Here is a 57198-nt window from a genome sequence, read left to right on the forward strand (position 1 = left end):
ATTGCATGAGCTTAGGCATATATTCTGAAATTTTGAAGTGACAATTCTTTCGATAATGGTGACATGACTTGTTCCACCCTTTTTATATTCGCAGCCAAAGTTGTGACTTCTGAACTGCCTGCATCACTGGCTTGCATCCAATTCTCTCACCGGTACAGTGGTCCTTAATTTGAATTGACTAGCAAAAGCACATATACTCCATTAATTGGTACGACTATACTTGTTAATCATCTTGTTCTTTACGAGCATGTGTACCCCTCAGACCTGTATAAATGATCGAACTGCACCCACATAGAGAGACCGCAAACCCTAGCTCCTAGTGACAAAAGCCACCAACAAACTCGTAGAGACAGCTGATAACTGATGGGAAACTGCTGCCCATGCATCCCATCGTGCTGCTGCCCAGACAGCATCACATCGTGCTGCTGCCCGTGCATCCCATCGTGCTGCTGCCCGAAATGTGAGCCGAGCCTGGTTTGTAAGTGCTGCCCAACCTTTAACTGCACCACATGCCCCACCATCAACGTCAACTGTGGTGGCAGCGGTAAGGCACAAACTAGATAGAAAAACGACGCCCAAATAAGTGAAGAGCGCTCCCGGCCGTCCACCGTCGCCACCACCTGCGATCATGCGCGGGTCTATACTCTGCTAATGGTGTAGTCATTCTGAATTTCGTTTTTTTAACTAGCAGAGTATTGCGCGGGTATCAAATTTGTTGTGTGTTAATATGTTTAAAGTGATTACTTAATATGATATACACTTCTTCTTCGGTACAACCCCCCCTGACACATCAACGGTCCAGATTAAAAGATACCCTTTCGTGAGAATAAGTGAGTAGGGGTAGGATGGAAAATTAAGGTGGGGGAGGCGTACCGCAGCGTAGCGAGGCGCGTGTTCGTACGGCCCGCTGTACGCCCGTACGTGGGCGGTGTACGCCGCGTGAGGAGGAGGGCGGGCCCACGCGTACTAAACCTAATCCATTAATTCGGCGCGGATTAGGCGAACCATTAACGCCGGCGCAATGAGCCGTCCCGTCGCCGGCGTCGGTCCGCGGGCAGCGCGGATTCACACGCCACCGCCTGCCGCGCGCGCCTGCGCACGCCACCGCTTGACCCCCCGCGCACGCCGCCCTCGCGTACCAGGCATTAATCGCCGGCGCCGATTCACACGCCGCCGCCTGCCCTTCTGCGCCCTTGACCGTTCGGCTGCCCACCGGCATTGATCGCCGGCACCCCGCCCCACCCACCACTACGCCCTATAAAAAGCGCCTCGCGCCCTCCGTCGGCTCGCACACCACCCTCGCCTCGCCTCTCCTTCTCCCCTTGTCGCCGGCGTCGTCCTCTTGCGCCCTTCACCACCTCGCGCGCCGTGCCTCTCCCTCTCGCCGACGATGGCCCGCCCCAACTTGACAATTGAGGAGGCGGAGGAGCTCGCCCACTTCGGCATCCCCGCCGCGCCCGACGTGCGCCTGCCGGCGAGGTGGCGCCTGAGCGTCGACGGCGTTCCCGTTGCGCCGATGCCCGAGGTCGACACCCACCTCTTCGCCCGCGCCGTCGGCCTGTACAGGGCTCGCCTGTCGCCGGAGGAGCTCGCCGACCCCCCAGTACGCCCCCAACAACCCCGACTGGGCGGACCGCCTCGCCGACGATCACCTGCGGCGCCTCCACGCCTACGCCGGCCCGCGCCCGCCCATGAAGCACAACCGCACGCGGCGGCATCAGCTTTGGAAAGGCCGCACCTTCGAGGAGGTGGTCGCGTCGTATCGCGTGCAGGCGGTCGCCGGCGTCGTGCCAGCTCCGCCGGGGTACGGCTTTGAGCTGTACCGCCGCGGCGAGGCGCGCTCGACCCGCGCCCGCCTCGACTTCGTCGCCATGCACCCGCCCGCGCCCCGCGGAGGCCCAGGTGGTGACCGCGGCGCTGTCCGCCTCGGCCCCGGCGATCACCGTACGGCGGGCAGGAACGGCGCAGGGTCCAGCCGTACCGCGGGCAGGAACGGCGCAGGGTCCAGCCGCGTCCCTCCGGCCGAGCCGCCAGAGCCGGCATTGGTGGCGGAGTACAGGCGGCTGGCGGCGGAGGCCGGCGACCCGGATGACATGCTGGGCTACCTGACGGCGCTCCGGGAGTCGGAGAACATGTCGCAGCCGCCGCCGCTCGTTCAGGAGTACCTTCAGGTCGCCCCGGGCGCCGTCCACCAGGAGGACCCGGAGGACTTTCCCGGGTATCACGCCGCGCTCGAGGACTCGATGGCTGCGCCGGCCGTGCCCGTGGTGCCCCTCGACGACAGTAGCAGCAGCAGCGACGACAGCGACAACGGCGACGGCCTCTATGACGAGGTAGACTTCGGCGGCGTGGAGGACGAGTAGTTTAGGGTTTATTTGAAAATGTCGTTTAGTAATGTTCAATTATTTTCGTAATGTTTTTAGTTAAGTTTTATTTCTAGTACTATGTAAAATATCTATGAAAACTATAATGAAATATCGAGTGTTTGAATGAATGGTTTTTAAATGTTGTTGAACAATCAAGTGTTTAAATCGATACTGTTATTTTAGTTTTAAAAAGAGTTGTATTGTAAAAAAATGAGAAAAGAATTAAACTAGAAAAGTAAATATAAAACCAAACAATAAAAAATTGACATAATATTCGCAAAACAAGTTAGAAGATTTAAAAAAAATCTATTGTATTGTAAAAAATAAAAATCAGAAAAGAAGTAAACTTGAATTGAAAAAAACCTATGAAAAGTAGAAAAGTAAATATAAAACCAAACAATAAAAAATTGACATAATACTCGCAAAACAAGTTAGAAGATATATTTAAAAAAAATTGTATTGTAAAAATAAAAAATAAGATAAAAATTAAACTTGAATTGAAAAAAACCTATGAAAACTAGAAAAGTAAGTATAAAACCAAACAATAAAAAATTGACATAATATTCGCAAAACAAGTTAAGAGATTTTATATTTTTTTAAAAAGAACGCCGCCACGGAGCCGAGCGAGGCTTAGTAAGTCGCTCCCGATCAGGCCGATCGGCGAAAGGGAACGCTTTTCGGCCCCGCAAGGCCCACGTGCCCAACCAGGCGGCGTTGTGAAAGTAGGCGGTCTATTACTTCGGATCACGTCGGTGTAGGGCGGGGCGCGCTATTTAAACTGGTGTGGGCGAGCTCCGGCAGGTGAGGTGGGACTAAAGATAGAGCTCGCCTGTCACGGCGCTGCGCGTGGACCGCCTAGGTGGGCCGATTTCTGTGGGCCGCTGTAAGGCGCGCGTGCGAGCGGCCTGTCGCGGCGCTGTGCGTTCAGTAGGCCTAGTGGGCCGCTGGAAGGCGCGCCTGCGAGCGGTCGAGGGCGCAGGGGCGGGGTGGATGGTTTCGTTTAGTCCCACCTCGCCCGCCGAAGGACGCCCAGACCGACTTATATAAGCGGATTCATGCACCCTAGCAGATAAGATAGATAGTAATAATGTGATTTGACTTTGCAGCTGCTCGGACAGTGTTACACTGTTCGGGCAGCTGCGGTAGTGCTGCTAGTGCATTGTAAATTCAGATCACATCATTATTATGTATCTTATTTTTGACAGTTTAGCATTTTATGCAAAGTTTGTTTCATTAATACATAAAGTTTTGTAATATTTTTGTCCGGTCAGCGTTTTAGTTGTTTCAAATTCATTCATCATATTAAGAAGGTCAATTTTTTGACATCTTCAGAATATGCTGAAATTTTGCATGTGAGTTAGTATGCCTACTCCCACACATAATCCTAAAATTTATGGTATTTCGATACGAAGAGCACGTTGCGTCACGTCCGGTCAGCATTTAAAGTGTTTCGACCGAAAAAATTATAGAAAATTCATAAAATGACAAAAAGCCACGAAACTTGTCATGCATCCTATTCATGATGGTACAAGACTGTGGAACAAAATTGGATTCATTTGAAGGATGTCAAAAAATACCTGTAGTGTTGACGGATTTACCACATAAGATTAAGTAATTATATTAAAAAGAGCACTTAATACAGAATTTATTTATTTATTCTTTAAAAAATGTTCATTATTTATGTGTTATAAATGTTTTATAATTTATTTAATGTTCATTATTTATTTGTTATTTGTTTTGCATTAATGGCTATAGTTGTTTTCATAATAGTAAAGTGTTATTTGTTATAATTTATAATTAATAATAATTTTGAAAATACTCTTCCTAAAAAAAGTACTTGATATGAAATTTATTAAGTAGTTATGTTAAAAACAATACTTAATATAGAATTTATTATGTAATTATATTAAAAAACTACTTATAGAAAATGGCACCTCAATTTTATTATTTACTTTATAAGTAAGAATAATAAGTTGTTTATTATAAATTATAAGTACTAATAATCAATTTTGTAAAAATAATTGATTATGACTTTTTGGTTACTGCCTAACATTTTTGAGTTTATTAAGAAATTATAATCAGCTAGTTACTATATTAAAAGCAGTACTTAAGGTAAAACGTATTGTAACTCCAGACCGACACCTCAGGTTTGTACTGTGAGTATATGTCAACATGGATGAAACGCACCCAACTTTTGTATGCGCGTGTGAGTGACCCCCACGGTCTCACATTTCAGATTACGGCGGATTCGAAGTACGAACGCAAGTCGCGTCACGTCGGGAGACGTTTTCTGGGTACTTTCACGGAGAAAATCGTAGTAAATTCATAAAATGTCGAAACACACCCAAATTTCGCAAGCATCCTTGTGTGCCACACTGTAGCGTGTGGAAAAAAATCCCGACATTTCATGGCTTTGTGAAAATAAACACATACTGAATGCATGTCACACCCCAGACCGATACCTTAGGTTTGTACTGTGAGTACATGTTAATATGAACGAAACGCACCCAACTATTGCATGCGCGTGTGAGTGACCCCCACGGTCTCGCATTTCAGATTACGACGAAATCGGAGTACGAACGGAAGTCGCGTCACGTCGGGAGACGTTTTCTGGGTATTTTCACGCAGAAAATCGTAGTAAATGCATCGAGTGTCGAAACACATCCAAATTTTGCAGGTGTGCTTGTGTGCCACACTGTAGCATGTGAAAAAAAATCCCGATGTTTCATGGCTTTGCGAAAGGGAACACATACTGAATGCATGTCACACCCTAGACCGACACCTCAGATTTGTATTATGAAAACATGTCAACATGTACGAAACGCATCCAACTTTTGCATGCGCGTGTGAGTGACCCCACGGTCTCGCATTTCAGATTACGACGGAATCGGAGTACGAACGGAAGTCGCGTCATGTCGGGAGACGTTTTCTGGGTATTTTCACGGAGAAAATCGTAGTAAATGCATCGAGTGTCGAAACACACCCAAATTTTGCGGGCGTGCTTGTGCGCCATACTGTAGCGTGTGAAAAAAAATCCCGATGTTTCATGGCTTTGCAAAAAGGAACTCATACTGAATGCATGTCACACCCTAAACCGACACCTCAGGTTTGTACTGTGAGAACATGTCAACCTGGATGAAACGCACCCAATTTTGCATGCACGTGTGAGTGACCCCCATGGTCTCGCATTTCAGAATACGACGGAATCGGAGTACAAACGGAAGTCGCGTCACGTCGGGAGACGTTTTCTGTGTATTTTCACGGAGAAAATCGTAGTAAATGCATCAAGTGTCGAAACACACCTAAATTTTGCAGGCGTGCTTGTGTGCCACACTATAGCGTGTGAAAAGAAATCCCGACGTTTCATGGCTTTGCGAAAGGGAAAACATACTGAATGCATGTCATACCCCAGACCGACACCTCAGGTTTGTACTGTGAGAACATGTCAACATGGACGAAACACACCCAACTTTTGCATGCGCGTGTGAGTGACCCCCACGATTTCGCATTTCATATTACGACGGAATCGGAGTACGAACGGAAGTCGCGTCACGTCAGGAGACGTTTTCTGGATATTTTCACGGAGAAAATCGTAGTAAATTCATAAAATGTCGAAACACACCCAAATTTTGCAGGCGTGCTTGTGTGCCACACTGTAGCGTGTGAAAAAAAATCCCGACGTTTCATGGCTTTGCGAAAGGTAACACATACTGAATGCATGTCACACTCCAGACCGACACCTCAGGTTTGTACTGTGATTACATGTCAACATGGACGAAACACACCCAACTTTTGCATTGCGCGTGTGAGTGACCCCCACAGTCTCGCATGTCAGATTACGATAGAATCGGAGTACGGACGGAAGTCGCGTCACGTCGGGAGACGTTTTCTGGGTATTTTCACGCAGAAAATCATAGTAAATGCATCGTGTCGAAACACACCCAAATTTTGCAGGCGTGCTTGTGTGCCACACTGTAGCGTGTGAAAAAAAATCCCAACGTTTCATGGCTTTGCGAAAAGGAACACATACTGAATGCATGTCACACTCCAGACCGACACCTCAGGTTTGTACTATGAGTACATATCAACATGGATGAAACGCACCCAACTTTTGCATGCGCGTGTGAGTGACCCCCACGATCTCGCATATCAGATTACGACGGAATCGGAGTACGAACGGAAGTCGCGTCACATCGGGAGACGTTTTCTGGGTATTTTCATGGAGAAAATCGTAGTAAATGCATCAAGTGTCGAAACACACACAAATTTTGCAGGCGTGCTTGTGTGCCACACTGTAACGTGTGAAAAAAAATCCCGACCTTTAATGGCTTTGCGAAAGGGAATACATACTGAATGCATGTCACTCTCCAGACCGACACCTCAGGTTTGTACTGTGAGTACATGTCAACATGGACGAAACGCACCCAACTTTTGCATGCGCGTCTGAGTAACCCCCACGATCTCGCATGTCAGATTACGACGGAATCGGAGTACGAACGGAAGTCGCGTCACGTCGGGACACGTTTTCTGAGTATTTTCACGGAGAAAATCGTAGTAAATGCATCGAGTGTCGAAACATACCCAAATTTTGCAAGCGTGCTTGTGTGCCACACTGTAGCGTGTGAAAAAAATCCCAATGTTTCATGGCTTTGCGAAAGGGAACACATACTGAATGCATGTCACACCCCAGACCGACACCTCAGGTTTGTACCGTGAGAACATGTCAACATGGACGAAACGCACCCAACTTTTTCATGCGCGTCTGGGTGACCCCCACGCTCTCGCATTTGAGATTACGACGGAATCGGAGTACGAGCGGAAGTCGCGTCACGTCGGGAGACGTTTTCTGGGTATTTTCACAGAGAAAATCATAGTAAATGCATCGAGTGTCGAAACACACCCAAAATTTGCAGGTGTGCTTGTGTGCCACACTGTAGCGTGTGAAAAAAAATCCCGACGTTTCATGGCTTTGCGAAAGAGAACACATATTGAATGCATGTCACACCCAGACCGACACCTCAGGTTTGTACTGTGAGTACATGTCAACATGGACGAAACGCACCTAACTTTTGCATGCGAGTGTGAGTGACCCCCAAGGTCTCGCATTTCAGATTATAACGGAATCGGAGTACAAACGGAAGTCGCGTCACGTTGGGAGACGTTTTCTGGATATTTTCACGGAGAAAATCGTAGTAAATTCATAAAATGTCGAAACACACCCAAATTTTACAGGCGTGTCAAAAAAACATGGCGGCGTTTCATGAAAAAATAATACAAAATAAACAAAAATATAAAAAGTCCCATATTGCGGACGAACTCACTTAAGAAGATTAAAGTGAATTATTGCTGTGACACTCCATGATTATGGAGTGCCAGAGCATAATTTATGTTAGCCTCCTTAAGTGATACCGCCACACTAGAGGACTTGACATTGCAAGCAGACTACGGTATTTAAACAGGTGAATTAGCACGACGGGAAGCAATGTGGGACTAAACATTAGCATGTTCGGCGGTGGCCGCTGTCGCTATAGGTTGGGCGCTATAGGTTCGGCGGTATCGGGCCTAGGCCCAGATGGCGAACAAATAATTTTTTTTCCTTTTCCATTGTCGTATACTGCCACGCATGGCGGAACCCTATCCACACCATTCGCCCCTCGTACGCCGCCCCGTGCCCCAGTCGCCCTACCACGATCGCCCTCAGGCGCGCAATGATCTCGCCGCACGTGCGGCGCCGTCCATCGCCGTCCACAGTCAACGGCGCTCGTTGGCACAGACTGCCCCACGCCCGCAGGCGCAGATCGCCGACGCTGGGCAGCCTGCTTTCGGCTCCGCCACAGCCGTTGTTCGGCGGCTGTCGCCCGGATTAAGGTCACGTTTCCCACCTCAAACAATTTCTGTCGATGCTATTGCGTAATCATATGTATTAACAGGAAAAAATTAACATGCAGTATGGACATCGATGGTGTGATTCCATGTTCCATAGAGAAGTGGATAAGTCTCGTTGAAAGATTTACCACCGCTCAGTGATTTAGGTTCTTCGAAACAGTCTTGGAAGATATGTTGATCATTCCGTCAGTACAAATGAGAGATTTTTTGCTGCATTTTATGTTGTTAGGTTATAAACCAAACAGCAAAAAATTCATGATACAAGAAAATAGTGGCAGTAAAGGCCTTATTTCACTTAGACCGGACGATGTGTTTTCAATATTTGGGTTTAAGAATGAAGGTGAGGATGTTTTTGGCATTCTTGCGACGGAAGGAAAAGAGTTAATAAAGAAAATTCCTATTCAGTACGTTCACAAAAAAATGGTCACATAATGATAGATGACTTGATTCAAAAAATTATGAGGAATAAATCCGCCGACGATGAATTTCTTCGGATGGTTGTTCTTGTTTTGCTGGGGACCATTATTGCACCCATGTCGGCTGTCTCCATACCAAAGGAGTACTACGCGTTGGTGCATGACGTGAAGTGGATAAGCTCGTTGAATTTTAACGTGTTCACTTTGCGAACTTGTTTGACGGAGATTGGTAAACTCAAGCAAGACGGCCGTGTGAGGCAATGAGCATGTGGCAACCTAGCCCTACTCCAGGTATGCTATTAATTAATGCTATTTCATATTCCTTTAATTTATGTGTTCGTAACTTATTTTGTCTTTTGTTTTGTAGTACTTATATTGGGAGAAGGTGCAGTCAACCACCGGCCCGAAAAATGACCCGTTGTCGTTGCAAGTTCCCCTAATGAAAAATTGGACTGAATCTAAAGCGGAGAAACGAGACAAGTACGACCTGGAAAATGGTCGTGGCCATGGATTGGTAATATTATAATGCTTATTTACTTATACATTGATTATGCATTGAGAATGTTATGTACTCATGTTGTCATTGCATACTCACTTTGCAGATTGATGACTGCATTACGAAGGAGTATATAATGAAAAAACTTGCAGATGAACAAGCTAAAAGCAGTAAGAAACATAGTAGCCGAAAGTCATCCGTTACGGGAAAGAAAAAAGTGGACAATGTGTCCGAGGTCCCTGCTAATCTAATGCCTTTTATGGACCGGGTTATGAATGATATGAAGGAAATTCGTAAGGAATTGTTTCATATGCCGGAGTTATGCGCACAGGTAAAAATGTAACAACTCTGGTATGCACTTTATTAAACTCGATAAATTAATAAAAAGATATAACATGTGACTGAGCTTACTTTTGCAGAGAGTGTTAGAGAAAATGAATAAAACAGGTGTACGGTACAAACCGGTCACAATTGCAGAGGAGGAAGAAAATCTGTATGGACAGAATAGTGAGTCTAGGTATGAAAACAAGTATCCTAAAAAAAAATTCAGTATGATGACAAACACACACCTAATGGCCGAAATGGCAGTGGGAATTATGATTTGGATTCTGAAGAAGGGGATTCGTTCAAATTCAGTACTGGTCACTTGAGTAGCTTTAAAGATGAGAAGGAGGATCCTATAGATGTCCCGGAGCAGTCAGAAAAAAAAGAAGCATCATCTCTAAAAACCGATAAAATAGAAGCTAGAAGATGGAAAGTCCCTCAAAATAAGCAAGAAGTGTCACAGGCCTTGTTAGATGGTAATAGCGAGGTAGAAGAGAAGAAGGTGGTGATTCCAGCGAAGCAAAAGCGGTGTGCGTCAAAGTACACGAAATCTCCTTATGTTAAAAAGACTCCGAGAAAACGTGCGAAACGTTCCACGAAAACGAGTAAGTTAAACATGCTATGAATATATTTTTGGAAATAATGTAGTATAAATTTGTACTTTAACTTTATTGACTTGTGTTGTAGAACTGTTTAATGAAACAACCCCTCAATTTGATCATTCTGTGGATGATATGGTGTGTGCCGCTGTGCAGTACGTGAAAGCGTACGAGCACTCACCAAAACATAAGAACCATGAAATATTCAACAACGGTAAAGATGAAGGACTTTCTGCGGACCGAGTTTGCCAGATACTTAACCATGCATGGATATCCGGTGATGTATGTATTTTTATTGTCATGCTTATGTCATGCGTTAAGTATATTGCATACATCTTAAATTTACTCATTTATTTCAGGTAATTGACGCTTATGCGACGTACATATCGGATTCAAGTATCGTCAAAGACAGGTATATTGTACCCACATATAGATCTTACTAGTTACTGAACACTCGGTCAAAGTCAGTAAGACGCGGGAAGTCGGTAGACGATCCAGAAGGTTTAGCACATGCAAATGAACCTCTCAACAGATGCATGACAGAATATTTTGCAAAACCAAAGGTATCGTTTGTATTGCAGAATTGTATTTTCATTACTATCTTATGTGAAAGCCGAGCTTACTAACAATATTTAAGTTATGAAATAGGCTTATTTTGCTTTAAATAAGGATAAAACCATTGGATTACATGTGTTTTGCACACTAGAAAGAAAGAGTTCCAAATTCTTGATTCTTTGAGGGGGGAAGTAAATATCTCTGAAGCTACCAGGAAATTCGTTGAAAATTTTGTAAGTTTCGTATTCATGTGTGTACAATTAACGATATAATTTGTTTACCGTATGTAGTCAACGTGTTCATATTTTTTTGTCAGAGAGAGCAGCTTGCAGGAGATATTCAAGATGCAAATGACAGTGTTATTATGTCGTTTCCGGATGTGTCCGCATGGCCTATAGTCCCCTACAACATGCCTCAACAAGAAGATGGGTGAGTTACATGTAGCATGTGCTTTTTAAATACATTAATTGGTCAAGTGCTATGTTACTTAACGTGCTTTCAAAATTGCACTTATGTTTTTTTAACACAGGAACTCATGTGGACTGTTCGTCCTTCGTTGTTTTCAATACTGGGACGGAGAAAAATTTATTACTCCTATTTCTCAGGTGGGTACATTTTAAGTATGAAAAATTAATACATTATATCATATATAAGTGATGAAAATAATATTATTTTTATTACTTTTCAGGAATCTATTGATAGTTCGAGAGAAAGAATGATAACTGGAATTATTATGTCCCCCGAAAATAAGCTTACAGAAATGAAGAACAAAGTAATTCGACTTGCGAAGAGTAAACAAAAATTAAAATATCATACGACAATTCTACGTGATTGTCGAAATATTATTTGTTCATGACTGAGAATTACGTGTGGATGCTTTATTTTTTTTATGCAAGTTTCAAATATTTTTAGCATGTCAAGTTTATATTACCTGGCAAATTTATTAAAAATACACTTTATCATTTCTTATTTTACTATTTAATTTATAATTTATGTTCAATGAGTTCTCACAAATATACGAGTTGGGGTTTTAAAATACTCCGATGATATATGATGACGATATCTCAGAGGCGAGCGCCGCCCGTGCCGCACGTTTGCCGCTACATGGCGCACGTGGGCCGCGTCATCTGGCAGCGGGCGCGCGCCGCGCGTCGCCCCAGGGTTGGCCGTTGCCGGCATCGAGGCTGATTCTACATCGTCCCGCGTGTGCCCCTCTGCGCCCGAGGGCGGCGTCAGCCTCGGGATCGCCCCTGCGGCGCCTACTGGCGGCTGTGCAGCGCCTCGGGATCGCCGTCCGCGGCGCCTACTGGCGCCTGTTAACGTTATTTTTTTAAATTAAAGCAACCGGCGGCTGTACAGCGCCTCCGATCGCCCAGCATGCATGATTTATTCACAAAATCATATATTTGTACAAATATATATATATATAATACATATCATGTTAAATTTATATAACGCATATCATATTATAACGTAAAATTTGTATATCGCATATCATATTAAGAACAACGAGTATAGTGCCAACAAATATGACATAATTAAACACCGATTACAAGTCTCCCGTATCAATGTAACGAAACAAATATGTAAATACTATTCTTTAAGACAACCAAATAAATCGTCAACTGTAATCAGAAGTTGTTCTTTTTATTCAAACATTTCTTTGCTATGATCATCATGCCATGTTCCTGCATAGAAAGATTGTAATATACGTCAAAATTTTGTAAAGTATTAATTAAATAAGAAAAGAACGTTAATGAAATGGTGTGCACATACTTTGGATTCTGAGGACAATTGTTTTTGAAATGATCTTTTCCTCTGCATAAACCGCATAGACGTACAGGTTTCTCATCAAAACCTTTGGGTCTACCATTTGTAGTCACGCCAGGTTCCTTACCACGGCCTTTGTTATTCTGCCCTTTCGGTGCTCCTTTCTTATTGATTTTTTCTAGATCACCAACAAAAACATGATTTTGATTCGGCACAAAAGCATCATCATGTGCAACTGTATGCTGTCTCACATAATCTTCCTCCTGAACATCCTTATTTACTATCACATCCTCCAGAGCAGCCTTCAGTTTATCAAATAAAAATGGTTTATGACATGCCGCGTGATTTGCTTCCGCAGACAAAATAGTCAACTCACTGTACTTAGTTCTTTCCTCAGTACCTTCCCATCCCCATGCGAAGAGATCGCTAGTGCGTTTCACGGGCAGTCCACCTCTAGCATTCTTGCTGAATCTTCGCAGCACTAAGCACCTAGGTAAGTCCTGCACATTCAACCTGGCTAAAACATAAAGAACATGCTTGCATGGAAGACCTTTACGTTTCATACTATCACAACTGCACTTCACTGTTTCTTCTGAATTACTAGGTGTATAGTCCACTTTGAATCTTAGTTGCCTGTTATTTTTCCATGCCACTATGAATCTCCTACTGACGGCTCCACTCAGTCTATCTATGATCTCAAGATCCGCTGCCTTCTTCATTTCTTTCTGCAAGAGGTAAAAGTTCACCGCAGTGAAGTCACGGGCAGCGGCTTTTTCAATGCATTTGAAGTCGTCGAGTACTGCTACAGGGAGTGTCTGTGTGGACAGGCAGTCGTCGTGTGACTCGTTCTCACGGAGCCGAACAATGCAGTTCTCATAATGCACAACCATATCAACAATTGTCATGCCAGAGTCAAGATGCATATGAAGGCAAGAGTTCAGACTCTCGCTCCTCTGGTTACTCCGCATACCAAGGAAGAACCCACCGGTGAGATATGACGCAGCCCAAAGCCTTTTCTTCCGGTACATCCTACGCAACCATGTTTCAGTTTTCTCCGACTCCCATTTAGCTCTAAAAGCTGCCCATCTCGCCTCAAACTCATCATGTGTAGTGGCATAATAAATAAGAGACCTGAACTCCTTAAGGGACTTGTGGTGGAGGTGTTTCTGCATGTTTTTCTTAATATGCCACGAACAAAGTCGATGCCACACGTCAGTAAGGACCTTCCTGACGGCCCTTATCATGGCTGCGTCTCCGTCAGTAATTACAGACCTCGGCTTCTTCTGACAATGAGCTCTTAAGAAGGTATGCAACACCCAAACGTATGTATCCTCCGTCTCATCTGACACAACTGCACAACCGAACACAGTGGTGCAACGATGATTGTTTAGACCAACAAAAGGTATGAATGGCATTCCGTACCTATTCATCTTGTAAGTGCTGTCGAAGACGATTACATCACCAAAGTCAAGGTAATCCCGACGTGACTGAGAATCACACCAGAACATGTTCTTCAGCTTTCCTTCTGCGTCAACAGTGTACTCAAAGAAAAAGTCTGGATCCCTTGTCTTTCTCGTCATCATGATACCAATTACAGTGTCCGCATCACCCTTTGCTAGCAACTTCGTTTTCTCCCTATAACACATGTTATAAAGCTTCCTCCTCCCGAAACCAGCCAGTGCATATGATCCATACCTACTAACAAAGTTGTCATAAATCCAATGTTTTTTGAGCCCAGCACCTGCCATTGCTAAGATCTCGAGCTTCTGGTATTCCTTTATCTGATTATGAGATCGAAGATATATAACTTCATCTGGTCTAGCAAGAGTGTGACTATGATCATCGCTGAAACTGCTGACATACCAAATGGAGCGCTCTCTGTCAACCTTCACAGTTAGATGGGCCTCACAATAGCACCGAGTCTCCGCTCTCAGCCTGCGCTTCTTCCCTTCCATGGTACAAAACTTGGCCTGTCGTTTCCCAGACCTTGAACAGAGAAACCTCCTCAACCACCTACGTGCGTCGATACCCTTACTATATTTCAAGTTGTCCCTCCTAATGCTGAAGCCTCACTTTTTTGCATAGTCGTTATAGAAATCATATGCCTCCTCGTTTGTCCTAAACGTCGTGGACATCACCGTCCAATGCCTGTCCAGTGATTCTTGCTGGTATTCATCGTACCCAGTATCAAAATTGCACTCATCACCATCGGCATCATCATCGTTTTCGCACGCGTCACCATCCTCTTCCTGAAAAAAATACAAACAACGGTATATGTCAGTAAGTAGTTGTATAAGGACTATCATATGTATTCACTTTCTACTACTTTGCTCGAGCTGTCATTATAAGATGCATCGATATCGTTTTCATCATTGGCATCATCGAAAACATTCCACTGATAGTACCCTTCCACTTCCATCTGCGCAAATTGTAAATATGATATGTAAGACTTGATGCGTATTTAATTTCACTTTAAAATGACCTACATAATTCTAAACCTACATGGCTTCCGCTTTCAGCATATGAATCATCTACATCCATATCCTCATTGTCATCATCCCCTCCTATCTGTTCACAGTCGAACATGTTATTGTCATCGCGGATGCTTGTATTTAATATGGTTGAGAACATGCAGACCACTTACATTGCCACTGTAAGACTCATCCAAACTCATATAATTTTCGCCGTCATGTTCGTCTTCATCCAATGACAATGATCCGTCCTCGCTACCGCCATCATCACCGTCATATCCTATTTCAGCCTTAATCTATACACGTTCATATATAATCAAATATCCATTCAAACATCACGTAACATCTTTTCAATTAAAATCCGTTCTTAAATTACTATGCCAGCGCCTCACGTACCTCGTTGCCTTCGTCAGACATGAGGCGGTTGTCGCCGGATACGACCTGCCGGCGGCGGAGGCGTCTGCCCGACCGAGACGGTTGTCGGCGTAGTGCACAGCGCGTACGTTTTTTTCGTCGGCCAGGTACTGCCGGAGATGGTGGCGGCGGCGGCGGCGCGAGAGGAGGCGGGTGAGGCGTCTTGAAGATAGGGTTCGCCGATCGTTTTTTTAATCACTCGTGCGTACGCAGCGGACGCGGGCGGGCGTGCATGCGGGACGTGGGCGCCTACATGCGGACGTGGGCGCGTACGGGCGGCCGTACGGCCGACGACTATTCAGCTGCTGCGTACACAACTTGTCAAAACATCCATGTATGGCCCGAGGAGAAAAGGACATGGCGATACTGAACTATATAGTATAATTTTGTTTTCCTCTACATCTTCTCGAATCCATGTATAGGCACTCTTACGACGACCTTTTCTTGATTAGGTGGATTCAATGTGCACCATCCGCGTGATCAAGTTCATTGGAACGCCGGAGAGTCAGGATGGAATGATCTGTCAATGTGCAGACACGCTAGAGTGCCTGCGCTGCCCATGGAATCACTGAAATAAATTAATTGCCAACTTTTCTACTCCCTCCAATCCATATTAATTGTCACTGATTTTATACAACATTGTATATGCAAAGTATGAATTGGAGATAATACTAAAATAAGACAGAGAAGTTGGCAGATTTAGACTGAAACTTAGCGAAATATTATGTACACACCAGAAGGATTCTTCTTTAGGCATGCAGCAGTTAGGTCGCTCCTGGAACACGACCATCGACAACGACGTCTTCATTAGCTCACGATTTGCTCTGTTCCTGGATGCGTCTGACCAGGGAAAAAGAAATAGAACATCCAAAATTTTCCAGCTTCAGAGTTTAGACTATTCCATTCTCAATCATGAAGCGCAACAAGTTATTACTCCCTTTGTTTTTTTAGTCTGCATATAACTTTTGTCTAAAGTTAAAGTATCTCCATTTTAACTAAACTTATAGAAAAAAATATCAACATTTACAAGGCCAAAGGAATATCTTTAGATTCATTATGGAATGTAGTTTCATATTATGTATATTTGGTATTGTAGATGTTGATATTTCTTTTGTATAATTTGGTCAAAGTTGTTAAATTTGACTCGACACAAATTTTATATGCGGAGTAAAAAAGAACGGAGGGAGTACTAGACGAGGAGGAGTCACGGTGTGCCTGCCTGGGCCGCGTACGAGCGAGTGAGATAGAAGAAAGACTCCCTGCTAGCTACATGGGCCGTGGGCTACCGGCCCCTTATCGATTCCAAGCATAAACCCCTAGAAGCCTCAGGCTCCGGCCATCGTGCTCCAGACAAGCAGCGCCTCCGTCCGCCGCTGCAGCACGCACGCACCAGCACCGCCGCCATGTGCATGACCCTGGAGGAGCAGCAAGAAGATTAAGCTCGATCCGGGGACGGAGGAAGACGATGAGGACTTCGAGGTCTCGTCTCCGTTGTGAGTTGTGACTGTGAGCGCTACGTCCCAATTCCTAAATAATACACCCTATTCTCGCTCGGGTAACAGAACCCTATATATACTTATATACTTATAGTATAAAAAAACAGAACCATATTTCATTTTCTTGCTAGCACCCTAATTTTTTTTATTTGGCTAGCGAATAACTGTTGGCCCGATCGAATCGATCATCACGTAGCGGCGGCCGGCTACTGCATCCTCCTCTCAAATCTCAATGGCGGCGGACACTGCGGTGACCCGATCGCCGGAGCGGTCCAAGGCGACCCGCGCTGACGACGACGTCGACCAGGAGGAGGATAGGGAGGCCAAGAAGATGAAGACGAATCTGGACACGGAGGAAGACGCCGACGATGACGACGAGGAGGAGCTGGAGGTCCCGTCTCCGATCCGCGTGCCCTACATCCCCGACCGGCTAAAAAACCGCTTCGGCATGGCTCATCCGACGATATCCGCCGCCTATCGGCGCGCCGAAACCAAATTTCTTGAAAAACGAGGTTATCTCCCTCTCACTTCCCGTGTCTTGTGTCCGTCTCAGTCTCTCATCATTGCCATCTTGCTCCAGATCGCACGGAGAGGCTGCTGCCCACGCGCCAATACTTCCGAACGGCTTGGCTCGTCCCCGTCCCTGACTCCGGGAGGAAGGCCGTGCTCTCCGCCGCCAGATCCCTCCTCCGCCTCTCCTCCTCTCTCGGTACGTGCCCCACACCTGCTATACATGCTGACTCTATCGCTAAGAATTGGGACAAAACCTTGCTGATACATAGCTGCTTGAATCCCAGGTGGCGAGCCACTGGCGCAGTCCGCCGGTTTTTGGATCGAGTGGGACGAGGGGAGCGGAACCGGCGTTGTTCTGACGACCGCGCATCTGATCCGCGCCAAAAAGCCGTTGCCCAAAGACCACTGGGGACGCAAAGACCGCTACCAGTATCATCCGGATGCTCTAGTGAGTACTAAATACTAATCAAGTAATCATGAGAAAAATGTTGTATGCGAGTGCTTTGTAGTTACTATAACAATCCCGCTTTACTTATGCAATGTTTTGTTTCAGGTTATGGTTCACTTAGTCGACGACACCACTGTGGATGGCCGCCTTCTCTATCACCAGCAGCATTATGACCTGGCAATCTTTAAGGTTGCAGTGGATGGACGCGTTCAATTAACCTCTTTTGGTGACATGGTCAATGTTGGTCAAGAGGCTTTGCGGCTCGGAAGAGAAGAAGATTTCAATCTAAGGATAACGCATGGCAAGGTGGAGCCAGACGACGGACACCATTGCATGTGCTTTTCTCGAGATAAAAAATATGAGGTACAATATACTAAAATATTATTGTGACTTTGTGATATTTCACTCTTTTTCAACTATTTACTGTGAGACAAAAGCCCCGCCAATTATTTACTCAATAAAGCATGTGTACAGGAGGTGGAGACACAAAGAAGTGAGAGTGTGCGGAGGGGAAAGGGCGTGTACATACCTAGGGTAAGCGTGAGGTTTTGCGTTATATGCATCATTTCGCAAGTTTGAGTTATATGTAGGTTTGACCTTCATTTTGTAATTCGTTCACACTATTTTGTTTATTATAAGAACATTTTTATACATACATTTTAGTGTGACGATGGTGGAGAGCCGGTCATTGACTTTGATGGCAAGGTTGTAGGGATGATCAGCGGTTGTAAAAGTGGCTCCTTTGTTCCTTCTTTCATTTTGAATAGGTGCATGGATTTGTGGAGGAATTTCGGGTACACATTCTTCCTCAGTTTTATGACAATTCTTGCTAATGCATTCTTTGTCTTTTTTTGTGCATGTAGTATGTAGTTGGACTACATGTATGACCTCATCAATAGAGATTAAGCATATGTTTTGATAGTTCAAAAATGTGATTGTTGTCATGCTCTATCTTTATAATATTTGATAAGTTTATGTATTCATTTTACAAAATCATGTCTGAGTTACACTAGAACAGAGGTGGAACTTTGAATATGGGCGGTAGGGAACAATGTTGTAATACTATAAGATCTTTTTCACGACAATTGTTTTGTAGGGGAAAAATTGTTGATCATTGAGACGAATTCTGAGTGCTTTACTACTTTTTATATCGTTATTGAGCAAATAAAATTTCATTCAATGTTTCTTTTGTTGACTTAAATAACTCAGTTAATCAAAACAATAATATTTCGATGGCTAGAACTTAATTATGTTATCACTTTGTAGGTGCATCCCTCGGCCCCACCTTGGGTTGCAATTTAAGACCCTCAAGTATCTACATCCCACTCATGCCGAGTACATATGGCACAAGCTAAACATCGATGATGGTCTTGTTGTTCAACATGTATACAATTTTTTGTTTTGCCTATCTTTTGTCTTGCTATTATGTATGGGAGCCTTGGCGCAGCGGTAAAGTTGTTGCCTTGTGACCATGAGGTCACGGGTTTGAGTCCTGAAAATAGCCTCTTGCAGACATGTAAGAAAATGTTGCATACTATAGACCCAAGTGGTCGGACCCTTCCCTGGACCCGCGCAAGCGGGGGCAACATTCACCAGGCTGCCCTTTTTTCACTCCCCTCTCACTCACTGAATTTAAATCCAATGTTTGTTGTTTTTATTCCTCCTCCCAAAGCGGCGCTATTCTTCTGCCGCACCCCAATAAAAAAAGTTTATGCCTCCCCTCCGGTGTTATGTCTCTTGGTAAAATAGAATGAATTGGATTTTTTACCAGTTGCCTCGCGAATAGCACCTACAATTATATTTTCATCATCTATTCTCATACACGTTATCAATTAATTAATTGTTACCAATTACATATTAGGTTTCAATGGGATCTCATGCTGAGAAAGTTGGAATCCGGGTAGGTGATATTATTGGACACATTGGTGGAGAACCCGTTTCGACCACAATTGAGGTATGTATATTATGATCTTATTAGATTTTAAATAAAACCAAGAAACTATTGGACTTCCTATTACCTTTGTTTTTCTTCTTGTAATTTCTATCTTTTTTGTTGCTATTATCAGTTGGAAAACAAGTTGCTAAGCATATCAATGAGCAGTTTTGCTGTAGGAAATGACACTAATGCCAAATTGGGTGTTTCTGTAAGTTTGATTTTGTGTTTAAATTTATGCTTTGCTCAACCAGTGTTGTCCATCTCTTCATATGAAACAATATTTTTCCAAATATTAGCACTAAGAAATAGTCGCACTAACTCTATAGGTGCGTGTATTTCACACGGCCAACTGTCTCTGGAGGAAAAACCATTTGACTGTAAATGTATCTGATCATCAAGAAGTAGTTGAACGAGGTATACATAGCTCTTTTAACAATGTAGTCCCATCTATATTTGATTTGGATTTTCAACTATGAATCTCAAGTTATCTGCACCCAGTTTTTTGTAGATACACTTTTACCTATTGTGCAATCATATTTTACATCCACAAGATGTTTTGAATATCGCACTATAAAAGTACAATGCAGTTCATGATTTTGGAGAAGTCGAATGTACAACATTCATTGTTTTTAGGCCAATGGGTTGCCTTTTTACATGCCAAAGCATCCATGTTTGACTTCTTGTTTGCACTTAACGTTGCTTAGAGGTGCCTTATATTATGTCTGAATGTATATTGAACCATATTTGCATTTCTGCTGTTGACAATCTGAATGGATACACGACCTTCTCTTTGACAATGCTATTTTTTCTTTTGTAGCTTATTATCCTATCACTAATGGAGAACGGTTTTCTATTGTGTCGTCGCCTGACCAAGTTGACTCAGACTCGGACTCAGAATTGAACTCGGATGAGTGACTTTTCTTGCGCTTGCACTGGTTCATGTCTTTCAAGTCTTTTTTTATGCAATAGAAGGGAGAATGTCTAGAAAAAGAAGGACAAGGTTGTTTAGCCAAGTCCTATATTTCAAGGTCTACAAATGCCTAGATTTTTGGAGGATAGTGAGATCACGAGTCTCGGTGCTAAGAGGGGGCTTTTAGAAAGTTTAGGGCAGACCCGCACAACTAATATTATCGTTTTTCTATGAATATTACCGAAAAAGGCTTTCGCCCCGCTTTATATATAAAGCAGAGATCATCAACAACCTAGTACAATACATGCCATCAAAACACTCGCACACACCCAAGGCAGGATACATAGGCGCTGAGCGCAGCAACATCACCCCTAGCACTACAAGAGCCACCGGGGGTCTGAATCGTGAAAACGCCAACACGAAGAGAATAAGCTACATACGACGCACCGTGGGCTCCAAGGCGGTGCCTTTAGGAAGGTTACGACATCGAAGCGCCGCCACCGCCCGACCCAAGGATCAGAGTTTCCCCCGGAGCAACACGGCGGGCGGTGAGAGCTGCGGTGACGCCTTCAAGAAGGGAACGAGCTTCGCCGCTGCCAGTTCGTCCGAAGATAGAGCATGTTTTCACCCCGGCCGATATTCCGTCACCAAACGCTACACCATGGCTACCACGCCGCCCACACGGCCATGGCCACCAGGTAGCACCAAGCCACGGGTTTTGCCCAGGAGCACCGCGACACCACCACCAGGGCCGCTGCCCCCGGCATCCAGGACCTTGACGCCACCTCACCCGCCATCCACCACTACCTCAACCAAAGAGACGAGTGGAAAGGAACCACCTTTTGCACCCCTGAGCTGTCCCCAACGTCAGAGCCAATAGGCGGGCCAAAACTGGCCACCATCGACCCGCCCTGCCGCCGGGCACGAGACGAGCTCGGTCCTACCGTCGGGAGCGAGACAAGTCAGGTCTTGGGCGCAAGACAAGCTTGGTCCTGCTGCCAGGCGCGAGACGAGACCGGTCCAGTTGCCGGGCGCGGGACGAGCTCTGACCCGCAGCCGGGCGCGGGACGAGCTCTGACCCGCAGCCGGGCGTGAGACGGGCGGTGGACGCCGCTGAGATAGGGCCAATCCTCCGATGAAAGTAGCGCCCGAACGACGGGAAGAGGAATCGAAGGTCAACAAGGGTGCTCACCGACAGGCAGACGCCGAAGAGCTCCAGCCGCCGCCGTGAAACGATCCAGACCACCACCATGGGCCACCACCACGCCGTGGCATCCCACATCCATGTCGGGACCACGAGGGGCAGTCCCGAGCCAGCGCCACCACCCTCCCCGCCAACGGCCGCCGCACGCATGGTTAGCCGAAGCCCACACCGCCGCCAACGCCACCACCGGCACGAACCACCACCACCACCACTGCGCCGCCGTCACCACCAACCACTGCAAGGCGGCCGCCCGCGGGCCGCTGACCCCGTCTCGCGCCGTCGGCCGGGATCCCAGCGCTGGATCCGGCCGGCACGCATCCACCCGGCGCCAACCACCACAGCGCGCAGCCGCTCGAGCCCGCCCGCCCGCAGCCCTCCACGCCACCGCCGTGACATCCAGCGCCGCCGCTGCGCCCCGCATAGCGCCACGCGCTGGCCGAGCCAGACCGACCCACGTCGACCTCACCACGTGAGGAGGAGAAGGCTCCCCGTCGCCGCCCACGCCAGGCAGGCTACGCCCGCCGGCGCGCCCGGGCGGCGGCGAGGGAAGAGGAGGAGGAGAGGGGGCCGGCGGCGGGGAGAAGCCTCCTCTGTCGCCCGCGGGAGTGCCCAAGGAGGGTTAGGGCGGGGGACTTCTATGAATATTTAGAGGCACCTCAAAGGACTTCTCTTTTTATTTCCTTATAAATAAGTTGTTGTAGGTACCATTTTTAGAAGGAATAGCACCAAATGTGCATTTATTACTTAGTTTGCGTGTGTTTTCCCTGGTGCGGACGGCCGCTGTTGCATGTGAGTCAACATGGCAAAACAGGATGTACTGTCAGAAAAGAAAACTGGGAGGATGGAAGAGATGAACCTTTCTTTGACACCCAAACACAACGTGAAAAATCATCTGAAAAATGCACTGTGAATCAAAACTAAGCATGTCAAGCTGGTGTTGGGCCTGGACCCATGTGTGTAACTACATAGCATGTTGTGTGGGTCAGCGAGTTACGAGTGTGTGTAGCAGGTGTTTTTTTTAAGGTAACCATGCATTCCACTAAAACAAAGCAAGATTACAGGAGAACACATATACATGGAAATGATGAAACACACGGGAACATGACATCTTGCCTGGAACCATTGCACAACGGAGCCGAGAGAAATACAGACCCAAGGATTCCTAACACAAGCCGGAACCGTCAACCATCTCCAGCCTCCAACACCTTCGACACGCTCGCCGGAGAAAGAGAAGAAAGGCCTCCATCATTGCCATAGCCAGATAGGTACCATCACCAGCAAAGCTTTGTGAACCGAAGACCAAGCCCTCCGCACGCGGCAGGGCACATAACGTTGTGGCATGTTGGCCTGGGGTTGTCCTCATGCCATCCAGACCTCGGATCCGGAACTACCAGTCAACGTCGTCGAGGAAGACCAGCCATCCGCATACCTCTTCACTTGTTCCAGACAGGCCATCCTGTTACGCACACTAACGCCACCACCAAGGGTAGGAACTGCCAGTTACCTCCTGAACAAGGACACCTTGCTCCTCAACAGCGTTGGAGGGAACGCCACATCGACGAGGACGGAGAAGGAGGACACTGAAGGAAATATGCCCTAGAGGCAATAATAAAGATATTGTTTATTTCCTTATATCATGATAAATGTTTATTATTCATGCTAGAATTGTATTAACCGGAAACATAATACATGTGTGAATACATAGACAAACAAAGTGTCACTAGTATGCCTCTACTTGACTAGCTCGTTAATCAAAGATGGTTATGTTTCCTAACCATGGACAAAGAGTTGTCATTTGATTAACGGGATCACATCATTAGTTGAATGATCTGATTGACATGACCCATTCCACTAGCTTAGCACCCGATTGTTTAGTATGTTGCTATTGCTTTCTTCATGACTTATACATGTTCCTATGACTATGAGATTATGTAACTCTCGTGTGCCGGAGGAACACTTTGTGTGCTACCAAACGTCAACAACGTAACTGGGTGATTATAAAGGAGCATTACAGGTGTCTCCAAAGGTAGATGTTGGGTTGACGTATTTCGAGATTAGGATTTGTCACTCCGATTGTCGGAGAGGTATCTCTGGGCCCTCTCGGTAATACACATCACATAAGCCTTGCAAGCATTACAACTAATATGTTGGTTGTGAGATGATGTATTACGGAACGAGTAAAGAGACTTGCGTAACGAGATTGAACTAGGTATTGGATACCGACGATCGAATCTCGGGCAAGTAACATACCGATGACAAAGGGAACAACGTATGTTGTTATGCGGTCTGACCGATAAAGATCTTCGTAGAATATGTAGGAGCCAATATGGGCATCCAGGTCCCGCTATTGGTTATTGACCGGAGACGTGTCTCGGTCATGTCTACATTGTTCTCGAACCCGTAGGGTCCGCACGCTTAAGGTTACGATGACAGTTATTATTATGAGTTTATGTTTTGATGTACCGAAGGTTGTTCGGAGTCCGGATGTGATCACGGACATGACGAGGAGTCTCGAAATGGTCGAGACATAACGATTGATATATTGGACGGCTATATTCGGACACCGGAAGTGTTCCGGGGAAGTTTCGGATAAAACCGGAGAACCGGGGGGTTACCGGAACCCCCCGGGGGGTTAATGGGCCTCATGGGCCTAAAGTGGAGAAGAGGAAAGGCAGCCAGGGCAGGCCGCGCGCCCCCTCTCCCCCTAGTCCGAATTGGACAAGGAGGGAGGGGCGGCGCCCCCCCTTTCCTTCCTCTCCTCTCTCCCTTCCTTCCCCTCTCCTACTTGGACAAGGAAAGGGAGGGGAGTCCTACTCCCGGTAGGAGTAGGACTCCTCCTGCGCGCCTCCTACTAGGGCCGGCCGCACCCCCCTTGGCTCCTTTATATACGGCGGCAGGGGGCACCCTAGGACACACAAGTTGATCTTCGTGATCGTTCCTTAGCCGTGTGCGGTGCCCCCCTCCACGATATTACACCTCGATCATATTGTAGCGGTGCTTAGGCGAAGCCCTGCGACGGTTAAACATCAAGATCGTCACCACGCCGTCGTGCTGACGAAACTCCTCCCCGAAAGCTTTGCTGGATCGGAGCCCGGGGTGCGTCATCGAGCTGTACGTGCGTCAAGAACTCGGAGGTGCCGGAGTAACGGTGCTTGGATCGGTTGGACCGGGAAGACGTACGACTACTTCCTCTACGTTGCATCAATGCTTCCGCTTCGGTCTACGAGGGTACATAGACAACACTCTCCCCTCTCGTTGCTATGCATCACCATGATCTTGCGTGTGCGTAGGAAATTTTTTGAAATTACTACGTTCCCCAACAGTGGTATCAGAGCCAGGTTTTATGGTTTGATGTTATATGCACGTGTAGAACACAAGTGAGTTGTGCGCGATATAAGTCATACTGCCTACCAGCATGTCATACTTTGGTTCGGCGGTATTGTTGGATGAAGCGGTCCGGACTGACATTACGCGTACGCATACGCGAGACTGGTTCTACCGCCGTGCTTTGCACACAGGTGGCTGGCGGGTGTCAGTTTCTCCAACTTTAGTTGAACCGAGTGTGGCTACGCCCGGTCTTTGCGAAGGTTAAAACGACATCAACTTGACAAACTATCGTTGTGGTTTTAATGCGTAGGTAAGATTGGTTCTTACTTAAGCCCGTAGCAGCCACGTAAAACTTGCAACAAACAAAGTAGAGGACGTCTAACTTGTTTTTGTAGGACATGTTGTGATGTGATATGGTCAAGACATGATGCTAAATTTTATTGTATGAGATGATCATGTTTTGTAACTGAGTTATCGGCAACTGGCAGGAGCCATATGGTTGTCGCTTTATTTTATGCAATGCAATCGCTCTGTAATGCTTTACTTTATCACTAGGCGGTAGCGATAGTCGTAGAAGCATAAGATTGGCGAGACGACAACGATGCTACGATGGAGATCAAGGTGTCGCGCCGGTGACGATGGTGATCATGACGGTGCTTCGGAGATGGAGATCACAAGCACAAGATGATGATGGCCATATCATATCACTTATATTGATTGCATGTGATGTTTATCTTTTATGCATCTTATCTTGCTTTGATTGACGGTAGCATTATAAGATGATCTCTCACTAAATTATCAAGAAGTGTTCTCCTTGAGTATGCACCGTTGCCAAAGTTCGTCGTGCCCAGACACCACGTGATGATCGGGTGTGATAAGCTCTACGTCCATCTACAACGGGTGCAAGCCAGTTTTGCACACGCAGAATACTCAGGTTAAACTTGACGAGCCTAGCATATGCAGATATGGCCTCGGAACACGGAGACCGAAAGGTCGAGCGTGAATCATATAGTAGATATGATCAACATAATGATGTTCACCATTGAAAACTAATCCATTTCACGTGATGATCGGTTATGGTTTAGTTGATTTGGATCACGTGATCACTTAGAGGATTAGAGGGATGTCTATCTAAGTGGGAGTTCTTAAGTAATATGATTAATTGAACTTAAATTTATCATGAACTTAGTACCTGATAGTATCTTGCTTATATATGTTTGATTGTAGATAGATGGCCCATGCTATTGTTCCGTTAAATTTTAATGCGTTCCTTGAGAAAGCAAAGTTGAAAGATGATGGTAGCAATTACACGGACTGTGTCCGTAACTTGAGGATTATCCTCATTGCTGCACAGAAGAATTACGTCCTGGAAGCACTGCTGGGTGCCAGGCCTGCTGCTGGAGCAACACCAGATGTTATGAACGTCTGGCAGAGCAAAGCTGATGACTACTCGATAGTTCAGTGTGCCATGCTTACGGCTTAGAATCGGGACTTCAACGACGTTTTGAACGTCATGGAGCATATGAGATGTTCCAGGAGTTGAAGTTAATATTTCAAGCAAATGTCCGGATTGAGAGATATGAAGGCTCCAATAAGTTCTATAGCTGCAAGATGGAGGAGAACAGTTCTGTCAGTGAGCATATACTCAAAATGTCTGGGTATAATAATCACTTGATTCAGATGGGAGTCAATCTTCCAGATGATTGCGTCATTGACAGAATTCTCCAATCACTGCCACCAAGCTACAAGAGCTTCGTGATGAACTATAATATGCAAGGATGAATAAGACTATTCCTGAGCTCTTCGCAATGCTGAAAGCTGCGGAGGTAGAAATCAAAAAGGAGCATCAAGTGTTGATGGTCAACAAGACCACTAGTTTCAAGAAAAAGGGCAAAGGGAAGAAGGGGAACTTCAAGAAGAACAGCAAGCAAGTTGCTGCTCAAGAGAAGAAACCCAAGTCTGGACCTAAGCCTGAAATTTGCAACTCGAAACAGGGACTACGGATTAAGCGAACACTGGCAAAGGACGAGGTGACGATGCGCGTGGGAAATGGTTCCAAAGTCGATGTGATCGCAGTCGGCACGCTACCGCTACATCTACCTTCGGGATTAGTATTAGACCTAAATAATTGTTATTTGGTGCCAGCTTTGAGCATGAACATTATATCTGGATCTTGTTTGATGCAAGACGGTTATTCATTTAAATCAGAGAATAATGGTTGTTCTATTTATATGAGTAATATCTTTTATGGTCATGCACCCTTAAAGAGTGGTCTATTTCTGATGAATCTCGATAGTAGTGATACACATATTCATAATGTTGAAACCAAAAGATGCAGAATTGATAATGATAGTGCAACTTATTTGTGGCACTGCCGTTTAGGTCATATCGGTGTAAAGCGCATGAAGAAAGTCCATACTGATGGACTTTTGGAACCACTTTATTATGAATCACTTGGTACTTGCGAACCGTGCCTCATGGGCAAGATGACTAAAACACCGTTCTCCGGTACTATGGAGAGAGCAATAGATTTGTTGGAAATCATACATACAGATGTATGTGGTCCAATGAATATTGAGGCTCGTGGCGGATATCGTTATTTTCTTACCTTCACAGATGACTTAAGCAGATATGGTTATATCTACTTAATGAAACATAAGTCTGAAACATTTGAAAAGTTCAAAGAATTTCAGAGTGAAGTTGAAAATCATCGTAACAAGAAAATAAAGTTTCTATGATCTGATCGTGGAGGAGAATATTTGAGTTACGAGCTTGGTGTACATTTGAAACAATACGGAATAGTTTCGCAACTCACGCCACCCGGAACACCACAGCGTAATGGTGTGTCCGAACGTCGTAATCGTACTTTACTAGATATGGTGCTATCTATGATGTCTCTTACTGATTTACGGCTATCGTTTTGGGGTTATGCTTTAGAGACGGCCGCATTCACGTTAAATAGGGCACCATCAAAATCCGTTGAGACGACGCCTTATGAACTATGGTTTGGCAAGAAACCAAAGTTATCGTTTCTTAAAGTTTGGGGCTGCGATGCTTATGTGAAAAAGCTTCAACCTGATAAACTCGAACCCAAATCGGAGAAATGTGTCTTCATAGGATACCCAAAGGAGACTGTTGGGTACACCTTCTATCACAGATCCGAAGGCAAGACATTCGTTGCTAAGAATGGATCCTTTCTAGAGAAGGAGTTTCTCTCGAAAGAAGTGAGTGGCAGGAAAGTAGAACTTGATGAGGTAACTGTACCTGCTCCCTTGTTGGAAAGTAGTTCATCACAGAAATCGGTTTCTGCGACACCTACACCAATTGGTGAGGAATTTAATGATGATGATCATGAAATTTCAGATCAAGTTACTACTGAGCCTCGTAGGTCAACCAGAGTAAGATCCGCACCAGAGTGGTACGGTAATCCTGTTCTGGAAATCATGCTACTAGATCATGATGAACCTACGAACTATGAAGAAGCGATGGTGAGCCCAGATTCCGCGAAATGGCTTGAAGCCATGAAATCTGAGATGGGATCCATGTATGAAAACAAAGTATGGACTTTGGTTGACTTGCCCGATGATCGGCAAGCAATTGAGAATAAATGGATCTTCAAGAAGAAGACTGACGCTGACGGTAATATTACTGTCTTCAAAGCTCGACTTGTCGCAAAAGGTTTTCGACAAGTTCAAGGGGTTGACTACGATGAGACCTTCTCACCCGTAGCGATGCTTAAGTCTGTCCGAATCATGTTAGCAATTGCCGCATTTTATGATTATGAAATTTGGCAGATGGATGTCAAAACTGCATTCCTAAATGGATTTCTGGAAGAAGAGTTGTATATGATGCAACCGGAAGGTTTTGTCGATCCAAAGGGAGCTCACAAAGTGTGCAAGCTCTAGCAATCCATTTATGGACTGGTGCAAACCTCCCGGAGTTGGAATAAACGCTTTGATAGTGTGATCAAAGCATTTGGTTTTATACAGACTTTCGGAGAAGTCTGTATTTACAAGAAAGTGAGTGGGAGCTCTGTAGCATTTCTGATATTATATGTGGATGACATATTACTGATTGGAAATGATATAGAATTTCTGGATAGCATAAAGGGATACTTGAATAAGAGTTTTTCAATGAAAGACCTCGGTGAAGCTGCTTACATATTAGGAATAAAGATCTATAGAGATAGATCAAGACGCTTAATTGGACTTTCACAAAGCACATACCTTGACAAGATTTTGAAGAAGTTCAAAATGGATCAAGCAAAGAAAGGGTTCTTGCCTGTGTTACAAGGTGTGAAGTTGAGTCAGACTCAATGCCCGACCACTGCAGAAGATAGAGAGAAAATGAAAGATGTTCCCTATGCTTCAGCCATAGGCTCTATCATGTATGCAATGCTGTGTACCAGACCTGATGTGTGCCTTGCTATAAGTTTAGCAGGGAGGTACCAAAGTAATCCAGGAGTGGATCACTGGACAACGGTCAAGAACATCCTGAAATACCTAAAAAGGACTAAGGATATGTTTCTCGTATATGGAGGTGACAAAGAGCTCATCGTAAACGGTTACGTTGATGCAAGCTTTGACACTGATCCGGACGATTCTAAATCGCAAACCGGATACGTGTTTACATTAAACGGTGGAGCTGTCAGTTGGTGCAGTTCTAAACAAAGCGTCGTGGCGGGATCTACATGTGAAGCGGAGTACATAGCTGCTTGGGAAGCAGCAAACGAAGGAGTCTGGATGAAGGAGTTCATATCCGATCTAGGTGTCATACCTAGCGCATCGGGTCCAATGAAAATCTTTTGTGACAATACTAGTGGCAAAGGAATCCAGATTTCACAAAAGAACCAAGCACATCAAGAGACGCTTTAATTCCATCCGGGATCTAGTCAAGGTGGGAGACATAGAGATTGGCAAGATACATACGGATCTGAATGTGGCAGACCCGTTGACTAAGCCTCTTCCACGAGCAAAACATGATCAGCACCAAGGCTCCATGGGTGTTAGAATCATTACTGTGTAATCTAGATTATTGACTCTAGTGCAGGTGGGAGACTGAAGGAAATATGCCCTAGAGGCAATAATAAAGATATTATTTATTTCCTTATATCATGATAAATGTTTATTATTCATGCTAGAATTGTATTAACTGGAAACATAATACATGTGTGAATACATAGACAAACAAAGTGTCACTAGTATGCCTCTACTTGACTAGTTCGTTAATCAAAGATGGTTATGTTTCCTAACCATGGACAAAGAGTTGTCATTTGATTAACGGGATCACATCATTAGTTGAATGATCTGATTGACATGACCCATTCCACTAGCTTAGCACCCAATCGTTTAGTATGTTGCTATTGCTTTCTTCATGACTTATACATGTTCCTATGACTATGAGATTATGTAACTCCCGTGTGCCGGAAGAACACTTTGTGTGCTACCAAACGTCACAATGTAACTGGGTGATTATAAAGGTGCTCTACAGGTGTCTCCAAAGGTACATGTTGGGTTGACGTATTTCGAGATTAGGATTTGTCACTCCGGTCGTCGGAGAGGTATCTCTGGGCCCTCTCGGTAATGCACATCACTTAAGCCTTGCAAGCATTGCAACTAATGAGTTAGTTGCGGGATGATGTATTACGGAACGAGTAAAGAGACTTGCCGGTAACGAGATTGAACTAGGTATTGGATACCGACGATCAAATCTCGGGCAAGTAACATACCGATGACAAAGGGAACAACGTATGTTGTTATGCGGTCTGACCGATAAAGATCTTCGTAGAATATGTAGGAGCCAATATGGGCATCCAGGTCCCGCTGTTGGTTATTGACCGGAGACGTGTCTCGGTCATGTCTACATTGTTCTCGAACCGTAGGGTCCGCACGCTTAAAGTTACGATGACAGTTTCATTATGAGTTTATGTATTTTGATGTACCGAAGGTTGTTCGGAGTCCCGGATGTGATCACGGACATGTCGAGGAGTCTCGAAATGGTCGAGACATAAAGATTGATATATTGGACGGCTATATTCGGACACCGGAAGTGTTCCGGGGAAGTTTCGGATAAAACCGGAGAACCGGGGGGTTACCGGAACCCCCCGGGGGGTTAATGGGCCTCATGGGCCTAAAGTGGAGAAGAGGAAAGGCAGCCAGGGCAGGCCGTGGGCCCCCTCTCCCCCTAGTCCGAATTGGACAAGGAGGGAGGGGCGGCGCCCCCCTTTCCTTCCTCTCCTCTCTCCCTTCCTTCCCCCTCTCCTACTTGGACAAGGAAAGGGAGGGGAGTCCTACTCCCGGTAGGAGTAGGACTCCTCCTGCGCGCCTCCTACTAGGGCCGGCCGCACCCCCCTTGGCTCCTTTATATACGGGGGCAGGGGGCACCCTAGGACACACAAGTTGATCTTCGTGATCGTTCCTTAGCCGTGTGCGGTGCCCCCCTCCACGATATTACACCTCGATCATATTGTAGCGGTGCTTAGGCGAAGCCCTGCGACGGTTAAACATCAAGATCGTCACCACGCCGTCGTGCTGACGAAACTCCTCCCCGAAAGCTTTGCTGGATCGGAGCCCGGGGTGCGTCATCGAGCTGTACGTGCGTCAAGAACTCGGAGGTGCCGGAGTAACGGTGCTTGGATTGGTTGGACCGGGAAGACGTACGACTACTTCCTCTACGTTGCGTCAACGCTTCCGCTTCGGTCTACGAGGGTACGTAGACAACACTCTCCCCTCTCGTTGCTATGCATCACCATGATCTTGCGTGTGCGTAGGAATTTTTTTGAAATTACTACGTTCCCCAACAGACACAAACATACGGTGAAGACGTCGCTGCCATCATCTAGCTGACGTTAACAAGAGAAAGATAATCCCGTCGATCTGAAGGAACGACCAGCAAACAAGGCAAACAGCTCCGAGACACCACCGTATAGGACGTCGTCGGTGTGGGAATGGAGACGATGTTGACTTATTACCGAAAAAGGCTTTCACCCCACTTTATAGATAAAGCCAACTGCCAGAGCCACACAGAATACAAAGGTTCACGCCACACACACACAGGTAGCAAACAAGAGAGACAACAAGTGTTGAGATTCTGCTTAGGGCACAACTCAACAAGCCCAAAAAGAAGAACACAAAAGCAAGGGAGGAGGGGGGCGGGGCAACACATCCCGGCTCCTAATCCGGCTCGGGAGGAGGTGGCGGAAGCGGCGGTGACAAGCAGACTACCATCGAGTGAAGGTCGGCGATGAAGGCAGAGATGGCGTCACAGTCCCGGGGGCGGCTAAGCGGCCGCCGAAGCTGCAAGTAACCAGACAGTTTGAAGAGAGCGTCAGTAGCACGTTGAAGCGGAATGCGCTGAATCACAAGCTTATTGTAGATCATCCAGAGGGTCCAGGCGAGGACCCCAATCTCCAACCACTTAATGTGGTGGGTACGTGGGGGGGAGGCCTGGAGTTCAGCGAATATGTCGGGGAAATTGTTGTACCTCCAGATAAATTGGGTGGACACACAGGAGAAGAAGATGTGATTCGAGTCTTCTGGGACGGCACAGAGCGGGCAAAGACCGTTACCAGGACCATTGCGCTTCCGGACCTCCACCCTAGACGGGGTCCGACTGCGAATCCATTGCCACATGAAGATCCGGATCTTCAGAGGTAGGCGTGAAGGAAATATGCCCTAGACGCAATAATAAAGTTGTTATTTATACTTCCTTATATCATGAAAAATGTTTATTATTCATGCTAGAAATGTATTAACCGGAAACATGATACATGTGTGGATACATAAACAAACAGAGTGTCACTAGTATGCCTCTACTTGACTAGCTCGTTGATCAAAGATGGTTAAGTTTACTAGCCATAGACATGTGTTGTCATTTGATGAACGGGATCACATCATTAGAGAATGATGTGATGGACAAGACCCATCCGTTAGCTTAGCATTAATGATCATTTAGTTTTATTGCTATTGCTTTCATCATGAGTTATACATGTTCCTCTGACTATGAGATTATGCAACTCCCGAATACCGGAGGAACACCTTGTGTACTATCAAATGTCACAACGTAACTGGGTGATTATAAAGATGCTCTACAGGTGTCTCCAATGGTGTTTGTTGTGTTCGCATATCGAGATTAGGATTTGTCACTCCGTGTATCGGAGAGGTATCTCTGGGCCCTCTCGGTAATGCTCATCATTATAAGCCTTGCAAGCAATGTGACTAATGAGTTAGTTGTGTGATGATGCATTACGGAATGAGTAAAGAGATTTGCTGATAACAAGATTGAACTAGGTATGGTGATACCGACGATCGAATCTCGGACAAGTAACATACTGATGACAAAGGAAACAACGTATGTTGTTATGCGGTTTGACCGATAAAGATCTTCGTAGAATATAGATGCCAATATGAGCATCCAAGTTCCGCTATTGGTTATTGACCGGAGATGTGTCTCGTTCATGTCTACATAGTTCTCGAACTCGTAGGGTTCGCACGCTTAACGTTCGATGACGATTTGTATCATGAGTTATGTGATGTGATGACCGAAGTTTGTTTGGAGTCCCGGATGAGATCACGGACATGATGAGGAGTCTCGAAATGGTCGAGACGTAAAGATCGATATATTGGAAGGCTATATTCGGACATCGGAAATGTTTTGAGTAGTTTGCGTATTTTTCGGAGTACCGCAGAGTTACGGGAATTCGCCGGGGGAAGTAGCGGGCCTTAATGGGCCATATGGGAAAGGAGAAAGGGGCCTCAAGGGGTGGCCGCGCACCCCCCCCCCCATGGAAAGTCCGAATTGGACTAGGGAGGGGGCGGCGCCCCCCACTCTTTCCTTCTCCCTCTCCTACTCCTTCCCTCTCTCCCGTCTTGAAAAAGGAAGGGGACTCCAACTAGGATTGGGAATCCTAGTTGGACTCCCCCTATAGGCGCGCCCCTCCTAGGCCGGCCTCCTCTTCCCCCCTCCTTTATATACGTGGCCAGGGGCACCCCATAGTCAACACAAGTTGATTTCTTAGCCGTGTGCGGTGCCCCCCTCCACAGATTTCCATCTCGGTCATATTGTCGTAGTGCTTAGGCGAAGTCATGCGTTGGTAACTTCATCATCACCGTCAACACGCCATCGTGCTGACGAAACTCTCCCTCGGACTCAACTGGATCAAGAGTACGAGGGACGTCATCGAGCTGAACATGTGCAGATCGCGGAGGTCTCGTGTGTTCGGTACTTGATCGGTTGGATCACGAAGATGTTCGACTACATCAACCGTGTTTCTTAACGCTTCCGCTTTCGGTCTACGAGGGTGCGTGGACACACTCTCCCCGCTCGTTGCTATGCTTCTTCTAAATAGATCTTGCGTGATTGTAGGAAATTTTTGAAATACTACGTTCCCCAAGAAGGCGAATGGACCACACCGTCGTAAGGGGAAGGGGGCGGAGGAGGGAGCAATGGCCCGGTAGAGGGACTTGGTGGAGAATTGGCCCGACGGCTCCACATGCCATCGAACATGATCCGGGCCCGCTTCTAGATTTGATTCGTGGAGTGTAATGCAGTCAAGCAACTCATGCCAGGCGGTTGAATCCGGAGGCCCAAACGGCCTTTGGAAGGCGAGGTGCCCTAAGTCAATAAGGGCCCTCCCGACGGAGATCTAGGGATCAACAACGATGGAGAAGAGGTTGGGGAAGCGCGCGGCGAGGGGGTGTCTCCAGCCCAACGGTCAAACTAGAACAGGGTCGCAACCCCAAAGCCAACTGAGATGGAGGTCCCAATGCGAAGAACCGGGAGCAGCTGGATGACCGACTGCCAGAACTGGGAGCCGCCAGACCGCTGACAGAAGGCAAGAGGCTGCCCACGCAGGTATTTGCTCCGGATGATGTCAAGCTAGAGACCACCTTGCCCTTGCGCAATACGCCAAAGCTAGTGGGATAGAAGGGTGATGTTCATGCGCTTAGAGCACATGATCCCAAGGCCTCCTTGCTCCTGAGGCTTGCAAATGTCTGGCCAGCTAACCATATGGTATCTATGTTTATTGTTGTCACCCGCCCAGAAGAATCGTGCCTGGACTTTAGCGATCTCATGGTGCAAAGTCTTGTGCAGGCTGTAGAAGCTCATGAGGAACATGAGGAGGCTGGAGAGGGAAGAGTTGATGAGAATCGTCCGGGCCGCCTTAGACAGCCACCGACCCTGTCAAGGCTCAATGCGCAGCTGCAGTTTGGCCACGGTTGGCTGCAAGTCTGCAACGAAGAGCCGAGAGTCACTAATAGGAGTCCCCAAATAGGTCGTGGGGAAGGAACCCAAATGGTAGTTAAGCCGGTTGGCGATGCTCCGGCATTCGTCCCGTGAGTAGCCCATCACCATCACATCACTCTTGTCGAAGTTGACTTTAATACCTGACATCTGTTGGAAGCAGAGGAGGAGGAACATCAGATTGGAGATGTCCGCATCCGAGCCTTCCACCATAATAATGGTGTCATCGGCGTACTGGAGGAGGGAGATCCCAACACCGTCGGCCAGGTGGGGAGTGATCCCATGAATATGGCATGCCGCCTTCACCTTGTCCAGGATGGCGGCAAGTGCGTCCACCACCTTGTTGAACAAAAACGGGGAGAAAGGGTCGCCTTGTCTAACCCCATAGAGAGTGGGGAAGTAGGGCCCAATCTCCCCATTGATGTTAACGGCAGTGCGACCACAGGAGACCATCTGCATCACGCTGGTGACCCAACGGTTGTCGAAGCCCTTTCGGAGCAAAACCTCCCGAAGGAAAGTCCAGCTGACTATATCGTAGGCCTTATGGAAATCAATCTTCAAGAAGACTGCCTTGAGGTGTTTAGCGCGGACCTCATGGAGGGCTTCGTGGAGGACGAGAACCCCGTCAAGGTTATAGCGGGCTTGGATGAAGGCCGATTGATTGGGGTGGGTGATGCGATTCGCAAGCAGGGTCACCCTATTGGGGTACCCTTTCGCCAGGATACAGAAGATCACGTTTATCACCGTGATCGAATGAAACTGCCGGATGTCGGACGCCCCAGGCACTTTCGGGATGAGCGAGATGATCCCGAAATTGGGGCAGCCGAGGTCAATGGATCCCACAAAGAACTCGTCGAAGATGGCCATGACCTCGGGTTTGATCACATTCCAGAAAGTCTGAAAGAATTACACCGGAAAGACCGTCGGGGCCTAGAGCCGAAGCCGGGTTCATGCCCCTAATGGCCTCCCCCCTCCCAGACCTCGCCCTCGGTGAACGGAGTGGTCAGGGCCGCATTTTCAACAGGGGAGACCTGCTGAGGGCCGGTCCAGTAGTCAGGCGCAAGCAAAAGGCCACCCCGAGGGGGGGATGAGAAGAGGTTTTTGTAGAAACCGTCTACATGAGCTCATATGTCGCTAGGGGACTGCAAGAGAGTCGCGCCATCCCAAAGATTCTCCTATGCATCACTCCCAACACCCCAATGACGCTGCAGAACAACCTCCCATAATAGTATTTACAGGTCCGAAGAGAACCAGGACCCCCCCCCCCCTCGTCGTCAAAGCGAAGGACGGAGAAGGTAGAGAACCGTGGCCGTGGCCTTTCCAGTGCAAACCGTGAAAACTTCCTCTCACTAATTGCCTGTTCGTGGGAGAGAGGGGAGCGGGGAAAATAGACATGGCACAACTGATTTTGTTGCAGGTGTTTCATTCAGTGGAGGCTTCAAGGTATGCTGTGTAGTCATATGATTACACAAGATATTTTCTCAAGCCTCCGTACCATATAAAAGTAGAAATCAAGCAAAAGAAAATTGCATATTAATTTGAACTTCGGGCTTGAGACGGCTCTATTGGGGGGGGGGGGGGGGGGGGGGGGGGTGGCTTATCGGTGACGAACCCGGTGGCCTCTTCTGATAGAGCAAGCTTGCCACCCATTGCTCTCACTCACGTCGAGCACCGTAACGATGTTGAATGGTGCCATGTGATTGATGGCATTGGCGGATAACCTTGTGCATCAACATGACGAAGTTGTTGCGTCGTGTTGTGGTCGGAGCAGTCACTACCCATCGAGTGAGTGTGCCAGAGGCTTTTTTTGCCGGCTCGTCGTCTTTAAATCATGCAGCTCCCCGTGTCTGCCAAGACGACCGATCCATTTCAGACAGTGGTGGCAACAAAAAAAAAGCTTGGTAAGAAGACAAGGAAGGGGCTTACCATTCATGGCCAGAGTGAGCGACCCCTCCATTGTGCGGGCAGGAGGCTCAGGTTTGGAGGGAGAGACACCGAAGGGGCTCGTGCTTGTGGCATAGACCGTGCAGTGCAGGTGGAACTGTAGTTCTCCATTGAATCAATGGATTGATCGTCTCTCTGAAGTGGTGTGAAGTCACGAGCTTTTTTGTTTGTTTTTCTGGCAACAATATATTAATGTATTTTTGTCGAATACGCACTAATGTGCATATCACCCACGAGCTTTTTTTTAACACAGTACACATACACTCACCTCTATGAACGCACACACGCACACTACCCTATGAGGACCTTCAAAAGACTAAGCCGGCATATCATCTTGAGATTTACAAAGTCATCGTAGACGCCTCGTCGTTGAGGGGAATGTTTACTCCCACTAAAAGTTCATCGCCGAAAATCCTAAAATAAATTCAGAAATAATGCGATGAGTGGTCGAAGAGCGTGCACAACTTTTTAATGTTGGTAGAAAATTACCATTATTAATTCTTACCTCCTTCGTCCGAAAATAAGTGACTCTATTTTGTACTAACTTAGTACACAGTTTTTTTTTTGTGCATGGAACTTAGTACAAAATTGAATCATTTATTTTGGTGTACATGTGAGATACCCTCTCCAATTCGTTGTACATGCATGGTGCCCATGCGCGGTGTGGTGTTAGTTACTAGTCCCAAATTAAAACCACCCATCAAATAATTAACTAATCCCGATTATTACGCTTCTGGATTCTGCTGGGTGGTGGCCCAATCGATCACCATCGTCGCGGCCGCCGACTACCGCACGCTCCTCACGATGCCGGCGGACACGACGGTGACCCGATCGCCGGAGAAATCCAAGACGACGGGCGGCAGCGACGACGTAGAAGAGGAGGAGACTCAGGAGAGGGAGGCCAAGAAGATGAAGACCAATCCAGCGTCGGTGGAAGCCGCCGCCAGGGACGACGATGGGGACGAGGAGTTGGAGATCTCGTCTCCGCTCTGCGAGCCCTACATCCCCGACGAGCTGGACGACCCCTACCGCTACCGGGGGATATCCGCCGCCTACGAGCTCGCGAGAGCCGAATTCTCTGAAAAAGAAGGTCATATTCCACTCCCCACCCCACGCCCAATCTGGCACCGGGCGCTCCTTGGAGCGCTACAAATCTGCAACGGCTCAACTACCTCAGCTGGTCTTTGCTGAACGGAGCCAGCTATACGCAACTAACTCACCTGATTTTCTTTTGCAGCTACACAAAAAAATATATTTCTTGGTTCAAAAAAATATGTGTTTTCTTTCTCTTCACGCACAAAAATAATCTACAATAAAATATGGAGGTCGTTTATATCTATAATAATTCTCCATGGGACCTGAATACTTACAATAAAAAAATGCCAAAAATGAAATGCATGTGAATGTGAAGCTGGTTCAACAGGGGGGGGGGGGGGAATTCCGATGTTCAAACCTGAAAGCACGGTGAGTTAGCAAGAAAAAAAATCAATTAACTACAACCATTCATTCAGTCATACGGACTAGCTAAATCGTGCATGCAATGCTGACTAAATCATGCATGCAGTCAAGCTATCTCATTATATATAGTCCTACTTGCAGGTTCCAGTTGCACGCACATCTCAAAATTATTTGGTCACACACAAGACAATCCTGCTCATATTTCACACATGTGTGGAATGGGATGTACTGTCAAGTCAAACAGCCATGATTTATATAGGAAATTGTTGTTCTTATTCGAAGCTCTACTCCCTAAATTTCTTTTTAGGACTATGTGAATTCAGGATCAGTCAGTTTGGAACCTGTCAAAACTGTATATCAACACATATTATTCTCCTACGATAATTAAAATTTCCCTCGGGAAGAACATGACGGACTCAGATCACCATACACACATGTGTGCATCTCGGCAGCAGTCAACTAAATTTACCAGCGATTGGTACAACAATCGGTAGGGAATTACCTCAGATGTCGGGTAAGCTTGTTCATCTTGAACGCGCATATTGTACGCGCGCAGCAATTGGTACATCAATCGCCAAGAGCTCCTCCGGCCTCGTTCCCATGGGGGAAGGCGCGGCTGCTGCCTCCTCTGCTCCACGGCTCCCTCCCCCTCCCGTCCGTCAGCGCCGCGGTAGCTCCTCCGGCTTCGTCTTCATGTGGGAAGCCCCGGCTGCTGCTGCCTCATCCGCTCGCGCACCGCCCTCTTCATGTCCGTCGGCCTCGCCGACAGCTGCGCCGGTCTCATCTCCATGGGAAGGAAGACGCGGGCTGCTACCTACTCCGCCCCCGCGCCGCCGTTTACCGTGGCCGGCATCTGAGGGTGTGGGAGTTCGGCCTGGAGTTCTCCTTCGGCTCGCTGGATCTGACGAGGGTCAAGGGTGTGGAGAGTTCGAGAGAAGGGAGCAGAGGGAGCTAAGCTGAGAGCAGAGTGAGCTGAGTGAGGACTGGCGCAGCTGACCGGTTCGTGTTCGGTTGGATCGGTGGGCACCGATGCTTATTTCCTGCGTTGGAGAGGCCGGCGCTTGAGAATGTCGTCCGGAAGAAAAAAAAATATAGATAAGCGCCCAATCTAGCATTCCTGCGTTGGAAGACCAGACTTTTACACCGGTGCTCCATCGTAATTTTATTTTATTTTTTACACAAGCGCCCACACAGGCGCCCCTGCATTGGAGATGCCCTCATGTCTCATCCTTCCTATCTTGCCGCAGGTCGCCTGAATAACCTGCCGACGCGCAAATATTTCCATTCGCCGGTCCTCCACGTCCCTGACCCCGGAAGGAAGGCCACGCTCTCCACCGCGAGATCCCTCATCCGTTTCTCCTCCTCTCTAGGTATGACGCGCCAACACCACTCCATCCTGCTTTCTGCATCCATGCCGGCGTCACTCCATGGCAAAACCTAGCTAGCTAGCTAGCTAGCTGATACTTACATAGATGCGTGAATTCATAGATGGCGAGCCGCTGGGGCATTCTGCCGGTCTTTGGATCGACTAGGATGAGGAGAGCAGAACCGGCATCCTTCTGACGACTGCGCATCTGATCCGCGCCAAAAAGCCTTACACGAAAGGCCGCCGGTGGCGCAAAGGCCCGTACCACTATCACCCTGGTGCTCAAGTAAGTACTGATCAATGAGGGAGGGAAACGTGAAAAGAAAAAGCACTTCGCTTTCTCAATGTTCTATGAATTTTGCCTTACTTTACCCGACCTATTTCTACTCGACCTTCCCGATGTTTTGTTTCAGGTTACGGTTCACTTGCTTGATGACACCACTGCGGAGGGCCATCTGCTGTACCACCAGGAGCATTATGACGTTGCTTTCTTCAAGGTTGCAGTGGATGAACGTGTTCAACCAGTCTCTTTTGCTGACACGGTCGGTGATGGTCAAGAGGCTTTGCGCCTTGGAAGAGAACAAAATTTGAATCTAAAGATAGTCCGTGGCACGGTCGAGTATCAGAATAATCCAATACCAGATGAGGGACACCACTACATGCACTTTTCTCGACATGGAAAATATGAGGTAATTAAAGTATATTTTATTTGTGATTTTATGAGATTACGCTTATCTTTTCACTATATATATACCTCGAGGCAAAAGCTCCAAAGCCCTACCAACTTTATTAATAAAAAATGCATTGTACACGAAGGAGAGAAAATGAGTGGAGGTCAAAGGTAAAGGGTTTTTACGTCCTACCTAGGGTAATCATGAGATTCTACTTTATATGCATCATTTCCCAATTTTGAGTTATATTTAATATAACTTAATTTGACCTTCTATTTGGCAATCCATTAAACCTATTATATGTAGTGTGAAGATGATGGAGACCCCATCATTGATTTTGGTGGAAAGGTTGTGGGGATGACCAACCGTTGTGAAAGCTGGTATTTTCTTCCCTCTTCTGTTTTGAATGGGTGCATCGATTTGTGGAGAAATTTTGGGTACGCATTCTCCCTCGTTTTTATGGAAATTTATTCTTCATCAGTTTTTCAGCATGCTGTTGGTAATTGAATAATATGTATGATTTCATCAACAGAGATTAAATATACGTTTAAATTGTTCAAACTTTGAACGGGGGCTAGGTGGAACATTGTAAGATGAATCATGACGATACCTTTATAGGGCAAAGAGTGTTGGTTGCTGAGGTAATTGGTGAGTGCTTTAGTACTACCTATATTGATGTTGCAAGATTGTAAGATGCTTCACGACGATCCCTTTATAGGGGAAAGGGTGTTGGTTACTGAGATAATTTACGAGTGTTTTATATCAGTGCATAATCGAAATTTAGATGAATGATAACTTAAAGGCCCATTTTAATCATAGCAATACTTTGTCAATGGCTTCATGTAAACTCATGTTAGGTCTTTATAATTGCATCCCTTGGCCCCTCCTTGGTTTGCAGTTTGAGGCCATAAAGCTTCTAGATCCAACACATGCTGAATATATATGGCGCAAGTTAAACATTGATGATGGTCTTATTGTCGAGGAGGTATGTACAATTTATGTTCTGTAATTCCATTTTCATGCATAATATCAAGTAGTATTACTTACTGCCAACTAACCTAGGTGTCGACTGAATCACATGCTGAGGAAGTTGGAATCCGAGTAGGTGATATTATTCAATGCATTAATGGAGAGCACATTTCTACCACAACTGAGGTGGGTGTATCATGATTTTGTTAGATTATAAATAAACTAAAAATGTAATAATTATTATTGTTATTGTTATTTTATTCTTGTAATTTCTTGTTTTGTTGGTGCTATTATCAGTTGGAAAACAAGTTGTTGGGCATATGTAGGGGCAATTTTGATAGAGGAACTGACATTAATGCCAAAGTGGATGTTTCTGTAAGTTCAAATTTGTGTTTAAAATCGTGCTTCCCTCAACATGTGTCATACATTCTTTCATAAATAATAATGATTTGTAAAATATTAGCACTAATGAATTGTCACACTAATTATATAGGTACGTGTATTTCACACGGCCAACCGTGTCTGGAGAACACAACATTTAAGTGTAAATGTATCTGACCGCCGAGAAGTTGTTGAACGAGGTATACATATCCGTCTTTTTAAACCTGGTCCCATCTAAATTTTATGTGGATTGTTAATTCTGAATCTCAAGTTTTTTGCACCTATTTTCTTTTAGATTCAGTAACATATATTGTGCAGTCATATGTTACACCCACTAGATGTTTTGAATATCACAGTATACATGCAGTATAAAAAGTCACCCTTTTGGACTTGTTGAATGTACAAGATTCATTATTTTCAGGTCAACGGGTTCTTTTTTTATGCCAAACTATTCTTGTTTGTTTTGTTAGCACTTGACATTGCATTGGACCAATAGAATGCATGCACTTGTTGGCGTGTTCATGCCTTACAATTCTTAGCACTAGCTTAGAGACGCCTTTCATTATGAAGAATATATACTGAACTCTACTTGCATCCGTACTTTATTCAGTATACATGGATACAAAACCTTCTCTTAACAATGCTAATTTTCATTTTGTAGCTTATTATCCTATCACAAATAGAGAAGAGTATTCTGCTCCGGTGTCACCTGAACAAGTTGACTCTGACTCTGACTCAGAGTCGAACTTGAGCCGCTTCATGTGATGGTTCATGTCATCCAAGTAATTTTTGTATGATGGAAGGAATAAAATCAATAAGAAAAAAAAGATGGTTTACCTAAGTAGGAAAAATACATCCTACCACTGAGGGATAGCTACCCCACATGTCCCATATACTAAGGCATGAACACGCTATTCGTCACCCTGGGTGAGGAATAGTTATTCTTCACCCCTCTCTATTTTGACGTCAATGCACCGTATTTTTAGATTTCATAAATTTTGTCTTATTTCATACGTAAAATGAGAACATAAGAAATCATATACTCACCGTAAAAAATATTTTATGTTACTAAAATTACGAACGTAAAAACATACATAAAATGCGATATTTCTGGTCTTATAACCTATCTTTTTGTTTTTTATACCAAATTTTACGTAGTGAATCAATATGAATGTAACTATTTGTATTCCAAACGTAATTTATTTATGAAGCGATCGTAAGATTACCTCGGGTGAAGAATAAATTATTCTGCAACCTAGGTGATGAATAGTATTACTATACACACACACACATTTCAAAATGTTAAAAAATTCCGAACAATAATTTCGCGTGTACATCCGGACTTCGCACGCAAATTTTCGCAAAGAAAGAATATTTTTTGTGGCATGTATAAAAAATATAAAAAAATATCTCCTGAATAGTTATAATCAAGCATCGAAATTATCTTTTTTACACAAGCCACAAAAAATCCATTTTCTCCGAAACCTTGTGCACAAACATATAATGTCCGGATGTACATGCGGGATTTTTTTTCTTGATTTTTTGACCTTTTTAAAATGTGTATTTAGACCATGGGTCCATCTAAGACTACGAGCTAAAGTGAACTTCTCGCTTTTATAAGAGTCATGTCAATGGGGCATATCATTTTTAGGGATACAGTAAAATACGGAGAGATGCCTGACATTGATTTCCATAATCTGTTGAGCATACTGACAAAATGATGATCCAATATGTCACAAGCAAATACATCATTACTGTTTTGGCTTGTGTTACAAACTAGAACGGCAGTATGTATAATAGCGCTAGTAGAAAATACATAACCATTCTTATGTTGCTGTTCCCAACAATACACTGAATAATTTTGCAAGGACAGATGTTATGTAAAGCAAATAAGTTCTGTAGAAGAAAAGTAAGCTCCATTTCTATATAGTATAGAACTAAGTTTTTCTATCTTTTAATTCTGGTATTCTAATTCATAGCTTAGGCTCTTTTCTTTCAGCATATAGTTAACTAACAACAACGACATTGCCATCTATGAATATATATGAGCAAAAAAATCATTGGCGCAGTCCTTTAGATCGCCGCAATTCTCCTTGTGAAATGTTTTTTGTACGTCGAAGTTTGTGTAGGTTTTAAAGAGATATTTTGCATATATATACTTTCCCTATAGAAATGCTCACATTCATGCTCGCAAATAAGCTAAAATGACAATGGGTTTGGAGAATCCTTCATTATGTGAGTACAAGCTTTACCCAATTTTGGGCAGTACAATGTTTCCTGCGCTGGATCTAGCTAAGCTTAAATTGATGTGCGTGTGTGCAATGCAAGTATAGGCTTCCTGCGAGCGCAGAAGTGCACTACCTTATCACACAGGGAGCCACATAATTGGAGGCCTCCGACATCAATCAATTATGACAATAAAATATGTGAGCGAAGTTAATACTCCGTGTATCATAATATTGTTATGTTGTTTGGGTGACAAGACACAAGAGAGTTCAGGGTGGTCAAAGGTGCCTAGGTTTAATTGAGAAATGAGAAAGTTGCAATCAGTTGATTTTTTTTCGCCATAGCAATGTATGGTCATTCAACTACGCATCTCTTTATATAGGCAAATGCATGTATTGTGCATGTATGATACTTTAACAAATGGATAATTCAGTTTTTGGTTAGGACGAATCTTGATGGCATCACATATGAGAGTGTGCTTCCATGACAACGCATTGACACACCAGATAACATGGAACAATATATTTTTTCTCCCGTTGGACGAATCTTGATGGCATCACATATGAGAGTGTGCTTCCATGACAACGCATGGACACACCAGATAACATGGAACAATATATTTTTCTCCCGTTGCAACGCACGGGCACCAAGTGTGGTTGAGAAAATAACTCACCAACATTACATGTTGGCAAAATTACAAGTCGGCACGGGAAGCGGCTCTCAAAACAGCATGCTCAAGTATGATGATCAAGCTCATCGTCTTGGGATTGATCATGTTTGTTGTGAATATTCGCACAACAAGACCACCATCAACAATGATGGCGAAGGGAAGAAGTGGTAATGCAGATGGGTCAGTAGGGACGTGTAAAAGGATTTCTTTCTCGGGCATTTTTGCTAGTGAAACAAAGGAACATGGGGATTTCCAGGAGCCACCTGTTTTTGAGGGGGCTTCTCTCCTTGTCTCTGGGCGTCGCCTTGAAGGCGGTCTTACACTTGGCAGCCACTGCAATAGGCTTTTCTTAGTGCCTCCGTCCCTGACGGCATCCATGGTGAGGTAGATCTTGTGGTATCAAGAATTGTGGAGGGAGGGGAGGCGGAAGCGGAGGAAGAGAGAAGAAGGGGCAGGAGCGGGCCTGCGGTGCCAAAGGCGGGGGTGTCAATGGAAGAGGAGTTGGGGCGGCGACAGAAGTGGATGGAGAAGAGGGCGATGCAGGAGGTCGCATGGCACAAAACGTTATTTTCACTTGAATTAGAAGGAAGTCATATATGGAAAAAACCAAAACGGGGGGTAGGCTTTTTTGACGAGGACTTGCATTCTTTCATGGATGGAGCTCTGCACGGACAAAACGATGTACAAGCTATAATGTATCATCTACTTTACGTAACAATCTAGCTTGGAGCATCGTGCTTGCTGCGTTCAATCACATGCAACATCAAACGTGAACTGCTTTCCTCCCAATTTCATTGATTCCATCAGTTTAACCTGCAAAGGGCAAGTACACAGCACAAACACTAGGCACATGCAAATACAAAGTAAGAAATGTGCATTTGGTGATATTCCTTTTAGGACCTATAGTTAAATTTTTAATGTAAGACAAGTCCTACGAGGTGCATGTAGACATATGTACAACAACGATAATATTACATGTGGTGGGTTTGCCTAGACTTTATAAGAGCTTCCTTTTAGCACGGAAACTCCTGGTCTCGGTCTCCCAAAAAATGTAAGCATTTGTAAGATCTTATATACTCTTCACTTACAGAGTATATGACTTAAACAATCTAGTCTTCTTCATATTGATTTTATCCCTTCCATCATACTAAAGTTACCAGATGATATGAACCATCACATGAAGCAGCGCAAATCCGAGTCCGAGTCAGAGTGAACTTGTTCAGGTGACACCTGAGCAGAAAACTCTTCTCCATTTGTGATAGGATAATAAGCTTCCATGTATACTACAAAAAGTACGCATGCAAGTACAGTACAATATATATTCTTACATAATGAAAGGCGCCTCTAAGCTAGTGCTAAGAATTGTAAGGCATGAACACGCCAACAAGTACATGCATTCTATGGGTCCAAAACAGTGTCAGGTGCAAAAAACAAGAAAAAAATCAAACACGTATGCTTTGGCATAAAAAAGAAGAACCCGTAGACATGAACATGATGAATGTTGTACATTCGACAACTCCAAAATGGTGACTTGTATACTTCATGTATATGGTGATATTCATAATATCTAGTGGATGTGACATATGATTGCACATTATATGTAAGCGAATCTATAGAAAATGGATGCAAAACTTGAGACTCAGCAGTAACAATCCACTTCAAATTTAGTGAGACCAAATTGAAAAAGACGTTGATGTATACCTCGTTCCACAACTTCTCGGTGACCAGATACATTTACAGTTAAATGTTGTGTTCTCCAGAGACGGTTGGCCGTGTGAAATACCCGTACCTATATAGTTAGTGCAACAATTTCTTAGTGTTAATATTCTACAATTCACTATTTTGTATGAAAGAATGGATAGCACAGGTCGAGGGAAGCATGATTTTAAACACTAGTTTGAACTTACAGAAACATCCACTTTGGCATTAATGTCAGTTCCTCTATCAAAATTACCCCTACATATGCTCAGTAACTTGTTTTCCAACTGATAATAGCACCAAGAAAACAATAAGTTACAAGAAGAAAAGAAAATAATAATAATAATAATAATAATAACAATAACAATAGTTACATTTTTTATTGTATTTATAGTCTACCAAAATCATAATACACCTACCTCAGTTGTGGTAGAAATGCGTTCTCCATTAATGTATTGAATAATATCACCTACTCGGATTCCAACTTCCTCAGCATGCGACGCAGTTGACACCTAGGTTAGTTGGCAATAAGTAATACTACTTGATAACATGCATGAAAATAGAATTACAAAACATAAATTGTACATACCTCCTCAACAACAAGACCATCATCAATGTTTAACTTGCGCCATATATATTCAGCATGTGTTGGACCTAGAAACTTTATGGCCTCAAACTGCAAACCAAGGAGGGGCCGAGGGATGCACCTATAAAGTCCTAACATGATTTTACATGTAGCCATCGACAAAGTATTGCTACGATTAAAAGGGGCCTTTAAGTTAACATAAAACCTATGATTCAGCGAAATTTTAATTATGCACTCGTACATATAAGTAGCACTAGAACACTCACGAACTATCTCAGCAACCAACACCGTTTCCCCTATAAAGGGGTCATCGTGAATCATCTTACAATCGTGGGGTCATCGCGAATCATCTTACAATCGTGCAATGTCAATATAGGTAGTACTAGAACACTGGCGCATTACCTCAGCGACCAACACTCTTTGCGCTAGAAAGTTATTGTCATGATTCACCTTACAATCTTACAATGTTCCACCTCACCCCCGTTCAAAGTTACACCCCTAATCTAGTCTCGCTCACACATGAATTTGTAACAAGAGATACAAAAATATTATCGAATGTTATAAACATAGAGCATCAAAATTCACAACATTTTGAACAATTTAAATGCATGTTTTTATCTTTGTTGTTGAAGTCATACATATTATTCAATTACCAACAGCAGTTGAAAAACTGATGAAGAATAGATTTCCATATAATTGGAGAAGAATGCATACCCAAAATTTCTCCACAAATCGATGCACACATTCAAAATGGAAGAAGGAACAAAATACCAACTTCCACAATGGTTGGTCATTTCCACAACCTTTCCAGCAATATCAATGACGGGGTCTCCACCATCGTCACACTAAAACATATGTAAATGATTTTATTATAATAAATAAAAGTGTTACCAACAAATTGCAAATAAAGGGCAAAATTACATTAAATATAAGACAAAACTGGAAAATGATGCATATATATTAAGTAGAATCTCACGCTTACCTTAGGCCGGATGTACAGACCCTTTCCCCTTGCCATCCACACATTCTTTCCATGTCGTTCATCGTTCTCCTGTACATGTAATTTTTCTTTAGTATTAAAGCTGGTGGAGGGGCGGGGCATTTGCCTTGAAGTATATAGCTAGTCAAAAGAAATGTAGAATCTCACAAAGCCACGATGTAATATATTTTACCACATATTTTTTATCTCGGGAGAAGTACATGTAGTGGTGTCCTTCATCTAGTTCTGGATTCCGGTACTCTACCGCGCCCCGGGTTATCTTTAGATTAAAATCTTCTTGTCTTCCAAGCCGCAAAACCTCTTGACCATCATCAACCGTGTCAGCAAAGGAGGCTAATTCAACACGATGATCCACCGCAACCTTAAATAAAGCAATTCGGTAATGCTCCTGATGGTAGAGCAGACGGCCCTCCGCAGTGGTGTCATCAAGCAAGTGAACCGTAACCTGAAACAAAGCGTCGGCCGGGAAAGTAAGTAAGGCGGGGTTATTAGAATTAGAAGAAACATGAATTGGTAAAGCAATCTGCTATATATGCTCGTTTCCTTGGTCCTTGAGTTATACTCACTTGAGCGCCTGGATGATACTCGTACCGGTCTTTGGTCTTTGGCCAATGGCTTGTTGGCGCGGATCAGATTCGCGGACGTGAGAACGATGCCGGTTCCGCTCGCCTCATCCGAGTCAATCCAGAGACCGGCTGAATGCCTCAGTGGCTCGCCATTCTATAATTCACGCATCTATGTATCAGCTAGCTAGGTTTTGCCGTGGAGTCACACCCGCATGGATGCAGAAAGCAGGATGGTGTGGTGTTGTTGCGTCCTCTTCCGCGTCGTCCCCGCCGTAGGTCGTCTTGGATTGCTCCCGCGATCCGGTCATCGCCGTGTCCGCCGCCATTGCGAGGAGCGTGCAGTAGTCGGCCGCCGCGACGATGGTGATCGATTGGGCCAACAGCTATCCAAGGAATCCATAAGCGTAATAATCGGGATTCGTTAATTATTTGATGCGTGCTTTTAATTTGGGACTGGTGGTAACTAAGAGCATCTCTATCAGATCCGGTATAACCTCAACAGGGCGTTTTTTGCCCGGCGGGTTTACGAGACGGGCAAAAAAGACGGCCTGATCCGTGGTAAATAAAATAAGGGAAGATCCCAACCCATCTATGTTGGTAAAAAAAATTAATATACCGTAAAAAAATTACATTGGTAAAAAGGCAGCCCAACGAAGCTTGACCCAGCAGAACGTACGTTCGCCCGGATTCAACGAAGTGCCCGAGCAGCTCACGCCCGGAACCGCGTCTCCTCGCGTCCCCGATCCTGTGGCCGCTGCTGCCGGTGAGACCAGCAGGTAAGCCTGCCGGTGCGCTGCTTCCCCTTCCTTCTCCTACCTGTTCTTCTCCTACCTTCTTCCCTCTCTCTCTCCCATCCCGCAGGAGCCCGCATGGCCGCCCGAATGTGCAGCGCCGCCCGAAGGACCTCCACCCCGCCGCAGCTCCGTAACGCCGCCGGATCCCGCGCATCCGTGGCCTCCTCGACCAGATCCCGTCCTCACCATGCCGCTGCCGTTGAAACCTGCCGGCGTAAACTGCCTCATCCCATCCACTGTGCCGCCGCCGCTAGCGTACGCACGCTACAAGCTCGCATCCATCGAACGCGGTGCTGGACGCCGCCAGCCCGCCAACTCGCCAAGCCGTCGTACACCGAGCGCACGCACCGCTGTCTGCACCCTCCGAGCCCACCTATGCCTCCGTCACCGAGCGCACTTATGCACGGTCGCCAGCTCTCATGCTGCTCGTGGAGTCGTGGTCAGGGTGCCCGCTTCAGTGACCGACGCCGCCCCCGTTGTGCTTCTCCTCCTCCACCTCCAGGACATGGTTCCCGACGCTGATGCCGCCACATCCTGGGCCAACCTAGCCGTGACCATCGCCGCCGGGGCCGGAGAGCCAGACTGGACCTTGTACTAGGGCTCGCCGTAGCACCGACCTGAGCACCGGCCCTGCTCATCGCGGGCGAGCTTGTGGCTGCCTGGTGCCCTGCCTAACATGTCGAGCTGTTGTCTCGGAATGGTCGTCGACGTAGCACCGAGCTGAGCACCGGCCCTGCTCATCGCGGGCGAGCTTGTGGCTTTCTGGTGCCCTACCTAACCTGTCGAGCTGTTGTCTCGGAATGGTCGTCGCTGCTGTCCACAGGAGGATGGCAACGGTGGAGCGGCTGGCTCCAATTGGACATCATGCGGATGGCGATAGAACGGACAGGAATAAAATCACACCGGCACAAACTATTATTACAACCTCGCGTATATGTTTTAAATTGAAACTGAAAGCGTAAATTCACGAGAAAAAGCGTATTGTGACGGTGAACCCGACAAAGTCAATGCGTGCTTTATTATTAGCGAAAGATTATATAGAATTCAGACCTTGATGGATCCACTGGTGTCTTATTTGTTGCAAAAACGCCCGCAAAGTTCATCAAAGGACATCACTGGTTTTGATAAGGTGGGTTGTTTAACTAGATGTTTTTGTTCATGCTTGCTTAGTGCCCCTATGAGGTTTAGACAGATGACATGCATGCCATTTATTTGCCTCTATATTAAGCACAATCTTGTTGCAAATGGACATGGAACATACTGTGAGGAACTAGAGTGTATAACAATGAAATTTCCAGTTAGGAAAATGATGGATAAACAATCGGTTTTGGTTTTTAAAACTATGCACACATGTAACTAACTGGTTGGGATTTGTCTTCTTCACCTCATGACTAGCCTGACTGGAGGGTCCATGGGGTGAAACCTGGCACATGATCAAAACCATGGTCATGGGAGCAGAGGTTGAATCCTGATCGGTTTTCAGAGTTCAGGGTATATTTTGGCCGGTTTTAGAATTGAGATTTGATTCGTAGACAAACAAAAAGTTCTAGGGTTGTAGAAATGGACTGTTTTGCACCTTGTTTGCAAATTGTACTGTACTAAAGAATATATATGGAAAGGCCTCGTTAATGAGGTGATGGCACAAAACTAGTTTTGCAAAACCTGCTAGCACAACATTAATGTACCGTGACCCGAACTGCGCTTCAAGAAAATTTGAATGAACCTCATTCACGCTGATTATTTCTAGGTACAACAGATGATCAATTTTGATTATGTTGTGGTTGTGGTAGATGTTCCTTTCCCTTGCCCGCATATCTCACTTTGTGTTGGTGACCAGAATTGTTCTCCTGTTGGTGATAATTTGCTCGTTGTCATAGCCGTGGAGGACTTGGGCAGCCAGCCTCGACTCTCCACCCTCACTATTGAATTCGATCGATGTAGGCCGCATAATCGTTTTATTTAATACTGCGTTGGCAGAGTCTTGAACTAAAGACCTCTTGGCTCGAATACCATATTGAATTCATGCTCCAGCCAACTCATCCAAAAGTCCGAACTGATGGAGGGAGGTGGGCAATATATTTCAACACTCACAACAAGAAGATCCGGGCTGGTCTGGTTCTGGTCCGAAGACACCTCCAAGACCACCAAGCGTGGCTGGCCTGCTGCCATCCAGTTGGACCTTGACGACGACAAAGACAATAATTACGACGAGTTGCTAAAGTGTACCTCTGGTGTGGGCACATCAGCCTCTCATGACGCCAGGCTAGACCTGCCCGAGGACGCACGGTGGGAGAAGCGTCGAAAGGTGCTCCAAGACAAACGCCGCAACATGCCGCTGCGCCTGTTTCCATCACCCCTGCCCCAGTCATGCATTCAAAAATATGTTTCATGACATTTTGAAAATAGTTCATTAAATGTAAAAATGTGTTTGTGCAATTTAGAAAAATTGTTCATAACATATGAAAAAATATTGTGACGCTTAAACATTTTCTAACACTTAGCAAATGTTTGCACATTTATAAAAAAATATTCATGACATTTTAAAAAATAATCAATATGCATTTAAAAAATTCCATTTTACAAATGTTCAACAAGTATTTATGTATTTAAAAAAATGTTCAAGTGTATCTAAAACAGTCCAATATTTATGTGAAAAATGTTGAATGTGTATCCAAAGAATTCAAAAATGTAAAAAAAATGAAAAACAAACAAAAAAGGAAAAATAGAAATAGAAAAACCTAAAGAAAAAGGCCGACGCTATGCGTCAGCCGGCGGATCTTTCAAAAAGATCCACCGCCTCCGCATCCATTTGATCGGGGCCATCTAGCGGCCTGGCCTCTTCCTCACCATTGCAACAAAGCGAGTGTTGCAGAACCCTTTGCAACATACCTCTTGTTGGAGAAACATTTGCAACAGAGGTTCTGTTGCAGAGTTTTTTTTTCTTCTGAACTCTTTTGAAACATGAGTGTCATTGCAGAAGGACTTTTGTAACACAGATGATGTTGCAGAATTTTTTTGTCTTAACTTTTTGCCAACATGAGTGTTATTGGGGGAGGATTTCTGCAGCATAGATGATGTTGCTTCTGTCTCAACTTCTTTGCAACATGGATGTTGTTGCGAGAGGATTTCTGCAACACAGATAATGTTACAGAAAAACCGTAAGTGGTAGAGGCACGCGTTCAGTGGTGGAGGTCCTGGCCGGTTGTTCGTCCGCGGAAGTGTATGCCGTGATCGGCCGGCTAACTGTAATCTTTTCCCAAAGAAAAAATGATGAAAACCAATAGAGAAGAAACAAAAACCTCATTAAACTTGCCGAAACGTCCAAACCAAAACGGAAGGTTCTAAAAAAGGCTCCTTGGAAAGCTTCTCAAAATCGGTAGCTACACCTTGTTGGGCTGGTCCATTTCACCGATCGCTTGACGTAGATTTAGTACGAGAGTCCCCGTAGCATTTGCGGGTCTCTAACCAAAGGCCGCGGCCCTCTACAGCTGCAAAAAGGAGCCACACGTCCGTCCATGGCGACATGGCCGAAGAAAAAGCAGCCAGCCCATCATGCGCTGGCCTAGGGTGCTGCAGCTGCATGCACGGTATTATAAACTAGCAGCCTCCTGCGTCGACAACAAGGCGTGCTAGAAGCAGAGAACAAATCTGCGTTGCTGCCGGCTGCTAACTGCTAAGGCGTGCTAGAAGCAATGGCGTCTAGCAAGATTGCTCTGCCGTCTGCCGTCCTGGTGCTCCGGCTCCTCACCCTCACCCTCCTCCTCGGGTCTCTCGTCCTCATCTTGGTCGACAAGTTCCACGTCTCTGACGACGAGGCTATTCTCCTGGACGTCCCGGCGAAGGAGATCACCTTCAAGGACGTCTACGCGTACAGGTACTCTTGTCTGTGTTTGCCATGTACTTCCTTTGGTCCTTTTTACTCGGCATATTAGATTTGTGTCAACATTTTAGATCGATTTGTAAGTTAACACATAGGTACTACTACGTAGCATGCATGTGGTTTCAAATCCTTGTTATTTTCGCCTTATTTAGGTACATGTTGGCTATCGCTGTTGCTGGGTGCGTCTACACCCTACTGCAGACACCGTTTGCGGCAGTCAGCATCGCCAGAAGGAAGACGAGGATCGGAGGCAGCGAGGGCGTCGCCTTGCTCCTCATATGCGTCGACGTGGTAAGAACAGGGTTTTAAATAGCGGGCTATGTAAGATAGCCGTGGCCCTCCAAATTAGGCTATAACCAGCTATTTCGTTAGTTTAGCGGGTCATGTCACTTAGCGACACCTGTTCAAACAGGTATAGCGGGGCTATAGCTTGGTTATAGCCGGCTATTTAAAACTTTGGGTAAGACTAGATTAGCTAGCTAGGGTGCTGCTTTCTACAGTCTGCTCACCAATCATGTATGTTTTAAGCGACGAACCAACCATCCATTACGACTACGTGTGCAGGTCTTCGCACTGTTGATCGCCACGGGCACGGCCGCCGGCTATGGCTACACCGGCGACGCGAAGTGCAACGCCGACTACACATACCGCAGCTGGGAACGGTTTGCTGCCGTGACCGGGAGTCTGATTCCCCCTGAGGTCACCCAGCTCAACACAGACATCAGCAGGTTCTTCGTGATGGCCTTCTTCTCCGCCGGGCTCATGCTGCTCGCCGCCGCCTGCATGGCCCTTGTCATAATGATCTCCGTCTATGCGCTCGTCCGAAGATGATTCGTAACGACAAGTCTTGATTGGATTTTCTAGAAAATGTTGCTCTACTCGATCATCACATAACTGTCTTTTGGAGAATAAATAATGAGAAATCTGATTGGTGACGCCTGCCCGCCTAGCAAAACCCAACACAATAGTGTTAAAATAGTGTTAAAACAAGAAAAACCCTTACTCGAAAAAAAAACCCAAGTTGAGACCATCATGTTTTTTCCGGTAATGTTACCCAGTGAATGTCAGCTGGCAGGGGGTGGCAAACAAGCGTCATTTAATGGCAGTTTTGGTTGTGAGGAAAGATCAAAAGACAGCAAATTTTAAACAAAAATTGTCTTCTTGGAAAGAAACTGCGCCATGTAGCCTGAAAAAATGCCACACCTCACCACTTCCTCACAACTAAAACTTTCACAAAATTGTTCGCTTATGCAACCCAGCCCTCCCTAGCAAACATTCTCTAGCTACAGCTTTCGAAAAACTTATCCCGACTTTCAGGATTTTGAACTGTCATAAACTTTTGCTAAAGCACATCTAGATGTATCCTAAGCATTGCACATCTAAAAGACTCAATCAAACATAAAAGAACAAAAGTAATAGCCGCCCTAAACAGAACCAATTTGAAAAGTAAGAAAAAGGCAGTTTTGAACATTCAGAGTAATTAAAAAGTACATTTTAAACCTTTTGAAATTCCATAAATTTCCAAGAATGGATTTCAAACTTTTTATTTCAAAAAATTAAACTTCATAATTTCTGAACTTACACAATGAAATAAAGAAGGGAAAAAAAGCTTTATGTGTGGACCCACCTGGTGAGAGAGATAAATAGAGGAAGAAAAGACACGTTTGTGGGGGCCTCCCTACTCCCCGATAGCCAACCCTTAAAAATCAACATTTCCAAGGAGGCCACCACACCAAAGTGCCATCGTTGCCCAACCCAAAGGATCTAGGTTTTCACCTACACATAAGAGAACATGACAAGTGTAACTTCCATGATAACGCCTATAAGGCGGAGAATGACGCAAAGGGTTTCATCGTCGTTCGCACCATATCGGGCAAGACTTCTTGTTCTAGAGCAATAACCTCAACAATCAAGCGACCGAACCAACTTGAAACTCCAGAATGGCTTGCATTGGTTCCCTCCAAGCCAACCCTCATAAGCGATGGGACATGAGCGATCTAAGACATATTCTGAGGCAAGGAGGTGGCTACAACATGTGCGACATCAAATAGAAGTGAAGCGCGTACACTCTAGCCGTCCACAGACTAGCATGTGGCCGAGAAGGCAAAGCAAAACAGAGACATTTTTTCTCAACAGTCTTGCAAGAGACATGTAGTGATCTAGCAAAGAGAGGAGAACTACGAACATGGGGGTGCTAGCTAAAGGTTCAGAGAAACCATGAGCCTTTAGCTTCGGCCCTAACAGCAACGGGAGTCTCCTTAGGCCACACATTAAAAAATCCCAGTCAACCGATATGAAAATTCTGAGGGCTGAGGGAAAGTCACTGAAAATGAGCTAGCCTAGCCGCTTCACTACCACTCATGATGTCAACCAAAGCGACACAAGTGAGCATTCACGGCACAGACCCCATAATACCAGATCAACAGACTGCTGATAAGAAGGAGGAAGGATGCCAGAGACACCGTAGTTGTTGGAAGAACATAACTTGAGCCCCAAGCTAAAGCTGACATGCCCCAACAACCAGCACTAACAAGGGAGTGGATGACCACAGTCATCCGCGCACACATCCATCCAGGACACGCAACTACCCGAAGCACGAGAAAATCCACATCAATGGGTTGCCGCCTGCAAGCACCACGTCCATCATCGCTACAGAGGATGTGGGGACCACCAGGACCGCACGAGACCACTGGCGGCACATGGTAAACGGGGCGAATAGTCATCTGATGAGATCATCGAGGTAAGGTGGTGATGACGCGGGGGAGGGGGGGGGGCTTTGCCAACTCTAGGTATATTTCTAGGAGTCCGCTACAAATTTGACGTCAGATTTTTGACTTTGGCAAATCGAAGATTTTTATGGCAATTTGTGTTTGCCAAGGATGGCAAGTTTAGTTAGCAACTATATAAAATCTGGCTCAGTTCATTTTTTTGCTAGGAAATTGTCATGCTCGCAAACTAAATTTGTCATCCTCACGCCAACTAAATTTACCATAAAAACGTTTGATTTGCCATGCTTAAAATCTAACGCCGGATTTTAGCATTACCGTATTTTTATAGACAATATTGGGACCGGCTAGAAATTAGTCGACTGGAAATCTAATTTGGGTCAGTCAATTGGTTTCTAGCCGTCCGATGGAAAATAGACAGCCAGATGCGTGTCTTCAACCTCCAGCCATCATCTTCTAGCTTAGAACCACCGAGCCACTGCCAGGCTAATCGCTCCCACGCAAGCCTCACCGCCTCGCCCTCCACTCAACCGTCCACCCACCGCCGTGTTGCCGGCTTGCCGCCCCCAGCCATCCCTATAACCCCGGCCATGCACCATTTTTCCCGGTGAACCTGCACCCCCTCCCCCTCCTTGACATCCCTAAGACAGATAATGAGGTAGCCTGCACCCTAAGATAGATAATGGGATCTTTGTCATCCTAAGATAGATAATGAGGTTTCTTCTCTGGCAAGGTGAGCTTCTTCCTTTACTCCTGTGCTTCGTTCCTTCACTCGAAAATGGGCCGACCCAAATTTCAAATTCAGGCGACTTACATATAACCATCGTGGCCAATATTAGGCAACTTACCATGCAAATGGAAAACCTGAACCACATTTTTTGCTACCGCGG

The 57198-nt window shown here is 45.5% G+C and overlaps 1 protein-coding gene and 2 pseudogenes across 1 annotated transcript; 2 read left to right on the forward strand and 1 right to left on the reverse strand.

Moving 5' to 3' along the window:
• The first annotated feature begins 15529 nt into the window (after positions 1 to 15529).
• LOC125506611 lies at positions 15530 to 20605 on the forward strand. Its single transcript, XM_048671404.1, has 12 exons — positions 15530 to 15631; positions 16990 to 17305; positions 17374 to 17502; positions 17591 to 17754; positions 17860 to 18117; positions 18229 to 18288; positions 18418 to 18548; positions 19021 to 19138; positions 19616 to 19708; positions 19821 to 19898; positions 20017 to 20104; positions 20508 to 20605. The coding sequence occupies exons 1-12, from the start codon at positions 15530 to 15532 to the stop codon at positions 20603 to 20605; spliced, it is 1635 nt and encodes a 544-aa protein (XP_048527361.1).
• A 17516-nt stretch (positions 20606 to 38121) lies between these two features.
• LOC125506612 lies at positions 38122 to 42927 on the forward strand (annotated as a pseudogene).
• A 2878-nt stretch (positions 42928 to 45805) lies between these two features.
• On the reverse strand, positions 45806 to 49234 carry LOC125506613 (annotated as a pseudogene).
• Between the last annotated feature and the right edge of the window lie 7964 nt (positions 49235 to 57198).

Source organism: Triticum urartu, chromosome 5 (genome assembly GCF_003073215.2).
Source record: "Triticum urartu cultivar G1812 chromosome 5, Tu2.1, whole genome shotgun sequence".
Classification (NCBI taxonomy): Eukaryota; Viridiplantae; Streptophyta; class Magnoliopsida; order Poales; family Poaceae; genus Triticum; species Triticum urartu.

What these genes read in the sequence shown, in the direction of transcription:
- LOC125506611 (XM_048671404.1), top strand. Translation starts at nt 15,530, where the DNA reads ATGCGGGACGTGGGCGCCTACATGCGGACGTGGGCGCGTACGGGCGGC. An exon ending in CAACTTGTCAAAACATCCAT is followed by an intron (nt 15,632 to 16,989) that starts GTATGGCCCGAG and finishes ATCATCACGTAG; the next exon opens with CGGCGGCCGGCTACTGCATC. An exon ending in AGGGCGTGTACATACCTAGG is followed by an intron (nt 18,289 to 18,417) that starts GTAAGCGTGAGG and finishes CATACATTTTAG; the next exon opens with TGTGACGATGGTGGAGAGCC.